The sequence below is a fragment of the Scylla paramamosain genome, chromosome 18 (genome assembly GCF_035594125.1).
Source record: "Scylla paramamosain isolate STU-SP2022 chromosome 18, ASM3559412v1, whole genome shotgun sequence".
Lineage (NCBI taxonomy): Eukaryota > Metazoa > Arthropoda > Malacostraca > Decapoda > Portunidae > Scylla > Scylla paramamosain.
Window position 1 is genome coordinate 1,813,713 of NC_087168.1, and position 72,089 is coordinate 1,885,801.

General features: G+C 41.5%; 2 protein-coding genes across 11 annotated transcripts in view; one reads left to right on the top strand and one right to left on the bottom strand.

Moving 5' to 3' along the window:
• LOC135108980 (sodium- and chloride-dependent glycine transporter 2-like) overlaps positions 1 to 18,242 on the bottom strand; it is an 89,292-nt gene extending 71,050 nt beyond the window's left edge. Inside the window, exons 1-3 of one of the 9 annotated variants that reach the window (XM_064019908.1) lie at positions 18,055 to 18,230; positions 13,712 to 13,909; positions 2,532 to 2,666 (exon numbers count right to left, since the gene is read on the bottom strand). In XM_064019908.1, the coding sequence (XP_063875978.1) occupies positions 2,532 to 2,666; positions 13,712 to 13,892 (316 nt within the window). In that variant the 5' untranslated portion in view covers positions 13,893 to 13,909; positions 18,055 to 18,230. Of the gene's footprint in view, positions 1 to 2,531; positions 2,667 to 13,711; positions 16,041 to 18,054 lie in introns of those variants that run through there. The other 8 variants (XM_064019906.1, XM_064019901.1, XM_064019903.1 and 5 more) reach the window with 8 other exon arrangements.
• A 13,205-nt stretch (positions 18,243 to 31,447) lies between these two features.
• On the top strand, positions 31,448 to 58,033 carry LOC135108983 (sodium- and chloride-dependent glycine transporter 2-like). 2 transcript variants are annotated; one of them, XM_064019913.1, is made up of 11 exons: positions 31,448 to 31,655; positions 34,714 to 34,866; positions 38,411 to 38,545; positions 39,500 to 39,643; positions 40,002 to 40,209; positions 40,333 to 40,526; positions 42,659 to 42,842; positions 50,809 to 51,046; positions 51,166 to 51,394; positions 54,088 to 54,200; positions 57,208 to 58,033. In XM_064019913.1, the coding sequence occupies exons 2-11, from the start codon at positions 34,728 to 34,730 to the stop codon at positions 57,490 to 57,492; spliced, it is 1,869 nt and encodes a 622-aa protein (XP_063875983.1). In that variant the 5' UTR covers positions 31,448 to 31,655; positions 34,714 to 34,727; the 3' UTR covers positions 57,493 to 58,033. The 2 variants fall into 2 exon arrangements, with proteins under 2 accessions (XP_063875983.1, XP_063875984.1); XM_064019914.1 differs by having other exon boundaries at positions 31,526 to 31,655; positions 34,717 to 34,866.
• Positions 58,034 to 72,089: the final 14,056 nt, after the last annotated feature.

Here is a 72,089-nt window from a genome sequence, read left to right on the forward strand (position 1 = left end):
AATTCAGACCTTTAAAACTTTCTGGGATCAGTGTACCGTCCACTTTCTTGGAGAGATAACCGGGATCGTGACAACACACACAAACACACAGACACACACGATGCTCGCCTCGCGACGTTAAAGTGATCATATCTCATGCCAGAGAGAGAGAGAGAGAGAGAGAATAGTGTGAATTTCCTTAGATCACACACGCACACACACACACACACACACACACACACACACACACACACACGATGCTCGTCTCGCGACGTAAGTGATCACATCTCTTGCCAGAGAGAGAGAGAGAGAGAGAGAGAGAGAGAGAGAGAGAGAGAGAGAGAGAGAGAGAGAGAGAGAGAGAGAAACACACACACACACACACACACACACACACACAATGCCCATCTCGCGTCGTAGAAGTGATCATAGGCGTCTTCTTCAGTTCTCATAAGGGCTTTGATTTTTAGCTCCTCGTAGCTCCGCCCAGTTGACCACTTAAAAACAGACCAGCCGAGTTGCCTGGCGTGCTGCCCAAGAAAAGTGTCCTGCAGTTCATTAGCTGTGTCTCACAGAGGCCGTAGTAGCCTTAACCACTCACTCCTTGAAATTCTGGTATTTAGAAGTGAATAGCTGGTCTTCCAGGTCTTGTGATATTTTGTCAGCTTAATAAAAAAAAATTAGTCATATAGGTACGATTCTTTGCTTTTTTCTGATGAAAGGAGAGACAGGGACATTGGTTATTCTTGTTTAATGGTTGTTACATTTAAAGAACAGGCATATAATAATATGCCTTTTAAGCCTGGTTAAGATATTCCGGGTCAAAATGATCCCTGCTGTTGGCCAAATATCACTATTAAAATGTTCTGCATGGTACTGTATATACGGCATTTATGAAATGAAATGTCAGAGTCTCTTTGCTGGTATTTTCACACTATTTCCGTGTTTTGGGTGCGTTTCATCTCCAAGGTATCCCTGTTTATTATCTTTGTCCAGACAGACTGCAAGTAGGTTTTACAATATAATATAATATGATAATATAATAATAATAATATTAGCGATTATGGAGCAAGGGAAACTGTGATGTAGGTAGCACGTTTAACAGCTGTTAAGGTCACAGATCTTTCACAGAGGCGAAAGCAAGGTCCCTTACCCCGCTCCTCAGATTCCTCCATATTAAGGGAACGTTTTATTCCGTGTATCGCTTCTTCAGACTTGTCTTACTTAATCACTTGTGCATATACAAGCTACTCTGCAGAGTATTTTAGCGTGAATTGGTTGTATTAGTCATGACCTCACACTGCATTATGGCATTGTACCTGAACACAATGATATGTTGGAAGTTGTGGCGCAAGACAAGAAGGCCATTCAGACATCTTTACCTGCCCTGCCAGAATGCCGCGCGCCGCTGGATGGCTTGGCTGTTCCACGCTCATTTTAAGCAAATGTTACTATTCACTTAATTTGAAACAATTCACGCTACACAGTTTTAATAGGGAGGGTGAAGCCCCACCGATTAGGTTAGGGCAGGTTAGGTAATGTTAGGTTAGTATTCTTAATGAGGATCCAGAAGGGGTGAAGCACCCCCAGATAGGCTAGATTTGGTTAGTGTTCTTAAGTAGGGATTTCAGCGGGGGCGAAGCTGTTTTCAGGGAATTTTCCTTAAAGTGACAGTTTTCCCTTACAGTTTATTTTGTCTGTAAGCCTATATTTAGCAATTTTCTTCCCCCTAAAAAAGAAAAAAAAGAAGAATATTCCACAAGAATATTCCAAGACTGTTTGAAGGGTTGGGAGTAGAGGGAGGAGAGGGAGACGGATTTATTATAACGAATTACCGTTTATAATGCAAAGTTTAATAAATTAAAGAGTGATTGAGGAAGTAGTGTAGTTTGCCACTGTGGTGATACGAACATTACGTTATAGTGTTACAGTAAATTTGGGTTAAATGTGGTGCCAGGTCAAGACGCGCAATGCATATCACCAGTGTTCCTGACATGGTTTGGTTATTGATGCAAGGATCTGCATCTGATTTATTGTGAGATTCGCATCAATTGGATAAGTACTAAATTGCATAGATATTGCTTTACAATTAACCATAGGCGAGAAGGTGTTTAATAATAAGTAAATTTAGAGGTAGAAGTGATTTTTTTTTATTTTTCTTTTTTTTACATGCTCAATGTTCATAGGTTGGACACTAAAAAAGGAGTTTACTTCAACTGCTGTGTGATTCAACGCCTAGTAAACCAAGAGTAAGAGAGAGATTGTTTTTAGAGAGCAGGTTGCAACTCCTTTGTTGTGTTGCTGAGACATGAAAGATATAAAGATGTGACTTGGGACGGTCAATGACAGTCTTGCAGCACCATACCCCCCCGACTGTATTTATTGCCCTAGGAGTATTCCAAAGTCTAAACCAGGGTGACAGGTGTTTACTGCCTATTACTCATTTACAAGATCACCATAAAGTGAAGAGGATAAAATAAAATCCAAGACAGCAGCAACATTATCAAAGATGACTACTTCTTTCATAAAAGTACTTCCATTAAATGACTCACCGGAAAAGATGGGCGCCAGCTTGTAGAAAAGAACTGTGGGTCCCAGACTGACATACTGGCCGATGCTTAGCTCCATGAAAAAGACAGGGATTCCGGCCACGAAAAGCATCGTCAGGTAAGGGATCAGAAAGGCAGCTGAAAGCAAGAAGCTGGTAATAGAATTAATTAGTAGTTCTAAAACTTCAAATGGAAGCTTGTATGAGATAAAATGGTAAACCTGTCACTATCTGCAGATAACAGCTCTCGTTGCAGATATTAAGAAATGATTCAGGTTAAAACTGAAAAGTTTGTTAATGTGGAGAAAAAAGAAAAGTAACATATTTGGTAGTCTAAATGTTGACATGCTGAATGATGTAACGTGACAAGTATTGAGGCAGCCAAACAGGCAGACCCATGGAGGTAGAAATGAACAAATAATAAGAAAAATCTAATTTTTGTTGGGTATGAGAGAAATAAAGAGACAATGAGCATTGTCGCTGGAGATAAACATGAAATGATGAAGAAAAATATGATGCTTTTTTTTTTTGCATGATGTAAGGTAAGGTCAGGGAGTTATGATTGATCAGTTTAAAATTAATGCGGGATCATAATTATGCCGCTACTACAAAATGTTAAGAACAACTAAGACGATAGGTTAATAAAATATTAGAAAAAAAAAAAAACACTGGTATGGTGAAAATATATAAAAAAATTAATAGAAATGCGAGTATATAGAAAGAAATGAGATTATGCAACAAAAAGTAGTGCTACAAATTAAGAAAGTTGGTATTTGAATGTACAGGGTGTCCCAAAAAAATGTACTCACTCTTTGACTGCCTACTATTTTTTTTTTTTTTTTCAGGTGCAAATAACCCTACATAATGACAAACGTACAATTAACTTTTGAAGAAAGAAATGTCGTCATAAAATGCTGCTGAAAGAACGAAAACATTACGGAAGTGCACAGACAATTTAGAAGATAGTTTCACAGGGATCCACCAACGCAACACACCATTGCTCGAATCAGAGATAAGTTTGAAGAATTTGGAACTCTTCAAGACGCCCATAAGCAACGTTCTGGAAGATCTCGGACACCCACCAACCCCATCCCATAAGAGAAGAAGAATCGGTGGAAATGCTTCTCCGATCTGCAATCAGGTCGCGAGGTAGGAATCCCAAAATCAAGCATCCATCGCATGTTGACGCGAGGCCATTGGGAAAGTTACATCCCAACATTAATCCACGCTCTCAATGAAGATTATCCTGACCGGAGAGTTGAATTTTGTGAATGGTACTAAGACAAAAACGCGGAAAATGCAGAAAAAAAAATATATGGAGCCATGTAGCCATATTTAAGTTAAATGGTTCAATTAATCGACATAATTGCACCTACTGGGCTCTTCATAACCCGCATGTTGCTATGGAACATCATTTGAACTTACCAAGAGTTACAGTGTGGTGTGGGGCCTACGATGCCCAATGCTATATTAGCATTGGGCATCGTAGGCCCATTCTTTTTTTTACCAAACTCTCACTGGTGTCGTTTATTTAAACTTACTGCAGGAATCCGTCGGTGATGAAATGTTTGCTTAATATGCGATTTACCTCCAGCAAGCTGGAGCATCTCCCCACTACCAACGTGATGTGATGGCCTATCCCGATGCAACACATCCGAACAGATGGATTAGGCGAAGAGGTAGCGTTGAATTTCCTGTACGAGTACGTTCCCCCTGACCTCACGGCAATGGATTTATTTATTTATTTTTTTTATGGGGATATCTCAAAGATAAGGTTTACGCTGCAAAACCAAGGACAGTCGATAAATTGAAAGAAGAAACTGGAAAACAATGTCTCACAATTTCGAATGAAATGATCCGTAGTGTTGTTGGTGCGCGTTATCAACTGTGTTTGGAAAATTATGGAAACCAGTTTGAACATTTGCGAACAAACAGGAATAAGTAGACTAGATTACGGGGAGAAGACTAATGATGATTTCGATTTTTTTTTTTTTTTGTATCTCTTGTATCTTTTTGTATCTTGTATCTATGTCAATAAACACCTAAATTAAAACGAAATATATATAAGAAATGACCAGTGAAATTTAATTGAGAACTCAGGACAGAATATCTGGTGTTGTTCGTTTCATACTCAAGGCACTGACCGCACTGATCCATATATCTGACTTTCTCCGTTATGTGCCCTAGACACTAACCCCACTGACTCAGGTCCCGGACCCAACGTTGTTCGTTATGTGTTTTCTCCACTTGCTTCCAGATTCTCCAGGTGCAAGGTTAAAGTTCTTCCTATTTAGTAAAAACTGCCTACTCCATTAACCTAAGGAGCTCATGTCCCGAGAATAGCCTTCTCTCCAAGTATCAGCGCGAAAATCCCGTCTCCATAGCGATAACAGAAGTATCGCTTCCGCAGATCTTTCAGACTGAAACACTCTACCAGGAAGTGTGGTGCTGTACGGGGGACTAAGCAGTCATCACAGTATGATTATGGCGGTAGCACTTGCAATGACGCGCGCCAGCTCAGTTGGCTTGAGGAAGTAAAGTGCACCTCGCTGGCTCGCTCATCGCTCATGCACACCAAAACATTGAGTGGACACACGGGAGCTCTCAGCTGTTCATTAAACTTATAAAAGAGCATCCATGCCTGTGTTAAGTTAGAAATAAAAACTACAAGAACAAGGCAGTGAAAAGTGCTACAAATAAAAACTACAAGAACAAGTCAGTGAGGAAGGCAAGTCGAGATGCAAATTCTTATATAATTCTTAAAATCATCGTGGCATTCTCTTTCAAGTTCAGAGAACATTTCTGTAGAACTTCCCCTTACACTCCGCCTGGAAATTCATTCCTTGCACCAAAGCTTCCAATTCCTCTTTTTTTTTTTTTCAACTCTGTGCAAATTGGTAATTATTATTAAAATTATTATTATAATTATCATTATATTAATAATAATAATAATGATAATAATAATAATAATAATAATCATAATAATAATAATATTGTTATTATTATTATTATTATTATTATTATTATTATCATCATTATTATTATTATTATTAATATTCCCCTTATACTACACCTGGAAATTCATTCCTTGCACCAAAGCTTCCAATTCCTTTCTTTTTTCAGCTCTGTACAAACTGATAATTATTATTATAATTATTATTATAATTATCATTATATTAATAATAATAATAATAATAATAATAATAATATTATTATTATTATTATTATTATTATTATTATTATTATTATTACTAGCATTATTATTACTATTAGCATACTCCATACATGGACGGATAAGGCCCTTGTTCAGAGTTAGCAGCTGGGGGGATGAGAAAAACTGGCGGAGACGTCTCAGAACACATAACTTCATAGAAGCTGTTTTAGCTAGAGATGAGATATGAAGTTTCCAGTTCAGATTATAAGTAAAGGACAGACCGAGGATGTTCAGCGTAGAAAAGGGGGACAGTTGAGTGTCACTGAAGAAGAGGGAATAGTTGTCTGGAAGGTTGTGTCGAGTTGATAGATGGAGGAATTGAGTTTTTGAGGCATTGAACAATACCAAGTTTGCTCTGCCCCAATCAGAAATTTTAGAAAGATCAGAAGTCAGGCGTTCTGTGGCTTCCCTGCGTGATATGTTTACCTCCTGAAGGGTTGGACGCCTATGAAAAGGCGTGGAAAAGGGTGGTATCATCAGCGTAGGAGTGGATAGGACAAGAGGTTTGGTTTAGAAGATCATTAATGAATAATAAGAAGAGAGTGGGTGACAGGACAGAACCCTGAGGAACACCACTGTTAATGGATTTAGGAGAAGAACAGTGACCGTCTACCACAGCAGCAATAGAACGATCAGAAAGGAAACTTGAGATGAAGTTACAGAGAGAAGGATAAAAACCGTAGGAGGGTAGTTTGGAAATCAAAGCTTTGTGCCAGACTCTATCAAAAGCTTTTGATATGTCCAATGCAACAGCAAAAGTTTCATCAAAATCTCTAAAAGAGGATGATCAAGACTCAGTAAGGAAAGCCAGAAGATCACCAGTAGACCGGCCTTGACGGAACCCATACTGGCGATCAGATAGAAGGTTGTGAAGTGATAGATGTTTAAGAATCTTCCTGTTCAGGATAGATTAAAAAAATTTAGATGGGCAGGAAATAAAAGCAATAGGACGGTAGTTTGAGGGATTAGAACGGTCACCCTTTTTAGGAACAGGTTGAATGTAGGCAAACTTCCAACAAGAAGGAAAGGTAGATGTTGACAGACAGAGCTGAAAGAGTTTGACTAGGCAAGGTGCAAGCACGGAGGCACAGTTTCGGAGAACAATAGGAGGGACCACATCAGGTCCATAAGCCTTCCGAGGGTTTAGGCCAGCAAGGACATGGAAAACATCTTTGCGAAGAATTTTAATAGGTGGCATGAAGTAGTCAGAGGGTGGAGGAGAGGAAGGAACAAGCCCAGAATCGTCCAAGGTAGAGTTTTTAGCAAAGGTTTGAGCAACTAGTTCAGCTTTAGAAATAGATATGATAGCAGTGGTGCCATCTGGTTGAAATAGAGGAGGGAAAGAAGAAGAAGCAAAGTTATTCGAGATATTTTTGGCTAGATGCCAGAAATCATGAGGGGAGTTAGATCTTGAAAGGTTTTGACATTTTCTGTTAATGAAGGAGTTTTTGGCTAGTTGGAGAACAGACTTGGCATGGTTCCGGGCAGAAATATAAAGTGCATGAGATTCTGGTGATGGAAGGCTTAAGTACCTTTTGTGGGCCACCTCTCTATCATGTATAGCACGAGAACAAGCTGTGTTAAACTAAGGTTTAGAAGGTTTAGGACGAGAAAAAGAGTGAGGAATGTATGCCTCCATGCCAGACACTATCACCTCTGTTATGCGCACAGCACACAAGGACGGGTCTCTGACACGGAAGCAGTAGTCATTCCAAGGAAAATCAGCAAAATACCTCCTCAGGTCCCCCCAACTAGCAGAGGCAAAACGCCAGAGGCACCTTCGCTTAGGGGGATCCTGAGGAGGGATTGGAGTGATAGGACAAGGTAAAGATATGAGATAGTGATCGGAGGAGCCCAACGGAGAAGAAAGGGTGACAGCATAAGCAGAAGGATTAGAGGTCAGGAAAAGGTCAACAATGTTGGGCGTATCTCCAAGACGGTCAGGAATACGAATAGGGTGTTGCACCAATTGCTCTAGGTCATGGAGGATAGCAAAGCTGTAGGCTAGTTCACCAGGATGGTCAGTGAACGGAGAGGAAAGCCAAAGCTGGTAGTGAACATTGAAGTCTCCAAGAATGGAGATCTCTGCAAAAAAAAGGGAAGAGGGTCAGAATGTGCTCCACTTTGGAAGTTAAGTAGTCAAAGAATTTCTTATAGTCAGAGGAGTTAGGTGAGAGGTATACAGCACAGATAAATTTAGTATGAGAGTGACTCTGCGCACATAAAGTCACTGCGCACATAAATGCAGCATCCAGCTTTGGATCGAAAATGAGGATAGAGAAAGTAGGAGGGAACAGAAAAGGGGCTACTGTCAGTTGCCTCAGACACCTGAGTTTCAGTGAGGAAAAGAAGATGAGGTTTAGAAGAGGAGAGGTGGTGTTCTACAGATTGAAAATTAGATCTTAGACCGCGAATGTTGCAGAAGTTAATGAAGAAAAAGTTGAGGGGGGTGTCAAGACACTTAGGGTCGTCGACAGAAAGGCGGTCCGACCTGAGTACATTTATGGTCCCCTCCCCAGATGGGGACTCCGAGGCTGGTGTAGGAGTCGCCATGATTTTAAAATTTTTGCGTGAAGGGTGTGTGTGTTATTAGGTGCTTGTAGTTTTGTGTGGAGGAAGAGAGTTGTCTTTAGAGGGCAGGCTGTGACTGCCCCCTTGTGTTGTGAGACACAAAGGGAAACGTTCAGTGAGGTCACAGCTGGGTTTAATGATAAGTTCACAGTACAGTGCTTTAGACCTCACTGGGAGTAATCATCGTTTCGGCAGGTGTCTACTGTCTCCTCTGTGTGTGTGTGTGTGTGTGTGTGTGTGTGTGTGTGTGTGTGTGTGTGTGTGTGTGTGTGTGTGCGCGCGCGCGCGCGTGCTGAATTAACATAGAGTCCTGAAAGGATTGGTCAGTGTTATATGCTGACCATTTAACGATATTTATATGCTTTCTTATCAAGAGAGAGAGAGAGAGAGAGAGAGAGAGAGAGAGAGAGAGAGAGAGAGAGAGAGAGAGAGAGAGAGAGAGAGAGGTCAGGTCGCGAGAGAGGAAGGACGTACATTTACCAACGCTCCGTAATTATCGACTCATCTGTGCGGTGCAAAATCACATTCGGTCGTGTTGCATACACCAGTGAACAGGTATACCGACGCGCAACGTGGTGCATTCTCATAGTGAGCGAAAGTGCTTTAACAGTGACGCATTATATCAAAACATGAGTGTGCTGTGACCTGACTGACCCACCAGGCCAGGCCACCACCCTGCTTCTAACACCTCCCTCGCCCTCCGTCCCCCCTCCACCACCCCCTCGCTTTGTTCTGACACTGCCTTCCCACATGGCCACTAACGCCACCCAGGAAGCATCCTCTCCTCACCAGAAGATTGCGTGGGCAGGCAAGTCTGGCTTTCCAGGGGCAACATACTGCTGTGTGTGTAGCCTCTCCACCAGACTCAAGCCTGTGACAGCGTGTAGTCAGGAAGACTGCCCGAACCAGGCCTGTACAGGGTGTCACAGTGAGGGCCTATTTTGTTGTTCCAACACAGCGGAGCTGAAGCAAGCGCTAGGCATCTCACATCCCGTCACCCACGTGGTACCCGAGGCGCCGGCCACTGAGGACGAGACACCGACCACCCAGGTCGACACGCCTGCCACCCCACCCGACCCTCCTACCCAGCAACCATCACCTGACAACGAAGACACTGCCATCAGGGAAGAGCTACTAACAAACCCTCCTGAAGCCCTGGTAGACATCATCTTGTGACAGAGGAACGAAATTTTCTCTCTCAAGAGCACTGTTGAAGCCTACCAACAACACAGCTCGAGGGTGCAGCAGCAGAGAGCAGCGTTAGAAGCAGCACTCAGCGCTATTGACGGCCTCTCTCAGGTAAAACAACTAGCTCCCTCCCCAGTCCCTTCTACCCAAGCTTGTAGTGCCCTGCCGAGCAAGATAGACAGTGACTGGCGGGAAGTGTGTGCCTCACACCCACGTTGGGCCGGCTGGTGGGAGTCAGGTAAAGCAAGACTGCTACGGAACGTGACTCACGATATATCACCTCCACTCAACACACCTGACCTCACCCACACCCAGCAACCACCACCACCACCACCAACCCAGCGCTCCCAGCCCTCTTCCCCCTCCGCCACCACCACCACCACCACCGCTACCGCTGGCCGCGCCAACCCTCCTCCCCGTCGCCAGGCCGTCACCAACGCCTCCACCACCACCGAGTCAGCCTCCTCCACAGCTGGGCCGCTACACTCCACCACCAGACAGAACACCAACAGACGACAGGGAAGTGCAAACCAAAGGTCGCCGCCTTTCTGTGGCCGCTGCCGGCAGCGAGACCACACGGCAGGACGCTGCTCTGCAGTGGTATGTGACTACTGCGGCCGCAGAGGACACCACGTAGACCAGTGCCGAACACGCCAGGCTGAGGAGTCAAGGAGGCTTGAGTGCACGTACTGTCTCAGACGCGGCCACGAGGAAAGCCGCTGCTGCACTCGGGCCAGCGAGGCACGTCAGGAGCGACTCATTAGAGCCATTCTGACAGAGTGTCACCAGCCCGCCACTCCCCCCCCCAGCCTGCAAATCACATTACCGGTCCGACCTGACCGCCGTGGGCGCCGCCACACACCCTGCCTGGACACAGCCTCCCACCCCTCCCACCCCGCTCCGCTACTGGTACGCTAAGAAGAATGGCCGCCGCCGCCGCCACCACCGCCGCCTCCACCTTCACAGTCCTGTCTGCCAACGCTCGTGGCTTCAGGACCAACGTTAGAGAGCTGACACACACCGTCCTCGTGAAACACGCCGACGTACTGGTGGCAGTGGAGACCTTCCTGGATGACAGCTGTGTTACCACCTGCGACAGGATTACCGGCTACTCCCACTGGATGAGGCGTGACCGGCAGGGTGGGCAGGGAGGTGGTTTAGCCGTGTGCCATCGCGAAGGTCTCCACATGGACGCCCTGGCAGTCAACACACCGGACGTGATGGAGATGATGTTTTTCCGTATCATACTTGCTGACAGGGGCGCCCTGCTGCTGTGTGTCATGTACCGACCTCAGTGGCAGGGAAGCAAGCCGCTCAAATACCTCACCAACAAACTGGACGACATCATGGCGGCTCACAACTGTCAGAACGTTGTGATTGTGGGCGACCTCAACCACAACATTGTCTTGAGGGCATTTACTGAGCTGACAGTGGTGCAGGGACTTCACAACCATGTTGACTTCCCTACACATCAGCGTGGAGGATCTCTGGACCCTGTGCTAGCAGACCTGGCAGGTGACTGTGTACAGTGCCTCCCACTGGACTTCGTGGGCACCTCTGATCACCTTGCCGTCCTCTCCACCATTAACCTCGCCCCAGCCCGTGAGGAGGAGCACCACAGGACCATCTGGCTGTGGGACCGCGCCGACTGGGAAGCTGTGAGATGTGCCCTTGGGGAGATATCCTGAGACACGGTGCTCACCGGCGAGCCACACAACGACGTCAATACCCTCACCAACATCCTGCAGGACTTACAGCAGCAACACGTGCTGCACAGGACCTACGCAACGAGTCCAAAGGACCAGCCTTGGTTCGGATATCGCTGTCGTGCTGCTGCTGAATGCAAGTACAGCGCGTGGCAGCGCTACAAGAGGCGGCCCACCCAGCGGAACAAGGCCTTGCACCGAGCTGCGTGCAAAGCAATGACGCTAGCAGCGAAATGGGTCAAGGCAAGATGCTGGACCCAAAGCGATGGTGGAGCTTGGTGAAGGAGAAGCAGGGCGTCACTTCCCACGAACGTGTCCCGGCTCTCACTAAGCCGTGTGGGAACCTGGCCGTCACCAGCCAGGAGAAGGCAGACCTGCTTGCTCAGGTGTTCAGTGAGAAGATGAGGACGCCAGAACCTGACAGACAGCCACCACCTCTCCCACGCCTTGCTGCCTCAAGCATAGAGAGCGTGGTCATCACGGAGGCCGCTGTTAGGGGGCACCTGAAGGAGGTCAACGTCAGGAAGGCCTCAGGTCCTGACGGAGTAAGCCCTCACCTCCTCAAACACTGCGCGGATGAGCTCACCACGCCTCTCGTGTTGATCTTCCGCCAGTGTCTGGTGTCCAGGGTGTGGCCGTCTCAGTGGAAAGAGGCAAGGGTCACACCCGTCCATAAGAAGAAGGAGAAGTCGGAGCCGAACAACTATCGTCCCATCTCTCTCCTGCCGGTGATCAGCAAGATCTTCGAGAGGGTCATCGGAGAGCAGGTGACGAGGTTCCTGGACGAGCACCACCTTCACTCACCCAGGCAGTTCGGCTTCAGGAAAGGACGCTCCACCTCAGATTTGCTCCTTCTTCTCTCCAAATCCTGGCACGACGCCCTGGATGTCGGCCGGCCATCATTAGTGATTGCCCTGGACATCGCCGGGGCCTTCGACACTGTGTGCCATCGGGGACTTCTGGCAAAGTTGGAGCAGCTGGGCATCACCGGGGACCTGCTGCACCTGCTCTCCAGCTACCTGACGGACAGGAGTCTCCGTGTTGTGGTTAACGGCCACACCTCCGCCAGCTTTCCTGTAGAGGCCTCTGTTCCACAGGGGTCAGTTCTGGGACCTATACTGTGGAACATTTACTTCAATGACCTCCTGCAGAGTGTTCCTTCAGCCAGTGCGTACGCAGATGACTGCACCATGTCTTTGACCTACGAGAGAGGGGAGGCGCAGGCCGCAGTGCAGTCTGCCAACGCACTGCTCTCAGACATCATGGCCTGGGGCGACCAGTGGCAAGTCAAGTTTGCCCCCGAAAAGACTCAGGCCATGGTGGTATCCCGCTCTCACGAGGACGCGCGTGAGGTGCGTGGAAGGCTGAAGATGGGAGACAACAACAACAACAACATCCCTCTACAGGACAGCGTAAACATCCTTGGCGTGGAGGTGGACTCGCGGCTGCTCTTCGACCGTCACCTCGAGGACGTGGCCCGAAAAGCTTCTCAGAAGGTGACACTGTTGAGGCGTCTGAGGCATCTCCTTGACTCTGATGGCCTCCTGACCCTGTACAAGGCTCAGGTCAGGCCCATCATGGAGTACGCGCCGCTCACGTGGATGTCCAGTGCCCGATGTCATCTCAACTTGCTGGACAAAGTGCAAAGGAGGGCAGAGCGCCTCATCAGTGGCGCCAGACAGACGCAGCCTCGCCAGCAACCAAGGCGGCAGGGACAACAACAGCAGCAGCAGCAGATACAGGAGGATGGGCCGGTGCTGAGGGACACTCTGGATCATCGCCGGAAAGTTACAGCGCTGACAGTGCTTCATAAGGCGCAGATCCAGAATGTTCCTCACCTAGCAGACCTGAAGGCTACCTGGAGGAGATCTGAGCGCAATACGAGAACGGTATTGAGCAACGATCTCCTCTTGGAGATGCCAGGGTCTCGCTCCAGCACCCACCAACGGGCCTTCTCCTCCGCCACTGTAGTGTGGTGGAACACCCTCACGGCTGTGGTGGACGTACGACGTCTGTCCACACAGCAGATGAAAGTGTCCACACACAAGTGGTTACGGCTTCAGACTCTCAACCCTCCATAAGAAAAACACAAAAATATGGTTGTGTCTGACCTCCGGTGAACTTGGCATATAGATGCATATGACCTCTAATGCTTTAAAATAGTTATACACGACAAAGATAACTTTAGCAGAGGCCACAATGAACATGTGTGTTTAATACTTTAAATAAAAGAGAGAGAGAGAGAGAGAGAGAGAGAGAGAGAGAGAGAGAGAGAGAGAGAGAGAGAGAGAGAGAGAGAGAGAGAGAGAGAGAGAGAGAGAGAGAGAGAGAGTTTAAAGAAATACAAGTCAGGATCAAAATGGGAGAAAAATACTGACGTTTCGGTTAGTTTTCAAGCCTGAATTGCCCCATTGCTGACTTATAGTCAACTATTCTTGGAAAACGGAGTACTCAACAGCTACAACAGCATCTTCCTTTCCTGATCTCTTCTCTAAGCTTACTTACCTCCTCCATTTTTGTAACACAGGTAAGGAAACCTCCATACGTTGCCGAATCCGATGGCGTATCCTAGACAATAAAAGAAGAATTGAAAGGGATTCTTCCAGTTTTCCCTTTCAACTCCACCTTTGGTTTCCTCATTTGCAACCGGGGAGCTTATATTCAATATTTTCTTGTTCACTGCCATGTCTGGTGCAGGGCTACCTGTAAAAGAACTATAGATTACTTGACACTACAAACCTGATTTTATTATGGAAGCAGATTTGTCTACACTCACGAAATAAAAAGGAATGCAAAGTATCTGCATGAAAAGGACTGCCATATGCAAAAAAAAACCATCTTAATAAAGGTAATCTTCTATGAAATGCACATGTACCTAACTGGTCACAATTAACAGTATGCAGGGAATACAACAGTGGTGCGTTGGAGGAAAAAACGGCTTTAGTAGAGGTGGTGGTGGTACGAGCCAGGATATTTTGTTTTTTTTTTTTTCATGTAGGAAGGACACACTGGCCAAGGGCAACAAAAATCTAATAAAAAAAATATGCCCACTGAAATGCCAGTCCCATAAAAGAGTCAAAGCAGTGGTCAAAAATTCATGAATAAGTGTCTTGAAACCTCCCTTTTGAAGGAATTCAAGTCATAGGAAGGTGGAAATACAGAAGCAGGCAGGGAGTTCCAGAGTTCACCAGAGAAATGGATGAATGATTGAGAACACTGGTTAACTCTTGCGTTAGAAAGGTGGACAGAATAGGGGTGAGAGAATGAAGAAAGTCTTGTGCAGCGAGGCCGCGGGAGAAGAGGAGGCATGCAGTTAGCAAGATCAGAAGAGCAGTTAGCATGAAAATAGCGGTAGAAGACAGCTAGATGTGCAACATTGCGGCGGTGAGAGAGGGGTGAGAAAAACTGGCGGAGACGTCTCAGAACACCTAACTTCATAGAAGCTGTTTTAGCTAGAGATGAGATGTGAAGTTTCCAGTTCAGATTATAAGTAAAGGACAGACCGAGGATGTTCAGTGTAGAAGAGGGGGACAGTTGAGTGTCACTGAAGAAGAGGGGATAGTTGTCTGGAAGGTTGTGTCGAGCTGACAGATGGAGGAATTGAGTTTTTGAGGCATTGAACAATACCAAGTTTGCTCTGCCCCAATCAGAAATTTTAGAAAGATCAGAAGTCAAGCGTTCTGTGGTTTCCCTGCGTGATATGTTTACCTCCTGAAGGGTTGGACGTCTATGAAAAGACGTGGAAAAGTGCAGGGTTGTATCATCAGCGTAGGAGTGGATAGGACAAGAAGTTTGGTTTAGAAAATCATTAATGAATAATAAGAAGAGAGTGGGTGACAGGACAGAACCCTGAGGAACACCACTGTTAATAAATTTAGGAAAAGAACAGTGACCGTCTACCACAGCAGCAATAGAACGGTCAGAAAGGAAACTTGAGATAAAGTTACAGAGTGAAGGATAAAAACTATAGAAGGGTAGTTTGGAAATCAAAGCTTTGTGCCAGAATCTATCAAAAGCTTTTGATATGTCCAAGGCAACAGCAAAAGTTTCACCAAAATCTCTAAAGGAGGATGACCAAGACTCAGTAAGGAAAGCCAGAAGATCACCAGTAGAGCGGCCTTGACGTAACTCATATTAGCGATCAGATAGAAGGTTGTGAAGTGATATATGTTTAAGAATCTTCCTGTTGAGAATAGATTAAAAAAATTAAGATAGGCAAAAAATTAAAGCAATAGGACGGTAGTTTGAGGGATTAGAACGGTCACCCTTTTTAGGAACAGGTTGAATGTAGGCAAACTTCCAGCAAGAAGGAAAGGTAGATGTTGACAGACAGAGCTGAAAGAGTTTGACTAGGCAAGGTGCAAGCACGGAGGCACAGTTTCGGAGAACAATAGGAGGGACCCCATCAGGTCTATAAGCCTCCCGAGGGTTTAGGCCAGCAAGGGCATGGAAAACATCATTGCGAAGAATTTTAATAGGTGGCAGGAAGTAGTCAGAGGGTGGAGGAGAGGAAGGAACAAGCCCAGAATCGTCCAAGGTAGCGTTTTTAGCAAAGGTTTGAGCGAAGAGTTCAGCTTTAGAAATAAATTTGATAGCAATGGTGCCATTTGGTTGAAATAGAGGAGGGAAAGAAGGAGAAGCAAAGTTGTTAGAGATATTTTTTGCTAGATGCCAGAAGTCACGAGAAGAGTTAGATCTTGAAAGGATTTGACACTTTCTGTTAATGAAGGAGTTTTTGGCTAGTTGGAGAACAGACTTGGCATGGTTCCGGGCAGAAATATAAAGTGCATGAGATTCTGGTGATGGAAGGCTTAAGTACCTTTTGTGGGCCACCTCTCTATCATGTATAGCACGAGAACAAGCTGTGTTAAATCAAGGTTTAGAAGGTTTAGGTCGAGAAAAAAAGTGAGGAATGTACGCCTCCATGGCAGAAACTATCACCTCCGTTATGCGCTCAGCACACAAAGACGGGTCTCTGACACGGAAGGAGTAGTGATTCCAAGGAAAATCAGGAAAATACCTCCTTAGGTCCCCCCAACTAGCAGAGGCAAAACGCCAGAGGCACCTTCGCTTAGGGGGATCCTGAGGAGGGATTGGAGCGATAGGACAAGACACAGATATGAGATTGTGATCGGAGGAGCCTAACGGAGAAGAAAGGGTGACAGCATAAGCAGAAGGATTAGAGGTCAGGAAAAGGTCAAGAATGTTGGGCGTATCTCCAAGACGGTCAGGAATACGAGTAGGGTGTAAGAGTATATATACCATATATACCATATATACTATGACCTCCCGTGCCAGCTCTACGTCACTCCCTCTAGTCACATACATCCACATACGTCCTTTGTCAACGATATTTGTGGCCTGACTGATTCGTGGGAACAGATTTCCCTGTGGCTTCTCAGAAGCTGTGTAGCTACTCTTCTGGTGAGAGGGAGGGGAAGGGGACGGGGAGAGGAGGAAGCAGCCAGTCACGCTGCTTGCCATAGCACAATCTTACCTCAAAAAGGACTCTAAGTTCTAAAAATTATTACTCACTGATTACGGGAGCTGGGAGGGACTCAATACTTCCTTGGGGGAGGGCAACTCTTCTATTATGTCATGTATCAAACTCAACCTTGTCGGGGAGGAGGACGGGGGCAAAGGGAAGTGGGCAAAATCTTGACAAAATCAGAGCACTGTGAGGAGAGGGACATCTACACAAAATTCAAAGCGCGCGGGGCGGGGAAGTGACTCGTTGCTCTCTCTCTCTCTCTCTCTCTCTCTCTCTCTCTCTCTCTCTCTCTCTCTCCTTCTTCATCTTTCTATTTTCTTATATTCGTATTCTCTCTCGCTAGTATGGCGCCACTCATAACAGAAGCGTATTAGGATGTAACTGTGTGGTGTACATGGACACACATATACACACAAACACACACATTCCTCCACCATCCAGCAAAACAGAACCTATGTTCAGGTTTTTTTGTGTGGTATTCTGCCTTACGCTGTGTCTCGTCTTCTTGGTGTCTCTGCGAAATACACCATTTTCTTCTCTTGCATTTCGTATAGGGAACCTGGCTAGGGCGAGTCCCATTGTCTCAGAACTTTCTCTGGAATTTCTGAAAGAAACAAATCGCGAGCATGTGTGACCCTGGCCTCCCATTCACTGGGGCCTCATACTTTCACGTCTTCGAATCAGGGTTTTCATAGACAGGGCTCAGGTCAAGTCGTGCCTCCCTTAGCGCGCTGCGTGACACGATGCTCCGATCATGCCTTACTCGTCCCCCCAACTCGGTACTCTGTCAACTTATTGTGAAATAGATGACTGAGAGCTGTGTTTTTCCGTCTTGTGTAGCTTGAAGAAGACTACAGTTGGGTTGCCACAAGTTTCGCAATAAATATACGAACAATAAGAACGTGAGTGTATAAAATGTTATTTTGCCATTCGAAAAATAAAATAGATACATGTGACTTTTAAATTAAACCATCCTCATTTTCTCAACTAGATCAAGAATAGATTATGCGTGGAGTGGTATTTTCCATTCGTATTTTCTTTTTTTTTTTTTGTCCACTCTTAATCCGCAATTGTTTAGCGTTATAGCATCAATTGAAAATTATCTTCAGTTTATCAAATGGATCATGGATACTGCAAATCTACGCTGACGATTAATAACTGTGCGTGGAAATGAAGAATGAGAGGTAAGGTTGAACATAAGCTTAATCAAAATTATCAACTATTTACAACCTGAAAATTACCGTAGATGCAGAATATTTGTCGAAAATAAACAGCTGATTAAGACGAACACTACCAGAACTGCAGAAATTATCCTAGAGCTTGACGGGACAAATAAAAAGAGAGAAGAAAGTCTTACCATAGATGGACTCCTTCAGGCGAGGCTAAGACCTGACAACTGTGACATGAAGAAGCAAGTGTTGCCAGCAGACTGTTTAAAATGAGTGCAGTCGAGTTAATGTATTGCACAGACACACAACAGAATTTGATCCACTTAAATCATGCCATGGCACGTTTTACATACCTAATTCTTTCTCCTGATATCATGAGTTTTTTTTTTTTTTTTTATATGACGCCTAACCATCAGGTGAATAGGTAATTAATGTGTTGTAACCGGGATCAAAAAGACAGACAAAACGAAAAAAAAAAAAAAAAAAGATAAATGAATGAGGGAAAAACAGAAATAATGCAAAAAAGGAACATAAAATGGAAAAAACAGGAACACCAGTTACCTAACGCAGCTATTCAGTTTTAATAAACTAGATAAGAGAAAACAAGCACACGTACAGTGGAGCTTATAAGTTTTGTAACGCAGTAAGATGTTTAATGTTATCATGAAGTTTAAATTATATTTTTTGCATGATTTTTCGAGTGTGTTCGTGCAAAATTTATTGGCATGAATAATAAGTATTAATTTACTTTGATAAAACATACTGGTCTAATAGCGAACTTACTGATGGAAAGTCATTTACAGGTTACATAATTTTTTAGTGTCATACACATCATTTGCTAAGCCGTATGTTACCACTGGAATTGTTCCGTCTGGCGATAAACTGGCAACTGCCGGGCAATTACAACTCCAACCACGTGTCATTTTATGATGAGTCACCTAGCAGTGTTGCAAACTTATAGATAATTTAAGATGGCTGTCTAAAAAGACCTCTATTACTTCACACAAAACTACAAGCATCCAATTACACACATATCCTTCACACAAAATTCAAAACTATCATGGCGACTCCTACACAAGCCTCGGAGTCCCAATTTGGGGAGGGGACCACAAATGTCCCTAAGGTCGGACTGCTCTTCTGGTATTGACCCTAAGTGTTGTGACGCACCCCTCAACTTTTTCTTCATTAACTTCTGAAACATTCGCAGTCTTAGATCTAATTTTCAGTCTGTAGAACACCACTTCTCCTTTATTAACTCCCTTCATCTTTTCCTCAATGAAACACTGATGTCCGAAGCAACTGACAGTAGCCTTTTTTCTGTTCCCTTCTACTTTCTCTATCCTCATTTTCAATCCAAAGCTGGATGTTGCGTCTATGTGCGAAATGATTTAACGTGCTCTTGTGCCCACGCTCTTAAGAACATAAGAACATAAGAAATAAGGGAAGCTGCAAGAAGCGACCAGGCTTACACGTGGCAGTCCCTGTATGAACACACCTACCTATTTCCATCTGCTATCCCCATCCATAAACTTGTCTAATCTTCTCTTAAAGCTCTCTAGTGTCCTAGCACTAACTACATGATTACTGAGTCCGTTCCACTCATCTACCACTCTATTTGAGAATCAATTTTTTCCTATCTCCTTCCTAAACCTAAATTTTTCAAGCTTGAACCCGTTATTTCTTGTTCTACCCTGGTTGCTGATCCTAAGAATTTTGCTTACATCTCCCTTGTTATAACCCTTATACCACTTAAAGACTTCTATCAGGTCCCCTCTTAACCTACGTCTCTCTAAAGAATGTAAATTTAACAGCTTCAACCTCGCCTCGTAAGGAATACTCCTCATCCCCTGTATCCTTTTAGTCATTCTCCTCTGTACTGATTCTAATAGACCTATATCTTTCCTGTAATGTGGGGACCAGAACTGCACCGCGTAGTCTAGATGAGGTCTGACCAGCGCCAAGTATAACTTTAATATTACTTCCGGCCTTCTACTTTTAACACTCCTAAAAATGAATCCTAGTGCCCTATTTGCCTTGTTTCTGGCTTCTATGCATTGTTTCCCTAGACGGAGTTCAGAGCTAACTATAACTCCTAAATCTTTCTCGTACCCTGTACCTACCAGAGTTTGGTTGTCTAATGTGTACCTATTGTGTGGGTTTCCTCTACCTACGCTAAGCACTTTGCATTTATTGATATTAAATTGCATTTGCCATCTATCCGTCCATTCATTCATTCTATCTAAGTCTGCCTGCAAGGCGATGGCATCCGATTCTGACCTAATTAATCTACCTATCTTTGTGTCATCCGCAAATTTACTAACATCACTACTAATTCCACTATCCAAGTCATTGATATACATTAGAAATAACAATGGCCCTAATACTGATCCCTGTGGCACCCCACTAATTACATGACCCCACTCGGATTTCGAGCCGTTTATTACCACTCTCTGTCGCCTGTCACTAAGCCATGACCCTATCCAGCCTAACACCTTCCCATCTATCCCGTGTGCCCTAACCTTTCTGAGGAGCCTTTGATGGGGTACCTTGTCAAATGCTTTACTAAAGTCCAGATATAAGATATCATAACTATCACCATTATCTACTGCCTCGTACACCCTACTGTAAAAACTTAACAAGTTTGTCAGGCAAGACTTCCGCTTCGTGAAGCCATGCTGTGACTGATTGATCAAGTTATGGTTGTCTAAATGTTCCCTAATGTTCCTTGCTATTATTGACTCTAAAATTTTACCTACAACTGAAGTTAAGCTGACAGGTCTATAATTAGATGCTAAAGTTTTATCTCCTTTCTTAAAGATGGGTACTACATTAGCCTGCCTCCACATTACTGGTACCTCACCCGACTCCAGTGATTTCCTAAAGACAGAAACTAACGGCTCACTAATAATCTCTTTACATTCCTTCAGTACTCTGGGATATATTTCATCAGGTCCTGGTGACTTGAACTTTTTTAGCCTATCTATCTCCTGTTCCACTATCTCCCTAGTTATGGAAATATGTCAGCTTCTCATTCTCATCTGCTCTAAACACCTGTTCACTATCTGGCATATCCTGCATGTTTTCCTGGGTGAAGACAGTTAAAAAATAATCATTCAGAAGTTTACTAATCTCCTCCCCAGAACTAACCAGCTCCCCATCTGCTGCCTTTAATGGACCTACAGTATCCTTATTCTTCGTCCTGTATACCTGATAAAATCCCTTGGGGTCCGTCTTCGCCTGGCTGGCTACCTTTGATTCATAATTTTCCTTAGCTTTCCTCGTTAACTTCCTGACTGTTCTAACTAATTCATTATATTGTGTCCTTAAAACTTCTTCACCTGCCCTTAATCTCCTATATATACTTCTCTTACGCCCTATATAATGCTTTAACCTAGCAGTCATCCATTTAGGGTCATTTTTTTGTGATCTTATTGTTCTATACGGGATATTTGCTAACTGACCTGTATGAACTTTATCTACGAAATATTTATACAATTCATCTACATTTACTTCACCTAGTCCCCTCATCTCGTCCCCTACCATCCTCTCCACTCCCTCATCTACTCGCCTCGACCTCACCTCTCTCATTTCAGCATGACCTGACATTCCAACATACTCACACCTATCTCCCCCCTTCCTCTTTCCTCCTCCCTTCCGGACACATCTTCCCTCCTCTTGTCCTACACCCTCACGCCTCACCTCACCTCTCCCATCTTGCCTTATCTCTCTGAACTCCGTCCCTGACCTGACCTCACCCTGCATCCTTTGCCAGTCCACTCCTTGGAGGTACCTTTTTAATTCTTCAAAATCTGCTCTCCTAAAGTCAGGTATTTTACTAGTGTTTTTGTTTCTAACTGTTTCTTCCCATTCTAAATTGTACCTAATTTCCCTATGGTCACTGTTACCTAGCTGTCCTCCAACCTCTACCTGCGTGACTGCTTCCTCCCTGCTAGTAAGAATTAAATCTAGAATATTATTCCCCCTTGTGGGTTCTACGACTACCTGTTTTAAAAAATTATCCTGAATTACCTTAAGAAACTCCTCTGCTTTCTTGTTACCCACCATCAGACTCCAGTTACCACCATCTGGCTACAACTACAAACCATCTGGCTACGACTACAGAGTCATTCTCAAACTAAATTTATCTTCACTGTATACCTTTCTCCTAACTCCTCTGACTATAAGAAATTCTTTGACTACTTAACTTTCAAAGTGGAGCACATTCTGACTCTCTTCCCTTTTGCAGAAATCTCCATTCTTGAAGACTTCAATGTTCACCACCAGCTTTGGCTTTCCTCTCCCTTCATTGACCATCCTGGTGAACTAGTCTTCAACTTTGCTATCCTCCACGACCTAGAGCAATTGGTGCAACACCCTACTCGTATTCCTGAACGTCTTGGAGATACGCCCAACATTCTTGACCTTTTCCTGCGCCTCCGTGCTTGCACCTTGCCTAATCAAAACTCTTTCAGCTCTGTCAACATCTATATTTCCTTCTTGCTGGAAGTCACCCTGTTTCTAAAAAGTGACCGTTCTAATCCCTCAACCTACAGTCCTATTGCTATAATTTCCTGCCTATCTAAGGTTTTTTAATCCATCCTCAACAGGAAAATCTGAACTGGAAACTTCACATCTCATCTCTAGCTAAAACAGTTTCTAAGAAGTTAGGCGTTCTGAGACGTCTTCGCCAGTTTCTCTCACCCCCCCAGATGCTAAATCTGTACAAAGACCTTATCCGTCCATGTATGGAGTATGTTTCACATGTCTGAGGGGATTCCACTCATACTGTTCTTCTAGACAGGGTGGAATCAAAAGCTTTTCGTCTCATCAACTCTTCTCCTCTTAATGACTGTCTTCAGCCTCTTTCTCATCGCTTCAATGTTGCATCTTTAGCTGTCTTCTATCGCTATTTTCATACTAGCTACTCTTCTGATCTTGCTAACTGCATGCCACCGCTCTTCCCGCGGCCTCGCTGCACAAGACTTTCTTTTTTCTCTTACCCCTATTCTGTCCACATCTCTAATGCAAGAGTTAACCAGTATTTTCAGTAATTTATCCCTTTCTCTGATAAATTCTGGAATTCACTTTTTTTATGTAGGAAGGACACCGGGCAACAAAAATCCAATAAAAAAAAATGCCCACTGAAATGCTAATCCCATAAAAGGGTCAAAGCAGTAGTCAAAAATTTATGAATAAGTGTCTTGAAACCTACCTCTTGAAGGAATTCAAGTCATAGGAAGGTGGAAATATAGAAGCAGGCACGGAGTTCCAGAGTTTACCAAAAAAAGGGATGAATGATTGAGAATACTGGTTAACTCTTGCATTATAGAGGCGGACAGAATAGGGGTGAGAGAAAGAAGAAAATCTTCTGCAGCGAGGCCGCGGGAGGAGGGGAGGCATGTAGTTAGCAAGATCAGAAGAGCAGTTAGCATGAAAATAGCGGTAGAAAAAAGCTAGCGATGCAACATTGCGGCGGTGAGAGAGAGGCTGAAGACAGTTTGTAGGAGGAGGTAGTAGACACCTGCCGAAACGATAATTACTCCCAGTGAGGTCTAAAGCACTGTTCAGGGGGTGCTGTGAACTTATCATTAAACCCAGCTGTGACCTCACTGAACGTTTCCCTTTGTGTCTCACAACACAAGGGGGTAGTCACAGCCTGCCCTCTAAAGACAACTCTCTTCCTCCACACAAAACTACAAGCACCTAATAACACACACACCCTTCACTCCAAAAATTTTAAAATCATGGCGACTCCTACACCAGCCTCGGAGTCCCCATCTGGGGAGGGGACCATAAATGTCCCCAGGTCGGACTGCCTTTCCGTCGACGACCCTAAGTGTCTTGACACCCCCCTCAACTTTTTCTTCATTAACTTCTGCAACATTCGCGGTCTAAGATCTAATTTTCAATCTGTAGAACACCACCTCTCCTCTTCTAAACCTCATCTTCTTTTCCTCACTGAAACTCAGGTGTCTGAGGCAACTGACAGTAGCCCCTTTTCTGTTCCCTCCTACTTTCTCTATCCTCATTTTCGATCCAAAGCTGGATGCTGCGTTTATGTGCGCAATGACTTAACCTGCTCTCGTGCCCACGCTCTTGAATCTTCCGAGTTTTCCACCATCTGGCTACGACTACAGAGTCATTCTCATACTAAATTTATCTGTGCTGTATACCTCTCTCCTAACTCCTCTGACTATAAGAAATTCTTTGACTACTTAACTTCCAAAGTGGAGCACATTCTGACCCTCTTCCCTTTTGCAGAGATCTCCATTCTTGGAGACTTCAATGTTCACCACCAGCTTTGGCTTTCCTCTCCCTTCACTGACCATCCTGGTGAACTAGCCTACAACTTTGCTATCCTCCATGACCTAGAGCAATTGGTGCAACACCCTACTCGTATTCCTGACCGTCTTGGAGATACGCCCAACATTCTTGACCTTTTCCTGACCTCTAATCCTTCTGCTTATGCTGTCACCCTTTCTTCTCCGTTGGGCTCCTCCGATCACAATCTCATATCTTTATCTTGTCCTATCACTCCAATCCCTCCTCAGGATCCCCCTAAGCGAAGGTGCCTCTGGCGTTTTGCCTCTGCTAGTTGGGGGGACCTGAGGCGGTATTTTTCTGATTTTCCTTGGAATGACTACTGCTTCCGTGTCAGAGACCCGTCTTTGTGTGCTGAGCGCATAACAGAGGTGATAGTGTCTGGCATGGAGGCGTACATTCCTCACTCTTTTTCTCGTCCTAAACCTTCTAAACCTTGGTTTAACACAGCTTGTTCTCGTGCTATACATGATAGAGAGGTGGCCCACAAAAGGTACTTAAGCCTTCCTTCACTAGAATCTCATGCACTTTATATTTCTGCCCGGAACCATGCCAAGTCTGTTCTCCAACTAGCCAAAAACTCCTTCATTAACAGAAAATGTCAAAACCTTTCAAGATCTAACTCCCCTCGTGATTTCTGGCATCTAGCCAAAAATATCTCCAATAACTTTGCTTCTTCTTCTTTCCCTCCTCTACTTCAACCAGATGGCACCACTGCTATCACATCTATTTCTAAAGCTGAACTCTTTGCTCAAACCTTTGCTAAAAACTCTACCTTGGACGATTCTGGGCTTGTTCCTCCCTCTCCTCCACCCTCTGACTACTTCATGCCTCGTATTAAAATTCTTCGTAATGATGTTTTCCATGCCCTCGCTGGCCTAAACCCTCAGAAGGCTTATGGACCTGATGGGGTCCCTCCTATTGTTCTCCGAAACTGTGCCTCCGTGCTTGCACCTTGCCTAGTCAAACTCTTTCAGCTCTGTCTGTCAACATCTACCTTTCCTTCTTGCTGGAAGTTTGCCTACATTCAACCTGTTCCTAAAAAGGGTGACCGCTCTAATCCCTCAAACTACCGTCCTATTGCTTTAATTTCCTGCTTATCTAAAGTTTTTGAATCTATCCTCAACAGGAAGATTCTTAAACATCTATCACTTCACAACCTTCTATCTGATCGCCAGTATGGGTTCCGTCAAGGCCGCTCTACTGGTGATCTTCTGGCTTTCCTTACTGAGTCTTGGTCATCCTCTTTTAGAGACTTTGGTGAAACTTTTGCTGTTGCCTTGGACATATCAAAAGCCTTTGATAGAGTCTGGCACAAAGCTTTGATTTCCAAACTACCCTCCTACGGTTTCTATCCTTCTCTCTGTAACTTCATCTCAAGTTTCCTTTCTGACCGTTCTATTGCTGCTGTGGTAGACGGTCACTGTTCTTCTCCTAAATCTATTAACAGTGGTGTTCCTCAGGGTTCTGTCCTGTCACCCACTCTCTTCTTATTATTCATTAATGATCTTCTAAACCAAACTTCTTGTCCTATCCACTCCTATGCTGATGATACCACCCTGCACTTTTCCACGTCTTTTCATAGACGTCCAACCCTTCAGGAGGTAAACATATCACGCAGGGAAGCCACAGAACGCCTGACTTCTGATCTTTCTAAAATTTCTGATTGGGGCAGAGCAAACTTGGTATTGTTCAATGCCTCAAAAACTCAATTCCTCCATCTATCAACTCGACACAATCTTCCAGACAACTATCCCCTCTTCTTCAATGACACTCAACTATCCCCCTCTTCTACACTGAACATCCTTGGTCTGTCCTTTACTTATAATCTGAACTGGAAACTTCACATCTCATCTCTAGCTAAAACAGCTTCTATGAAGTTAGGTGTTCTGAGACGTCTCCGCCAGTTTTTCTCATCCCCCCAGCTGCTAACTCTGTACAAGGGCCTTATCCGTCCATGTATGGAGTATGCTTCACATGTCTGGGGGGGTTCCACTCATACTGCTGTTCTAGACAGGGTGGAATCAAAAGCTTTTCGTCTCATCAACTCCTCTCCTCTAACTGACTGTCTTCAGCCTCTCTCTCACCGCCGCAATGTTGCATCTCTAGCTGTCTTCTACCGCTATTTTCATGCTAACTGCTCTTCTGATCTTGCTAACTGCATGCCTCCCCTCCTTCCGCGGCCTCGCTGCACAAGACTTTCATCTTTCTCTCACTCCTATTCTGTCCACCTCTCTAACGCAAGAGTTAACCAGTATTCTCAATCATTCATCCCTTTCTCTGGTAAACTCTGGAATTCCTTGCCTGCTTCTGTATTTCCACCTTCCTATGACTTGAATTCCTTCAAGAGGGAGGTTTCAAGACACTTATCCACCAATTTTTGACCACTGCTTTGACCCTTTTAGGGACTGGCATTTCAGTGGGCATTTTTTTTTATTAGATTTTTGTTGCCCTTGGCCAGTATCCTTCCTACATAAAAAAAAAAAAAAAAAAAAAAAGTCAGTTAGAGGAGAGGAGTTGATGAGACGAAAAGCTTTTTGATTCCACCCTGTCTAGAATAACAGTATGAGTGGAACCCCCCAAGCATGTGAAGCATACTCCATACATGGACGGATAAGGCCTTTGTACAGAGTTAGCATCTGGGGGGGTGAGAAAAACTGGCGGAGATGTCTCAGAACACCTAACTTCATAGAAGCTGTTTTAACTAGAGATGAGATATGAAGTGTCCAGTTCAGATTATAAGTAAAGGACAGACAGAGGATGTTCAGTGTAGAAGAGGGGGAAAGTTGAGTGTCATTGAAGAAGAGGGGATAGTTGTCTGGAAGGTTGTGTCGAGTTGATAGATGAAGGAATTGAGTTTTTGAGGCATTGAACAATACCACGTTTGCTCTGCCCTAATCAGAAATTTAAGAAAGATCAGAAGTCAGGCGTTATGTGGCTTCCCTGCGTGAAATGTTTACCTCCTGAAGGGTTGGACGTCTATGAAAGACGTGGAAAAGTGCAGGGTGGTATCATCAGCGTAGGAGTGGATAGGACAAGAAGTTTGGTTTAGAAGATCATTAATGAATAATAAGAAGAGAGTGGGTGACAGGACAGAACCCTGAGGAACACCACTGTTAATAGATTTAGGAGAAGAACAGTGACCGTCTACCACAGCAGCAATAGAACGGTCAGAAAGGAAACTTGAGATGAAGTTACAGAGAGAAGGATAGACGCTGTAGGTGGGTAGTTTGGAAATCAAAGCTTTGTGCCAGACTCTATCAAAAGCTTTTGATATGTCCAAGGCAACAGCAAAAGTTTCACCAAAATCTCTAAAAGAGGATGACCAAGACTCAGTAAGGAAAGCCAGAAGATCACCAGTAGAGCGGCCTTGATGGAACCTGTACTGGCGATCAGATAGAAGGTTGTGAAGTGATAAATGTTTATTCCTCTTGAGGATAGATTCAAAAAATTTAGATAGGCAGGAAATTAAAGCAATAGGACGGTAGTTTGGGGGATTAAAACGGTCACCCTTTTTAGGAACAGGTTGAATGTAGGCAAACTTCCAACAAGAAGGAAAGGTAGATGTTGACAGACAGAGCTGAAAGAGTTTGACTAGGCAAAGTGCAAGCACGGAGGCACAGTTTCGGAGAACAATAGGAGGGACCCCATCAGGTCCATAAGCCTTCCGAGGGTTTAGGCCAGCAAGGACATGGAAAACATCTTTGCGAAGAATTTTAATAGGTGGCATGAAGTAGTCAGAGGGTGGAGGAGAGGGAGGAACAAGCCCAGAATCGTCCAAGGTAGAGCTTTTAGCAAAGGTTTCAGCGAAGGGTTCAGCTTTAGAAATAAATGTGATAGCAATGGTGCCATCTGGTTGAAATAAAGGAGGGAAAGAAGAAGAAGCAATGTTATTCAAGATATTTTTGGCTAGATGCCAGAAATCACGAGGGGAGTTAGATCTTGAAAGGTTCTGACACTTTCTCTTAATGAAGGAGTTTTTGGCTAGTTGGAGAACAGACTTGGCATGGTTCCGGGCAGAAATATAAAGTGCATGAGATTCTGGTGATGGAAGGCTTAAGTACCTTTTGTGGGCCACCTCTTTATCATGTATAGCATGATAACAAGCTGTGTTAAACCAAGGTTTAGAAGGTTTAGGTCGAGAAAAAGAGTGAGGAATGTATGCCTCCATGCCAGACACTATCACCTCTGTTATGCGCTCACCACACAAAGACGGGTCTCTGACACGGAAGCAGTAGTCATTCCAAGGAAAATCAGCAAAATACCTCCTCAGGTCCCCCCAACTAGCAGAGGCTAAACGCCAGAGGCACCTTCGCTTAGGGGAATCCTGAGGAGGGATTGGAGTGATAGGACAAGATAAAGATATGAGATTGTGATCGGAGGAGCCCAACGGAGAGGAAAGGGTGACAGCATAAGCAGAAGGATTAGAGGTCAGGAAAAGGTCAAGAATGTTGGGCGTATCTCCAAGACGGTCAGGAATACGAGTAGGGTGTTGCACCAATTGCTCTAGGTCATGAAGGATAGCAAAGTTGTAGGCTAGTTCACCAGGATGGTCAGTGAAGGGAGAGGAAAGCCAAAGCTGGTGGTGAACATTGAAGTCTCCAAGAATGGAGATCTCTGCAAAAGGGAAGAGGGTCAGAATGTGCTCCACTTTGGAAGTTAAGTAGTCAAAGAATTTCTTATAGTCAGAGTAGTTAGGTGAGAGGCCAGGTTGGTTGTAAGCAGTGGTGGAGCCTTGTCAAGAACCAGCAGGATGAGTCGCGGGGCACTTCCATCCCTGCACTCCACCGGGCAGACGGCAGCATTGCCCACACTGCTCGTGACAAAGCTGACCTCCTGGCCAAGCACTTCGCTGAAAAGATGTGCATCCCCAACCCTGAAAGACCATCTCCGCTACTCCCTCAAATCGTGAAAGAAACACTAGAGACAGTGAACACAGGTGAAGAGGAAGTGAAAGTGATACTCGCAAACTTGGACGAGAAAAAAGCGGTGGCGCCATAGGACATTAGTCCCCGCGTACTCCGACAGTGTGCTGCGGAGCTGGTGCGCCCACTCGCTTCACTCTTTAACCACTGCCTCAGCAACGCCACATGGCCTGAAATGTGGAAGGGGAGTAGTGTGGTGCCTCTGCACAAGAAAAATGCAAAGACAGAGGCAAAAAACTACAGACCCGTGTCCCTGCTGCCTGTGCTGAGCAAAGTGCTGGAAACTGTTGTGGCCTCGAGAGTCACGCGGCACCTCCAGAGGCACCACCTGTTGAGCAACAGACAGTTTGGGTTAAGGCAGGGGAGGTCGGCGGCAGACCTGCACCTGCTCCTCTCGACGGAGTGGAGTGGGGCCCTGGACCAAGGGAAGACCACGGCTGTTGTGGCTCTTGACATCGAGGGGGCGTTCGACAAAGTGTGGCACGCAGCCCTCATCACAAAGCTCCGTGCTATAGGCGTGGACGGGGCTCTCCTCCAGCTCTTTGAGAATTACTTGAGAGACAGACATCTCAAAGTAATCATCAATGGGCGGGAATCAAATCCACAGCCCATAAGGGCAGGTGTTCCTCAAGGGAGCTGCCTCGGCCCTTTCCTGTGGAATGTGTATGTCAATGATCTGATGCACCTCGTTCCTACCGCGAAGGCGTTTGCAGATGACATAACACTATCCTACAGCTACAGACTGGAGGAGGAAGCTGCAGCCAACCACGACATCAACGCCACCCTGAGCCGTGTTGCAGCCTGGGGAAGGAAGTGGCAAGTAAAGTTTGCCGCTCACAAAACCCAGCAGCTCACTATCAACAGGACAAGCAGAGCCCCGCGCCTCAACTTCAACGGGGAGACACTGACGCCGCGGGATGAGGTGGAGGTGCTGGGGGTCACTTACGACCGTAAGTTGACCTTCAGAACCCACGTGGAGCGACTCGCCAGAGAGGCCTCAGGGAAGCTGGCATCCCTGAGGAGCATCTTCTACCTCCTTGACGCCAAGGGACTGGAGTTACTCTACAAGGCGCAGGTCCGCTTCTCCTTGGAGTACGCGTGCCTGGTCTGGGGCGGCGCGGCAAACAAGCACTTAGCTCTCCTGGACAAGGTGCAGGACCGAGCGGCGAGGCTCATCAGGAACAGTGAGCTCGGCCTTCAGCCTGCACTGCACATCGTCCAGCACCGACGAGACGTGGCGGGCCTCACCGTCATGTTCAAGGCGCAACAGCAACGGGTGCAGCACCTACAGGCTCTCCGGCAGCCTGCCCGACATGCCGAAGTCACCACCAGAGCTGTCACACGTGCCCCTGGGGAGCTGCACCAGCCCAGGTGCAGAACGTGGCACCATCAAAGACAGTTTCTGAACACATACATTGGCTGGTGGAACGAGTTTGTTACCGTGCAGCCAAGTGTTGAGGGCTGGACCAGGCAGCAGTTCAAGACTGCAGTGAATGTGTGGTTGCAACAGACAAACAGAGAGAGGTTTTCAGATAGAAGGCATTAACAGTGACTTCTTTAGCCTAAATTGTTGTATGAAATATGTAAAGTATATGTACCGCAACTCTGTAAACACATATAATGTAGATTTGTAAAAATAAAAAAGAGAGAGAGAGAGAGAGAGAGAGAGAGAGAGAGAGAGAGAGAGAGAGAGAGAGAGAGAGAGAGAGAGAGAGAGAGAGAGAATCAACCTCCTGGGGCGTGCGCGCGCGCGCGCGCGCACGCACGCACGCACGCACACGCGCACGCGCACACACACACACACACACACACACACACACACACACACACACACACACACACACACACACACGTGAATGAGGCCGGAAGCTAATAATAAGGCCATCCTCTTGAAAAAGGTCGCTGGAAGACTAAGTTGAGTCACACTTTTCTTAACCCTGTTTCAGATGTCATGTAATTTGAATCAAGGGTTTACGTGTAATACTCGTATTAATGAATGCTATCACTACCTTAAAATCGCCCTTCATTCTCTACCGGTCACCAAAATGACGCCTAAGTACAACAGGGCCAGAGCTAGGCTGAAAAACGCTGGACAGGACTTTTACTTTCAGCTGTACTACAGTACGAGTATATAGAGTAGAGTAATTACCAAATGTAAAGAAACTGGTATCGTGTCAGTTCGAACATGGCATTTATGCTGTCACCTTAATAATATTGCGTAACACATTGCTGGGTTATTCAATGATAAGCCATCTACTCAGGAAGTCGGTTATCCGTTTTTATTTGCCATGCGCTGTCCTACTTATATTGTGACATGAATGAGCAGAATTACCTTAGATTAAGAGGGATTCTATTGTGTAATATGCGGGGCTTTTTAGTGGTTTAGCGTTTACTTGGTTATGATTGTTTCTCCAGTCACGTGAAGTAAGGAGACGAATGAAGGTGGGAAGAGGTGGATGTAACCAGGTCCCTGCCTATACATAAACTTAGTGAAGAACGGTTGAAGAACGCTTACTTGAACACGGCCACTTCCAGCCACGCAAGTATAGACTAATTTCCATCAGGTGTTTGTGTGGTATTACCAAAATGACCGGCGGTTCACAGTGAGAAATAAATAGAAGACTCGGGTATTCGTGATAATGGAAATTTACCTTTAAGTAAGGGATTGAACTTAATGAGTTATGTATGAGTTTTGTTTTGTTTTTCTAATTCCTTCATGATTAAGCAAAGTCACATATGAAAGCTTGCTTAGTTCCGGAAACTACGGGCCGTATCCCTAGCCTCCATCCACAAACAGTCGTTTTGTTTCATCATATTGTAAGTCACTGGCAATTACCCAAAGCTAATGCTTAGTGGAACCCTTAACAAAATTCATCGGACGGTTATCCCAACCAGAAAACTGGTGGTGCCAACATGTCTGCAAGGTTGAATGTTAATATGGTAGCTCAACTTACCATGATAATATTGATTCAGCACACTTCTGTTAAATATCTTTCACTCACAAGAGCTTAAGTATGTAGGACTTTAAGCAACGTTTGACGAGTATAACAGTTAACAGAATAAGCTGTGAAATGACTCTCTTCTCGTGAAGTTGATTGAAATTTTGGAAAAACAAACTTGTCATGAAATAACATACCTTTAGCAACCAATTTATCATATATATATATATATATATATATATATATATATATATATATATATATATATATATATATATATATATATATATATATATATATATATATATATATATATATATATATATATATATATTACTCCATTACTATTAAAGGCATCATACACTCATTTTTTTTTTAAGAAAATTCATATTGGATTGTTTGAAGTGTAAAGTTAGTCAAGAACATTTCCAGAACATCTGTTTTGTATCGTAGAATTTGGCTATGTTCCCCTTCATTACAAAATGCCACTTAAATAATTTATTAGCACTACAAAATGTCAAATGTTTGAAACTTAGCAAAAAAATAGAAAAATAAATATTCACCTAATGCACTGACAGCCAACACTTCCAATGGTGCCTTTCTCTGGCTCTGGCTGAAGACGCTGAAGTGTCTTTTGTTCAGTCAGTACACACACACACACACACACACACACACACACACACACATTTACTTATTTTTTCATGGGATGTGACCTGCGTGCTATGTGCTTGCATCTTCCCAAATGTTTTTTGTGAGGCATGAGATCATGCCTCATGGTGTAGCCGAGTGATGTTCCGGTTTTGAACGCAGCCTCTCTGAACACAGACTGAATCTGAAACGAGACATATTTTATGCTACACATTGTTCCGACACAAAATTCAACCTCCTTTACAGTTGCCACTACACTTGGATCAGCTTTCCCCAGGCTAGCTCCTTCTAGCCTAATGCTGGAAAAAAGTACGACGAATCCAGCGGTGGTACTTATAATAAGTTAGAAATACCCATAATTCTACTCATAGCAATAAAAAATTCATAACTTTCTCATAAGGGCTGTGGGTTTTTCATAACCTCTGTCATGGCTATGAGTGACTTAGTTAAGGCTGATTTTGCTAGCTGCTACAAGTAGCACGGACATGTATATAAAATACATATTAATTAACAGAGGAAGGGATTAGAAAGGTAAAAATATACTATCCCATTATTTTTTTTTTCACGACCGGTATGTAATAATTAAGCTGTATTTCTTAAATCAAGAAAATTAGTGCCTAAAACAAAATCTGCCGCCAGAGGGCAGCCTCAGATGTAAGTAATTACAAGTAGTCACCATTCAAGTGCCACATTTGTATCACCGTAACAACACCACCAACAACAAGATGGACAAAGCCGGCTCTACTGCAGCCATCCCCAAGAAGACAAGAAAACCTGACTAGTCTCTAGATGAGTCTTGCCACTTATTGAGACTTTATGAAGAGCATCTCCAGAGAGAGTGTTTTGTTGGTCAATGTTAATCTCAAAAGTACTGATCACACCAATTCCGTGACAAAAATAACACCAGCACGGTCTATATATCTTTTAGTGAGTTCAGCTCACTCACACTATTGAGAACGTCTCTCCTCTCACGAAATTCCCTTGGTTGGCGTACACGAACTTATTGCTCGGCCATGTTGGCTTATGGGCGATTCCTAATCCTCATGGCACCTCGGACCTAGTCATAGCGGCGCAGCGAACTTATGAAAATTTCTTACGGTTTATGACAGATTTAGACCGTTTATGAAATATTTATGAAAAATATCCACCATTTTGAAGGCTTATGACATATTCATAGCCTTATGATTTTTTTTATAAGTACAGCCCTAGACACTTACAGCTATCAAGCTGAGATCGCTATTCGGTTTAACCCACCGACCGGGAAGGGAATGTAACAATCGCCAAACAAACTCTTACTTGCTGAGAAAGAATCGCAAACCACATGCTACGGGGCACAGCCAAGACAAAGAACACATACCTATGAGGTTTATAATATTATGTGAGCTACCTCCCACCAGAGGCAAGCCACCCACGCCCACAGATTATTATATCCTCCCGTTGGAAAGTGGTATATGTACAGTCTCCCAGAGGACGAGCAAGTACCACCTGTACACGATAAAGCTTTGGGGAGAGAGGAGATAACCGGAACTAACAGAGTATCTCGATATCATCTAGCTCCAAAGCTCCCGACAGTGAGCTTAGAACACCAGTTGCATTTAATTGTACTTCAGGCACCCTCTGTCTTTTTTGTTCTCTTCCTCCTTCTCTGTTTCTTTCTTCTTGTTCCCGTTAATGCGCCACTCATTCCCTCCTTCTCTCTATTTTCTTTCTTGTTTTCGTTAATGCGCCACTCATAACAATTTTCATGTTTTTTTACGCTCTCCTGTTTCCAGCGTCTCTAGATGTGGCGTAGACTTCACGTATTTTCCTGCAAGCGATAATTTTTCATTGTTCAGTGCGGACGTCTCTTTAGTGTACTCGTTTTGCTCACCATCTAAATAAACAATATATTAAATTTGAGATGATATAATTTCATGTAAAGAGTGAATAAACAATGTCCATTACTTTTATGAGAAATGTAGAGGAATGGAGAAAAACAGGCAGATGGACAAGATAACGATCCCTTCTTTCTCAGAAGAAAAGAAAATAATGATGAAACAGGACAAGGATGAAGAGGAGAGAGGCATGTGGGGGAACCAACGCGAGTTTTTCCTCTCCTGCCTTGGATACGCCGTCGGCTTCGGCAACGTGTGGAGGTTCCCCTACCTGGCCTACAAGAATGGTGGAGGTGAGGAAGCTGTAATTTGGCAGTTGTATCTTTCAATTTACCAAAATTTTATCTGTTTTGGAATGTCTGTCTGGTTTTCGTACCATTATCGATTTCATTTGTTCTCTCAGTATCGTATAGTAGGTTTGTTAATGTTCTTTGTACTATTGGATTTAAGTGTAGTGTTACTAGAATAAAGTTTAAAGACTACTGTTTATTGACATTTGCAACTCATCTTGCTTTTGTACTGTCCAGCCTACAGAGGTATCTCACAAACAGTACCGCAGCCAAACAGAATCTTGTACTCTTCTTGCGACATACGGCACGCAACCAAAAATATCTTAATTTCGCTTCTTCACCTTTCCTACCTACTAAGCTTGGTCTTGTGTTGTCCAGTATAGATTCTCTTTATAATTTTGTCCAAAAGCATACCTTCTCTCTTCATTTCTCTTTCATCAACTAGAAATATCACGATCGAACCAGTTCATCTTCTCGTGACTTCTGATATGTGCTATCTCTAACAATCTTTTTCATCTCCCCTCTGTTTTCCCCTGTCACCTCTCTATCTCTAAAAATGAGCTCTTGTCTTAGAACTTTGATGACGACTCCACACTGAATGGTTCTAAGCTCATTCCTTTCTTTACTCATCCCTTTTGATTATATACATGCCACAGAATTCTTGGTTATGATATTTTCCATGCCTCTGTGACCTTGATCCTTTGAAGTCTTTCACGACTCTGATGCGGTCCCCCCTATCGATCTCCAAAATTGTACTTCCGGATATGTTCCTTGACTTTTCCATCTCACTCTGGCGGAGATTTGCCTAGATTAAGCCTGTATCTAGGAAAGGTGACCTCTCTACTCTCAAACCACCAGCTTAGTTATCTTTTTTTTTTTTTTTTAAGTTTTCGAGCATACTCTTAAAAATTCTGAAGCACCTGTCTGTTCACAATTTCTATTTTTTTTTTCTGATCTTCATTCAGTAAGGATAAAGTAAATGACGACCCACTAGCGATCTAGCTTTTCTTATTGAATCTTGTCAATCCTTTCTCAGGGATTTATGTGAATCTTTTGATACTGCCTTAGACATACCAAAAAACTTGTAAGTGTCATAAATCTTAAATCTCGAATTTTTCCACATCAGTTCAAATCCATTCCTCTGCACGCTTATTTAAGTTTCATTTTTGGCCATTCTGTTGCTGTAGTAGTAGAGAAGTCAATGAATCAACAATGCTAATACCCACGCTATTTCTATTATTCATCAGTTATCTTTTCAGTTCAACTTCTAGTCCTATCGGTTCTTATGCTGATTTTTTTTTTTTTTATGTAGGAGGGACACCGGCCAAGGGCAACAAAAATAAAAAAAAATAAATAAACAAAATAAATAAAAAAAGCCCACTGAGATGCCGGTCCCCGAACAGGGTCCGAAGCGGTAGTCAAAAATTGAAGGATAACTGTCTTGAAACATCCCTCTTGAAGAAATTCAAGTCATAGAAAGGTGGAAATACAGAAGCAGGTAGGGAGTTACAGTTTACCAGAGAAAGGGATGAATGATTGAGAATACTGGTTAACTCTTGCATTACAAAGGTGGACAGAATAGGGATGAGAGAAAGAAGAAAGTCTTGTGCAGCGAGGCCGCGGGAGTAGAGGAGGCATGCAGTTAGCAAGATCAGAATGGTAGTTAGCATGAAAATAGCGGTAGAAGATGAGCGGCGATGAGAAAGAGGCTGAAGACAGTCAGTTTCGATTATAAGAGGACATGCCGAGGATGCTCAGTGCAGAAGAAGACCACCTCTCTGTCATGTATAGCCAAACCAAGGTTTGAAAGGTTTAGGTCGAGAAAAGGGTGAGGAATGTACGCCTCCACGCCAGACACTATCACCTCTCTTATGGGCTCGACACACAGAGATGGGTCTTTATGTGCCGAGCACACAGAGATCTGCCATTCCAAATCATTCCAAGGAAAATCAGCAAAATGTCTGCTCAGGTTCCTTCAACTAGCAGAGGCAAAACGCCAGAGGCACCTCCACTTATGGGGCTCGTGAGGAAGGATTGGAGCGATAGGACAAGATACAGATATGAGAATGTGATCGGAGGAGCCCAACAGAGAAGAAAGGGTAACAGAGTAAGCAGGATTAGAGGTTAGGAAAAAGTCAAGAGTGTTGGGTGTATCTCCAAGACGGTCAGAGATACGAGTAAGGTGTTGCACCAATTGCTCTAGGTCGTGGAGGATAGCAAAGCTGAAGGCTAGTTCACCAGGATGGTCAGTGAAGGGAGAGAAAAGCCGAAGCTGGTGGTGAACATTGAAGTCTCTAAGAATGGAGATATCTGCAAAAGGGAAGAGAGCCACAATGTGCTCCACTTTGGAAGTTAAGTAGTCAAAGAATTTCTTATAGTCAGAGGAGTTAGGTGAGAGGTATATAGCACAGATAAATTTAGTTTCAGAATGACTCTGTAGTCGTAGCCAGATGGTGGAAAACTCAGAAGATTCAAGAGCGTGGGCACGAGAGCAGGTTAAGTCTTTGCTCACATAAACGCAGCATCCAGCTTTGGATTGAAAATGAGGATGGAGAAAGTAGGAGAGAACAGAAAAGGGGCTACTGTCAGTTGCCTCAGACATCTGTGTTTCAGTGAGGAAAAGAAGATGAGGTTTCGTAGAGGAGAGGTGGTGTTCTACAGATTGAAAAATTAGATCTAAAACCGTGAATGTTGCAGAAGTTAATGAAGAAAAAGTTGAGGGTGATGTCAAGACACTTAGGGTCGATACCAGAAGAGCAGTCCGACCTGGGGACATTTGTGGTCCTCTCCCCAGATCGGAACTCCGAGATTGGTGTAGGAGTCGCCATGATGATGATCATGTAGATGATACCTCATCTGCATTTTTAACGTCATTTGCTAGACGCCAAATTCAGAACAGTTAACGCCGAGATGTCACACAAAACGCCCACCTTCCAAGCTATTGTTTTAGAATGGGGCAGGACAAATCGTATGTTGTCCATTGCCCCAAACAAAAGTTCTTTATATGCACTCGACATAACCCTCCAGAGAACTCTCGTTTTTAGTGACACTCAGCCCTCCTCATAATACACACTGAAAATAATTAAGACTGTCTTTTACTAAATGTCTCAACTAGAAATTTCACACCTCTTATCTTCTTAAAACAGCTATTATGAAGTTTGACTTTCTGTGCCGCCTCTACCAATGGTTTTCTTCTCTTTTGATCGGTCTTGCAGAAATTACACGACACTGCTGAACAGATGGAGCCCATCGCACTAATAGTTGAACAGTATCCTTAAATATCCTTCTCTAAATTCTTGAATGCCTTAACTGTTTCTCCTTCTTCCTTCTTAAGAGAATATTATCAAGACACTGATGGAACTAAACTAGCCAATGTTTTAGAAACTTTTCTGATTTATGAGTGTTTAATATTTGTTTTCTTTTTGTACACTCCTGCCAGTTTCCTATATTCGTAAAAAAAATTACACAATGGTTTCATGTACTATTAGGATGTTAGCATTATCTAGCGGGCGTGGCTGTGCTGCTAACAGTTTTTTTTTTTTTTCAGCGGCGTTTCTCATCCCTTACGTCATCATGCTGCTGTGCACTGGGTTACCACTCTTCTTTATGGAGCTGGTGCTGGGACAGTACACGAGTTTAGGACCCAACATAATCTTCCCAAAGATGGCACCAATCTTTGCGGGTGAGTGACCAGTCTATCCACAAGTATTGACAAGTCATAAGTTTCCTGCGTGAACTGCATAATAGGTATGTTCCCAGTTGGGTAATGATGTCTTGTAGCAAGCGTAATACTGTCACAAGGACCGATATACTTGATGGGCACAAAACCTAACCATCTACTAGCGAACAAAGGCAACATTTACCTATGTTATTTTTATGACCCGTCGACTACATTTAATAAGTAAATTATATATATATATATATATATATATATATATATATATATATATATATATATATATATATATATATATATATATATATATATATATATATATATATATATATATATCGCCGTCTAAGTATTGCAAGTGAATTTTGTTGCTGTTGGTTCAAACACTTCAAATACAATATTTCTGCATTATTATAAATATAACTATGAAAATGTCGTCCAAATTATACGGATAGTTATTTCATTAGTACATTTATGATATAACTGGATCTGTAATTTCTTGCAAATCATGCTTGAATTGATCCATTATCATGAATTTAGTTGTCACTGATATAATGAAAAGTGCAAACTAAATTAGCAATAAACTTATTACTGTTGTCATGGTTAATCAACGTTAAAATGTAAATACCCCCTTCTATTTCCTGTTGACAGTCATTAAAATTTCTCACAATTCACGTGAATTTGTGTGATTGGAGAAGTCTGGGACTCTTAGAAATAAAAAAATAAAAAAAAGAAATGGCACATGCGGCGAAACAAGCCCAGATTAACACCCACGTCAGAATATCAACAATGACGAATGTAACTCGTTGGTATCAAGTCCCTTTGTGTTATGTGCACATATATATATACCAACACTTTCGAATTCATAAAACACTGCTGATTGTCTAGACAAATACCGAGAAACCAAGTATAGATAGGTTGTTATTATTATCATTATTTTTCGTTGTTATTCTCATTTGATAGGGCTTGGCTGGGGAATGATAATGGTGTCTGCACTCGTCAGCATCTACTACAACGTCATCTTGGCCTGGGCATTCTTCTATACCTTCGCCTCCTTCACCAGCGAGTTGCCGTGGACCGACTGCGACAACGACTTTAATACTCCAGGTTTAATCTAATACCTACAATAGAAATTCGTAACCATATCGATTGGAAAGAAAAATAATTTAGTTTCAGTGTGACGTGTTTGAAATGCATTAGTTTCATATGCGTCTATTGGGAAAATGCTTGGCACCGATTAAACAAGTGAACCATTTCATTGATATCAATAATTATTCATAGATTATGGGGTTTAACTTCAATTTTAAGACACTTTCGATGCCATTATCGATAGTAATTGATTATGACACTAACTACATCAGCCACTTCTCTTTTAAATTTGTTATTTATTTATTATTAACAAAAATAAATTTTTTACTATTTTCAACGTCCATATTTTTGCACTGACAAAGTTCTTCCTTTCTAGAGTGTTACCTACTGCAGGAGGATAAAGTGTGCAAGAATATGTCTATGTTTTACTACAATCAAACGTGCCTTGAACCAGATGCATATTGTGGCTTGGTGAACCTTGTGTCTCTCAATGCTTCACATTGTTATGATCCAAACGAAAACGACAGTTTAGTGGTCGCTGATGGAGCTGTGCACCGAATAACCCCGAGTGAAGACTACTACAGGTAAACAAGACAAATTCAAGGCTGTTGACGCGGCAGTCACAAAGGATTCAAGACTGTTCACAATATACGGAATCCGTTACCGAATTCCATGACAGATTGTAAAGGATGCGGTTTCTTTCCTAGGAACCGTGTGCTGGGTGTGACAGGCAAGACGTGGGAAGATATGGGGGGGATGCAGTGGGAGCTGGTGGGGTGTCTGGCGCTGGCTTGGCTCATAGTCTTTGCCTGCATGGTCAAGGGCGTCAAGACTTCCGGCAAGGTGGTTTACTTCACCGCCCTGTTTCCCTACGTCGTCCTCATCATTCTCTTCGGCAAGGGTCAGCAGACGAAACCTTTAAATACAACACAATTATTGTGTTATACTATGTAGCAGCAGAGGATAGATTGTACGTGTAAAAAGCTCTAAATTATTATTCATTTGCATTTTTTCATCAAAGTATTACAGCATCCGATCCATTTCATTCAAGCGTTTTCATTTAACGGAAATTCAAATAAAAAAAATCAATGCAATTTAATGAAACCGTTCTCTGAGTACAGCGAAAGTAAATAACGCCAAGGACATAGTCAATCTGAAACACTGCAATAGAAACTCCATTATAATGTATTCATGGAAAATATCAAGGAACACTCTATTCATTAATTCAATTATCTATTTATCATTATTTCTGCGCATGTCAGCTGAGAATAGCATGTGATTCGCTCCCATTTTTTTTTCTTTTTATCTGTTTATTTATCAATTTCGTTCTACTTTATTATTTATTGATTAATTTTATTCTATTTATTATTGTGTGTGCTATATTAAGAATGCAAGAATGAAGGCATGGTTTGCTAAGAAATATTCACTTAAACATTGTACCAGCCTCTTAAAGCCTCACTAAAAGCCTATTTCACAGTCACTACTTCTTGTTGTGATCGTTACCAATGAGTGGTGATGTCTGCCACCAACAGCAAATCTGATTTCACAGACGTTTTTCGCGGCGTTGTTTGTTTTGATCCTTACCAGAAATTGAAACCTTTGGTAACGCTGGCTTGGGAACTGCTGGGCCTCCCCAATGGAGCTTACCGATGCATTTATTTCTTGTAAATATCACAAGTTCTTATTTTCTTGTACTTGTTCCATTTCCTAAATGTATGTTAAAAAATATTTAATAATATTTTGTAAACTAGTATAGTAATATGATAAAAATTTAAAAAATTCACTTCACCAGATAATGAAAACTTCACTACCTGTCACCCTTATTTCATCTACTGTGCCTCCTTGGTTAAAAACTGTAATCATCCTCACACACGCATAGGTTGTGTAGAATTTGTCACCTAAGAGAAATACTAAGTAATAATGAAATAATATTACCATTCCCATCATAGGGCTAGGCTTGCTTCCGTTAGGCTAGGTTTAGGTTAATTCAGTTCATTAATTTAATTGACAATCTTTTCAATGGTCAGATAAAAAAAAAAAAAAAAACTTTTTTTTTTTTTGCTGAGAAATGAATAATTACTGTCTTAAGATTATCAAGCAAGGGCTGTTTCTATAAAACCCGAAATATTTCAGTCTAATAATATATGTGTACAGCATTGAGGAAGAGAGAAATATATAATTTATTATGTGCCTGGTTGGCAAACACAGGGTTTGGTGAATGTTAGAGAGATATTCAAAGGAAAGAATTTAAATCAAAATGTAACTATATTTACAGTAGATGATAAGGCGTGTTGAAGGCATCAGTGATGTATTTCAGTTTTCCATGCCTTTCACTCTTTTAGTGCTGGCGTGGCCAGTTCTTTTGTCATGAATTGACTCATTTTGTCTAATAAGGGGGCTCCGGCATACCAACATTGCCGAAACAGAGGTATTCGTTTTGTTAAAATCGTTACTAAGTTGGGAATCACCGTAACTACGATAGCAGCGACTGTAAAATCAGATCGAGGTGTTAATAATGCATTTAACCAGGTTGGTAAGGCTCTTGGCTCGGAACGTTACCAAGCGACTGTGAAATCAGCCCTTAGTTTTGTCAGTGCCAGGGTGGCGTTCGTTCCTTTCGTTCGTTGTATATTCTGCTCATACTCTTTGAATACGTAGACTCTGTCCACCCCACATAATCAAACAATACGTTATTCCATACCAATATCAAATACAATGTGAGAACGTAATATAAACCTGTCCTGTACGTCACTACTTACACGATGCAGTGTAAGTAGTACAGGCTTACATGGATTACGTCTTGAAGCCGCTTGTAATATGTACGTGTACAGTATATTTCATCTCTACAAACCGGTGTCTGGATTAATGTGGGAATCAGTTAATTAGTAAATGATTCGGATAAGGAATACGTGATGACTAAGTGGATTTACTCCTCGACTTTTTTTTCTTTTTTTCTTTTCTTTTTTTTTAAGATGTGTTATGGCAACTGAACACCTTTGACTATTAACTGCTTGAATCTCATTGTGCCAACAGGTATCACACTTGAGGGAGCCAGCCTGGGAATAGATTACTATTTTCTGAAGCCTGACTGGTCACGCCTCGCGGACACAGAGGTGTGGAGTGATGCTGCGATTCAAATTTTCTATTCACTTGGGTCTTCCTATGGCGGTCTCATCACTCTGGCTTCGTACAACAAATTTAAAAACAACTGTATGAGGTGAGATTTTACAGGTAATCGCAATTTACCATGTAAATCACAAAGTCATCGTTACTATCACCAGCGTTACATCTCGCAACTCTGGCTCAAGGCTTCCAGGCGGATTTGCCGTTTTATTTGTCTAATCAAAACATGACATTTCTTCAGCCTACGTTACGTGCCTCTTCAGTGATAGTTTAATAGAAGCTATAGCACAGAAGAAAGTAATTCCAAACTCTACGCTCAAGCTTGGGACTCGAATAGGGGGTTCCCTCCCGGTTATGGGAGGAGCCTGCTATCCCACCTGCCCTTTCACCTCCCACGCCCCACCCTCCGCCCTTTTATTTTATTTATTTTTTTTCACTCTTTTTAAGAGAAAATGACCAAGAAGGAAAAAAAAAATATTTCACTGTTCCCTAAGAGTCAAGGCCCCAAAGGAATTCGCCTATTCAGTTTCGTATGTGGCTTGATACTTTTCTTTTGAAACAGTTTAGCTCAGACGAAGGAGGAAAACAAAAACAAAACTGAAAAAAAAAACAGGAATAGTGAGTGAAAAAAAATATTAAGGTATACATTATGAGTGTGAGGATAAATATCGTACTATTTTTAAATAAATAAATAAAAATAAATAAATAAAAATGAATAAATAAATATATAAATAAATAAAATTATCATATTTTGAACAGAAAAATACAATTTGTTCCGAAAAAAAAAAAAAACTTGTCACGACATATCTATCAAATAATCACATATTTACTAAATAAAGGTAGAAAATATCCTGCCTTGAATGACAGATTAAAGATAGTCAAAATGTGAGTTCATGAGACAAAACGCTTCAGACTCACCATTCTACTAGCGCTGTATGAGTTGATTTATATTGAAGCTATATTCCATAATAGGATGGATAAGATCCCTACGTAGAGTTAGCAACTGGAAGAGAACAATTGACAGAGAGGACACAGAGCACATAGAATTCCTGTAAGTTACTTTGCCAAGAAATCATGTAAGTTGTTTTGTCAAGAAATAAGAAGTTAAATTTCCAGTTGACATTTTTAGAATGGAGAACATAACTATATTTATGTAGTGTAGAAGAGGGGGATAGTTGAATGTCATTAAAAAGACAATGCGTGTTTTTCAAGTTTTATCGAATGATTAGAGCCTATTCCTTCTTTCGTTTAATCATTAGATGAAGAAATTGAATTTTGGAGGAATTGAGCAAAATTTCCCCGTTACATTCAGAATTACGAAAAGGTCGGAAGTTAAGACTGTGTTCTGCGGTCTCTCTACATGAACTGTTTAATTCGTATTGTTTAAGAAGTCTGATATGATGCAGAGAAGTGCAGATGTAGCGGGACCTAGGCAATTATCAAGTTTCAGACTAAACTTAGGCTGAATTTCCTTAATGCCTTATTTCCCAAGTACTTCAAAACTGAAAGAATATATCAATTTTAGTAAATAATCTGAAATAAATAAATAAATACACACATGAATCACACTAGATACACAATATTCAATCATTTATCTACAGACATATATTCACAAAACAACTAATATCTAGATATAGTCGCAAAACCTTATGGTTCCATTTAAAGATTGATCCCAGTAAGAAAAATTTCCCGCGACGCCTTGCTATGCGCCCCTTTGCTGTCTGCCAGTGTTGTGTTCCTAGATGACAGCCTCACCGCTTGCAGTTTACGCTTTGTCGCCTTAGCAACTGGTATGATACACTGCTCGAAACACAAAACTAGTATGATACACTGTTCGATGCACCACCCTCTAAACGTAACACTAGTATGATACAATGCCCGACACAGCAGGGTTGAGTCATCAGATTAGGCATCATTATGCCTCCCTTTAGAAATATTTGTATTTCTTCAGTTAACAATTACACAAGTTAGGCGAAATCCAATATTGCCTCCGAACCACCAAAGCGCAGGAGTTTCTGGTAGTACTTGTCTGTCAAGGAGGAGGACCTGACTGTATTGTTCTGACTTACTTTTGAATGAATATTGCACCTAACAAAAGTGGAGGCATACATTCCACATTTTTTCCTCAAAATATAAACTCGTAAATTTTGGTTTAACTCAGGTTGCTCTCGTGCTGACCAGGATGAAGAGAACAGACCTTACTTCTTTCCACTTCCTGAAGGAAATTATGTCACATCTGTTCTCCAACTTGCAAAAACTTCCGTCATTAAGAAATGTTGAGATATAGCCAGTCCTCGCGATTTTTTTTATATCTACCCAAATATATCTGTAAGAATTTTCATCCTTTCTCACGATATTTCATCCAGATGCTTCCACTGCCAGCTCCCCTATCTTTTAAGAACCTTTCTCTCAGGCCTTTTCTAAAAAAAAAAAAAAAAAAAAAAAAAAACTGCACAAAATGTATCAGAATTTGTTCCTTTTTTTTTTCACTTTCCAGTTTTGACAATGTTATAGAAATTCTTATGTGCCTTCTCTGGTCCAAAATCCCCGGAAGGCTTATGGTCCTGATGGATTTCCTCCTATTGGTCGCCCTAATTGTGCTTACGAGTATGTGTTCACTCCCTGCCTGAATAAGCGTTTTCATCTCCGTCTACCAGCATCTTTTCCTTCTTGCTAGATGTCTGCCAACATTTAACCTATTTCCAAGGATAGCGAATGGTCAAGTACTTCAAACTACTAACTGATGACATGTCTTTTTAACATTCTTCACCCAATCCTCAACAGGGAGGTTCCGAGGCATATACCCGTATCTGCTCACAACTTATTTTCCAATCGTCAGTATGGATTTCATAAAGGATGATCCACTGAACATCTAGAGTTTTGCTGCCACATGGGGAAATGCATCGCACAGCTCTTCCGAACAAGGAGGAGTTAAACGTTTTTCGTTTCATCGATTCCTCCTTGTTAACAGACATAATTCTCTCGAAACATTACTCACCGGCACCGCCAGAATGTTTCATCTCTTCTACCTTTATGCATGTCTCCTCAATCCTCCAGAACAAGACTTTCTAATTACCTTCATCCATATTCTGCCCATCTTACTAATGTAAGAGATCTTCACTTTTCATCCTTTTTATTAGTGAATTTAGATTCTTTCCCTGTTTTTTGTATTTCTTCATACCGAAGACATGATCTGTTTTAAGAAAGCAGTATCAGGACACCTCATAAACTAAATTAGCCATCTCTTATAATTCTTTTCTCCTAAATTTTTTTGGTAGTTGCATTGTTTATCCCTTGACTTGTCTCGCGGGAAAAAAAAAAAAAAGAGCCATACTTACTATCGTCTACTTATATCAACAACAATGGTAATGATGCAGTGACGGCACCTACCACTATTACAACTAATTTTGTTACTACTAATTATATTAATGATATGCATGATAGTTATAAGAACCATTAAAATAACGATGATAACTATGATTATTTGTATCATCATCATTTCAGATTTATAACTGTCTACGTCAGCTTTCCTACCCTTGTTTTAGGTTTACGCATACCTGCCTTCATTTACTTACGCTCTCCGTGTGGCTGGTGAGCGAGCTGCTCACACTTGACCCAAGGCTAGAGACGAACTACACCGCCAAGAGAACAGACATTGAATAGCCAGACCTCTCATGAGTATTACAGCAAACTAATGCATGGTCGTAAGGAGGAGGAGGCAGTAGACACCTGCCGAAACGATAATTACTCCCAATGAGGTCTAAAGTACTGGATCAGGGGTGCTGTGAACTTCTCAATAAGCCAGCTGTGACCTCACGGAACGTTTCCCTTTGTGTCTCATAACGCAAGGGGATAGTCACAGCCTGCCCTTTATAGAAAACTCTTTTCCTTCACTCAAAACTACATGCACCTAATTACAGACACACACACCCTTCATTCAAAATTCTAAATTCAATATGGCGCCTCCTACACCAGCCTCGGAGTCCCCGTCTGGGGAGAAGACCATAAATGTCCCCAGGTCGAACTGTTCTTCTGATATTGACCCTAAGTGTTTTGACACCCCTCCTCAATTTTTTCTTCATTAACTTCTGCAACATTCGCGGCCTTAAATTAGATTTTCAATCTATAGAACACCACCAAACCTCATCTTCTTTTCCTCAGTCAAAACACAGGTGTCTGAGGCAATTGACAGTAGCCCCTTTTCTGTTCCCTCCTACTTTTTCTATCCTCATTTTCAGTCCAAAGCTGGATGTTGCGTCTATGTTCGCAATGATTTAACCTGCTGTCGTGCCCACGCTCCTGGATCTTCGGAATTTTCCACCATCTAGTTACGACTAGAGTCACTCTCAAACTCGCTTCCCTTTAGCGGAGATCTCCATTCTTAGAGACTTCAATGTTTTGGCTTTCCTCTCCCTTCACTGACCATCCTGGTGAACTAGTCTTTAACTTTGCTATCCTCCACGACCTAGACCAACTGGTGCAACACCCTACACGTACGAGTATTCCTGACTGTCTTGGAGATACGCCCGACATTCTTGACCTTTTCCTCACTTCTAATCTTCTGTTTATGTTCCGTCGGGCTCTTCCGTTCACAGTCTCAAATCTGTATCTTGTCCTATCGTTCCAATCCCTCCTCAGGATCCCAAAAAGCGGAGGTGCCTCTGGCATTTTGCCTCTGCTAATTGGGGGAACCTCAGGAGGTATTAAACCTGTTTTCCATGGAATGACTACTGTTTCCGTGTCAGAGACCTGTCTCTGTGTGCTGAGTGCATAGCAGAGGTGATATTGTCTGTCATTGAGATGTACACTCCTTACTCTTTCTCTCGACCTAAACCTTCCAAACCTTGGTTTAACACAGCCTTTCTCGTGCTATACATGATAGAGAAGTATCCCACAAATGATACTTGAGCTTTCCATCATCTGAATCCCATGCGCTTTTTCTTGGTGGCCAGAATCAGGCCAAGTCTGTTCTCCAGCTAGTAAAAAACTTCTTCATTGACAGAAAATGTCACAATCTTTAAAGATCTAACTCCCCTCATGACTTCTGGCACCTAGCTAAAAAACAGCTCCAATAACTTTGCTTCTTCATCTTTTCCTCCTTTACTTCAATATGATGGCACCACTGCTATCTCATCTATCTCTAAAACTGAACTCTTCCCTCAAACCTTTGCTAAAAACTCTACCTTGGATGATTTAGGGTTTGTTCCTCCCTCTCCTCCACCCTCTTACTACTTCATGCTACCTATTAAAATTCTTCACAATGATCTTTTCCATGCCCTCGCTAGCCTAAATCCTCGGAAGGCTTATGGACCTGATGGGGTCTCTCCTATTGTTCTCCGAAACTGCGCCTTGCACTTTGCCTAAATAGTCAATCTCTTTCAACTCTGTCTGTCAACATCTACCTTTCCTTCTTGCTGGAACTTTGCCTACATTCAGCCTGTTGTCCTGTCCACATTTATGCTGATGATATCACCTTGTACTTTTCCACGCTTTTCATAGACATCCAAGCCTTCAGGAAGTAAACAGCTCACGCAGGGAAGCCACAAAACGCCTGATTTCTAGTCTCTCTAAAATTTCCAGTCGGGTCATAGCAAACTTAGTACGTTCATTGCCTCAAAAACTTAATTCCTCCATCTATCAACTCGACACAACTTTCCAGATAACTATCACCTCTTCTTCAATGACTCCTAACTGTTCCCCTTTTCTACACTGAACGTCATGTGTCTATCCTTTATTTATAACCTAAACTGGAAATTTCACATCTCATCTTTAGCTAAAACAGCTTTTATGAAGTTAGGTGTTCTGATTCCTCTCCTCTTGTTTGTTTCACCCTCCCAGCTGCTAACTCTGTACAGGGGCCTTATCCGTTTATGTATGGAGTATGCTTCACATGTTGCACAGGGGAGGGGGGTTTCACTCGTACCGCTATTTTAGACAGTGAAATAAAAAGTTTTTCGTCTTATCAACTCTTCTCCTCTAACTGATCGTCTTCAGCCTCTTTCTCATCTCCGCAGTGTTGCATCTCTTGTTATTTTCTACCGCTATTTTCACGCTAACTGCTTTTCTGATCTTGTTATATGTATGCCTCCGCTTCTCCCGCGGCCTCGCTGCACAAGACTATTCTTTCTCTCATCCCTATTCTGTCCACCTTTCTAATGCAAGAGATAACCGGCATTCTCAATCATTCATCCTTTTCTCCGGTAAACTTTTTAACTCCCTGCCTGCTTCTGTATTTCCTCCTTCCTATGACATGGACTATTTCAAGAGGGAAGTATTAAGACATTTATCATGTTTCTTGACCATTCTATCTGACATCTTTAAAAGGAACTGGCAATAAGTGAGCCTTTTATTTTTTTTGTTCAGAATTTTTGTTGCCAGTGGCCAGTGGCCCTCTTACATACAAAAAAAAAAAAAAAATCAGTATGTATTGACCTCGCTCGAGCAAAACAAGAGATTGGATGAAATTGTACCCATAAATACTTGAGAGGGCGAGGTGGGAAGCCAGCGAGACGAGCGGCGGAAAACCCGGAGGGTGATGGAGGCGCAGCTGCGAAGATGAAATGCTGATAAGGATTATGGAGAAAGTATAAAGGGCTGGTATGTGTGAAGAGATTAGCACCGATAACCACAAGCTTTGAACGTCACCGCCCGTGCACAGTGTGACGTCAGTCTCGGCCGCCCACTTCACTGATGTTTCTTGTGTATTGCTTTGTTGCATATTTAGGTTTACATAATTTTTTACAGTTTGGGCACGTAACGAACAACGCCAGATATCTCTGTCAGTGGAGTCAGTGTCTTGAATACGAAACGAACAACGACAGACGCACTGGTCTAGATCAGTGGGGTCAGTACCCCCTCACTTTAAATCAAAATAATTAATCAATACATTAATATACCAACACTCTCCTTTTTAGGACTTTTTATGGCTCTTCCCATTTCCGACGGCCCTTCCCATTTCCTTTTTATATGTACACTTTTGTGTCTTTCTTTTTTTTTATTTTCACAACACCATAATTGTTTTATATTAATATTTTAACCTACAATCTTTGTTGCTTCTAAAGTCTTGTAGCGGTGTCATATGGCAGCGATGTTGCGGCGCCACAGTAAATCAATCAATCAATCAATTGAACAGCTTGGTGTGTTCATTCAATATTCAATCCTTTATTTTGTTGGAATTGTTGGACTTATCACTGAGGAATCTAGTAGAGAGGAAGAGACCAACTATTGGCTGTAGCTGCTCTGAGGAATATAGGAAAAATAGAGATAATGAACGTCTTCAAAGTAAAGGGCAGACCTTTTAGCCACGCTCACGACCGTAAAAAAAAGTATAAGCATTCGCAGTAGCCTGTGACAAAAGTGAATTTACTCAATGGTATTAAGTATTACTAGTAAAGTGTTGATAAAATGGTTTGTGTACACTCGTACAGAAAGCTGTACACAACCGACACAACCGACGATGATATTCGGAAAACAGTGAGGGGCCTTCGGAGGTGGCAGGCCTGCTAGTCCAGCACCACATAGAGCGTCAGACAGTTCATGTAATGATCGCATTTTTTTTCATACATGTATAGCATTTAATTCATAGCTGTGAATAACCACCATAGGGCAACTAAAGGAATCCTACATTCTTTATTAACAAACACATCTCCGCGCACAAGTACCAACCCTTCCAAGACATCCTGCATCATTACTTTCTGTATCCATCGGTCATCTGAATAAAGAGTTTTCTGAACGAATGTACCTGTTCGTCTTAGACTATTTATTTGCTTGTTCGTCTCCTACCGTATTTTATGCCTTTTAATGTTTTTTTTTTTTTCTTCATGTAAGAGGGACTATGGTACTATAAGGCACCAAAAAGGTAGTACCAAAAACAAAAAAAGAAAGCCTCACTCAGGTACCAGTCTCTTAAGAGAACAGTCAAATGGACTATCCAAAGTCTTGACACCTTCCTCTTGAAGAAGTTCAAGTCATAAGAAGGGGAATACAGAAACAGGCAGGGAGTTCTAGAGTTTACCACTAGCATCCTGCTTCTGCCCCACCCAGCAAGCTTCCATCCTCAGAGACGCCATCGTGATCGCCTTCGCCAACTGCTCAACGTCGGTGTTCGCGGGTTTCGTCATCTTCAGCATTCTGGGTTTCCTGGCCCATGAACTGGGCGTAGGCGTGGAGGAAGTGGCGTCGTCAGGGTCTGGCCTGGCCTTTGTAGTGTACCCGGCCGCCGTGACGCTCATGCCTTTAGCGCCCCTCTGGTCCCTGCTCTTCTTCGCCATGCTCATCACCCTCGGTCTCGACTCCCAGGTGAGCAAGCTTTGTGGCAGTTAGTTACACATAAAGCACACTCACCCACCCACCCACACAGACACACACACACACGCACACACACACACACAGTAACACTTTCTCCTTTTCCCTCACAGTTCACGATGGTAGAGGCAGTGACCACGGCTATTTTAGACCAATTCCTGTCCCTTCGGTCACGGAAGCCACTGGTAGTGGGCGTGACGTGTCTACTGCTTTTCATCATGGGCCTCACCATGTGTCTCGAGGGCGGCGTGTACATGTTTGAACTCTTCTTCTTCTTCTCTTCCGGCCTTTCCGTCATCATACTGGCGATAACTGAGATTGTGGGAGTCCACTATGTTTATGGTGCGTGTGTGTGTGTGTGTGTGTGTGTGTGTGTGTGTGTGTGTGTGTGTGTGTGTGTGTGTGTGTGTGTGTGTGTGTGTGTGTGTGCGCGCGCGTAGTTATTTGACGAATATGTTTTTACTTGCATCTGTGGATATTTGTCTGGCAGGCCTATGATCTCAACAGCGATTGCCTTTGGTGCGTGAGGCCGAGGTGGCGAGTTTTCCATGTTATCTACAGATCGTTTTCCTTGTTTTTTGTGGCATTCTCTTGATTTCTTTATGCTTGATACTCTTGCTTGATTTTCTTAAAAATGTGGCGCTTCGGAATTAATATGAAACCAAGAAGTATAATTTTATGATTGGGGATCAGACCGAAGTAGTTGTACTTTACTGGGTTAGTAAGGTCAGTACCCCTTCATTTGAAATTAATACATTCAAATACCAACATTCTTGATTTCTAGCACTTTCCTTCACGCTCATTTATCCCATTTTCTTGCTGATTAATCCCATTTTCTTTTAAACCTTATCATTTTTTATTGACTTTTACTATGTTACCACCAATCACAATTTTGTTATTACTTTCACCACGTTAACCTACCATTTCAATTGCTTTGAGCATATTGTAGCGGCGCCCATTCTCTTTTTTTTTTTTAATCAATCATGTAGCGGCGCCTTCTCTCTTTTAAATCAGTCATGTAGCGGCGCCTTCTCTTTTTTAAATCAATCATGTAGTGGCGCCTTCTCTTTTTTAAATCAGTCATGTAGCGGCGCCCATTCTCTTTTTTTTTTAAATCAGTCATGTAGCGGTGCCTTCTCTTTTTTAAATCAGTCATGTAGCGGCACCTTCTCTTTTTTAAATCAGTCATGTAGCGGTGCCTTCTCTTTTTTTAATCAATCATGTAGCGGTGCCTTCTCTTTTTTAAATCAGTCATGTAGCGGCACCTTCTCTTTTTTTAAATCAGTCATGTAGCGGTGCCTTCTCTTTTTTAAATCAGTCATGTAGCGGCGCCTTCTCTTTTTTAAATCAGTCATGTAGCGGCGCCTTCTCTTTTTTAAATCAGTCATGTAACGGCGCCTTCTCTTTTTTAAATCAGTCATGTAGCGGTGCCTTCTCTTTTTTAAAATCAGTCATGTAGCGGCACCTTCTCTTTTTTAAATCAATCAGTCAATCAATCAATCAACCCAAAGTAGTTATGCTGGTGCCACTTTGGGTATTGACGGCTTTTTAAAAAACTTGAGTATCATTTTTTGCTCTCAGAAGATTTCTACCTCAGTTTTAGCGTTAAAAATCTTCATGTACACTGACGACCATGCTCTAAGGGAACAGCACACTCGTCGCGCTAATGAGGAACTTTGTTAATTTGATGGAGTGTCCAGTCCTTGTAAGAAACGGATACTTAATTGTAAGGCAGTGGCCACATCGTATGAGGAAGGGAACACGTGCGGCAGTGCTAATGATGTTTGCCTTACGACTCTTGTCAGTAGATGTTAGGCCTCAACCTTCCGTTTATTTATTGATTGATTTATTCACTTATATCAATTTCATTATTATTCATTTATTTGTTTGTTTGTTTGTTTTTTGTTTTCTATTTGTCTATTTATTTTATCTATTTTATTTTTGCTCATTTTTCATTTATTTTATTTTTTTATTTTTATTTTTTATTGTATTTATTTTTATTTTATTTATTTTATTTATTTTATTTGATTTTTTTATTTTATTTATATATTTTTTAAAATTTATTTATCTATTTATTTTATTTTATTTTATTTTTTTTCTGCCACTGGGAGATAGAACGGAGTCAATGATCACGAATATGATACGTTATCTTCATGACTGTGCGTGTAATTTACACACACACACACACACACACACACACACACACACACACACACAAACACACACACACACACACACAAACACACACACACACACACACACACACACACACACACACACACACAAATACATGCAATGCTGTTCAAATGGCATAAAAATGATAACTGCTGGTTTTCCGTATACAGAGCAAAAACGACTATAACTGCTTATCTAAGTGATCTTTCTTATGCGGCCGAGGGCACTAATATAAAACTTGATTGTTCAGCATATTATTTGCGAGGAGTGACGTTGGTGCCTTTGAAGGGAAAAATTTGCGCGAGCATCCCATAACCAGTATTATTTTTGTTAATGCTGACAGGGATTTAGCCAAAAAGTCGACGAAACCACCAGATCCCTAATGGTAACGAACATGCACATCTATACAATCTTACTAACTGCTATCTTGTGCGATGGAATATATAAGCACTCATTATTATAATTATATGAAATAACCTAACCTTAAACCTAATAATATTGACTGTGGGCTATGAATGTCTGGAGGGGGAGAGAGAGAGAGAGAGAGAGAGAGAGAGAGAGAGAGAGAGATTAAAGGTGAGGTTAGAATTTTCTGCCAGAATTTGAAAACTCGCGAGTTTCCATTATTAATATATTTGATAGTTGTACGTAAGAAGTCATAAGACCTAACCTGTGGAGGTTTTAATGAGTAATAAGAGTAATGATAACATTCAAGGCTCTAGTGTGCCAGTAAACTACTCACGTAAATTAGTTTCACAAACATAAATCTTAAAATTTGGATAGAACCTCTCTTTGCTCACGATGTGAAATAAATAACGTTTACTGACTTCAGCCGTAAAACAGGATTTTTTTTTTTTCAGGGTTTAAAAAGTTTTTCCGACACATTACGGAAGACATGGGCATCGTTGTCCCCAGACCACTTCACGCCTACTGGCTCCTCACGTGGTGTGCGGTGACCCCACTGGCGCTCCTGGTAAGAACACTTGAAAGGTTGTACTGTTTTACACGCACACATAGATGCAATATAATTTCCACGCAGTCTGCAGGAAATTGAGTCATCTATCCAACTTATGGTGTATTTGGAGCATTACATAGTAACGGGATTCATATATTGTACTATGTAAGGCAGTACCAAGTAATTCACGTGGGCAAAAAATATATGAATCATTCTGGAAATTTTAGAATTGTAAGAAAAAATTCGTTGTAAGACTATAAATAACAATTAACTTAAAATTAATTTCGAATGTAATCTTAATTTTTTTTAATACTAACCTTAAACTCTTGTCAGCTAACATCCCTATAAAAACCAGTTGCCAGAGCTACGCTCTTTGCCTCCACTTGCGAAATTTCCTTCCAAAATTAATATTCTTTACAATGTAAATTAGTAACAGTAACATAATATCCTGTCTCTCTAAAGTATTTTTTTTTTAATCTATCCTCAATAGGAAGATTCTTAAACATCTACCACTTCATAACCTTATCTGATCACTGGTATGGGTTCCGTCGAGGACGCTCTACTAGTGATCTGGCTTTCCTTACAGAGTCTTGGTCATCGTCTTTTAGGGTTCTTGGTGAAACTTTTGCTGTTGCCCTTGACGTATCAAAAAAGCATGTGATAGACTTTGGCGTAAGGCTTTAATTTCTAAACTACCCTCTTACGGCTTCTATCCTGCTCTCTTGTGGTTGCCTTTGACATATCAAAAGATTGTGATATAGTCGGCACAAAGCTTTGATTTCCAAACTACCCTCCTACGGCTTCTATCCTGCTCTGATTTCATCTCAAGTTTCCTTTCTGTCCGTTCTACTGCTGCTGTGGTAGACGGTCACCGTTCTTCTTCTAAATCTATTAACGGTGGTGTTCCTCAGGGCTCTTTCCTGTTACCCACTCTTTTCCTATTATTCATCAATGATCTTCTAAACCAAACTTTATGTCCTATCTCCTCCTACGCTGATGTTACCACCCTGCACTTTCCCACGTCTTTTCGTAGATGTCCAACCCTTCAGGGAGGCCATGGAACGCTTGACTCCTGATCTCTCTAAAATTTCTGATTGGGTCAGAAACTTAGTATATTTCAATGCCTTAAAAATTCGATTCCTCCATCTATCAACTTAACACAACCTTCCAAATAACTATCCCCTCTTCTTCAATGACACTCAACTGTCCCCCTTCTTCTTCATTGAACATCGTCGGTCTGTCCTTTATTTATAATCTAAACTGGAAAATTTACATCTCATCTCTAGCTAAAACAGCTAAGAAGTTAGGCATTCTGAGTCGTCTCCGCCAGTTTTTCTCACCCCCCTCCCCAAGTTGTTCTCTGTACAAGGGCCTTATCCTTCCAAGGATGGATTATGCTTCACATGTTAGGAGGTTCCATTCATACCGCTCTTTTAGACAGGATGGAGTCAAAGGCTTTTCGCGTCTCTCCTCTAACTGACTGTCTTCATCTTCTATTCTCATTTTCATGCTAACTGCTTTTCTGATCTTGCTAACTGCATACCTCCCCTCCTCCCGCGGCCAAGCTGCACAAGATCTTTCTCTCACGCATATTCTGTCCACATCTTTGATGTAAGAGTTAACAAGTATTCTCAATCATTCATCCCTTTCTCTGGTAAACTCTAAATTCCCTTCCTGATTTTATATTTCCTCCTTCCTTGTTCAAGAGGGAGGTTTCAGGGCACTTATCCTTTAATTTTTATCGACCGCTTTTGACTGTTGGGGGACCGGCACCTCAGTGGTATATCGTCAGTCCGGGTTCATTGAGACTGAATGTTGCGATACTGGTTTATTCATATGGATTCCAACCTGTTGAAATAGTCATCCATTGAACATCCACCCCAATAGTCACATAATAGATATATAAATCATTACCACAATACACAAATACGAAATATGTGAATTGAAAGTAACCCCACAAGAAACAATCACTATACATTAGCAGGTATACATTTATAACACTGCCAGTCCCTGATAAACTCTTGCATTGTTGCATTCAAGCAAGTAGTCAATCAACACCAACGGATCTGTAAACAACGAACAAGCTAAGTAACCACAAGACAATGACTCCCGAAAAGTAACTACACAAGCTTAAATATAAATTGAAATAACCTTAATTAAAGTAATCCTAAAGTAGCCTGCACCGTACACTAAAGTAACCTGCACCGTACACTAAAGTAGCCTGCACCGTACACTAAAGTAACCTGCACCGTACACTAAAGTAACCTGCACCGTACACTAAAGTAGCCTGCACCGTACACTAAAGTAACCTGCACCGTACACTAAAGTAGCCTGCACCGTACACTAAAGTAACCTGCACCGTACACTAAAGTAGCCTGCACCGTACACTAAAGTAGCCTGCACCGTACACTAAAGTAGACATCCAGGAAAACAGTAGCAGGCGCAGCACACTGGTATGTGTACAACCTGGCCGTGACTCACCCAACACAATGAATGTGAATCTGTACTTCACAAACACTGCGTGACAACCGACATGTTAAAACAAAAATACATATATATCCTTCCTTACCTTCATGGTCACAAACAGCAATTGTAAGCCAGACAGCAGCACCAATTCACATAATCTGTCCACACCAACACTTCCGCGCTGGTAGGCGACTTGTACCGGTACTGGTGCTAGCTGAACTGTCCGGAGTTTAATACCTACGCGTACGAAAAGCTTCACTATATTCATAAGACGCCAAATCATGTCTCTACTGAAACATTCATATTATTAACAATAAGTAGAGACACCGAGCAAGAACGAACACAGCGATAATCATAATGCCTGTCCTCGGCTTACAATTGACATATGGAAACAATAAAATCTCAGTTACACAACACTTAGTTAATAACAAATAACACTCGTGTTACAAGTGGGCCTTTTTTTATTATCATTATAATTTTGTTGCCCTTGGCCGGTGCCTCTCCTACATAAAAAATAAATAATTAAATAAATAAATACTGTTCCATTGTTTCATTTCAGGGCATTCTGGTGTTCTCAGTGATTTACTCCGTCCCAGCTTACTGGGGTGAATATGTCTTCCCGCTCGGAATACAAGTGCTCGGGTGGCTCCTTCTCTTCTCCTCTGTCATCTTGGTACCGCTGGGGATGATTTACGCCGTAATGACGAACTCAGGGAGCGGGAAAGATTTGTTTGTCCCTACCCCGGACTTCTGCCCGGCTCATGTGAGAGAAGAGAGAAGGAGCGGTCAGGTGAATAAAGCATGTGTCATCAAGGACGCTCCTGTGGTGACAGTTCACCTTTAATATGGCTTGTTGTTGTATTAGCACAGTTATTATTGATTGTATAACTTATTATTTGATTGTATACGTTAACTTGTATTGTATTATTGTTTCGAGTAAGTGTTCACAGATTCGAACCAAATGTAATCTATGAATGCCGGTTAGAGTTGAGTTAGCAGTTTCCCGCCCGCGGCTCCCGAGCTGTGTAGTAATAGCCAGGTAAAGCCGGGAGCCCCTGTGTTTCACTGCTCCCTCGAAAGACACAACATGGCTTGTCACCGGAGATGAGGACAACAATGGCTGCAGCAGTTTGTAGTACCACTATTACTATAAACCAATGAAACCAATGCTATTGATTACTACAAATAGATTAGCCGTACAGATATATTTGAATTGGTTGTCTAGACTTTCTTATGACAGCTTCTTTATTTGTAAATGACTCACTAGCTCGTTGTCAGGGTCTTCAGGTGCTTACAGAGAAAAATAAACAAATAAATAAAGTTTGTTATAGAAATTATAAGGATCAGTAAGTGAATAAGTAAATAAATATATAAATGAAAATTTATTATTATTATTATTATTATTATTATCATCATCATCATCATCATCATCATCATCATCATCATCATCATCATCATTATTATTATTACTCCTAGTATTACTACTGTTAATATAACAACGACTACTGCAACTACCATTACTACTGTTCCAGTGTGGTTTTGAATTATCAATTACCGCTGGACACTGTTCATTAGTTTCTTACCTTTATGTTGTAGGTAAGGTCACTCGTGGTGAGTTTCTGTGGTTTTCAGGTGAATGTCAAAGGTGAACATATAAAAATATGTATATTAAGATATATGTACAGAGTTCTGGGAGAAGGGTGTGGCGTGTACGGGACAACTGATGTCCCTTGCGTGGTACAGCGTTACACCCTGGCAAGAGACTGCCGGTCGCCGGAGCCGGCACAAGGGACGCTTAGCGCCTTCAAAAAGTGCTGACAGTAGAAAATTAATATGGGCGGGTTGACCGCACTCACAGTACATGAATATATTCATAGCTATAACTCTCTAATTACATAAATAAGGTAAGGGGAAAGGTACTTATAGCTAAGAATAATACATGCTAAAATATATTAGAGAGAGATTAACTATGGAGAATACTTAGATACTATAATGTAGGTGCTACCGATTACTTATCGATGGCAATAAAAGAAGTATGGTGTGTGTGTGTGTGTGTGTGTGTGTGTGTGTGTGTGTGTGTGTGTGTGACCCAGGGTGGCGAGATCATGTCCGCCCCACCCTTATCCGCCAACACCCACTATCTGCACTTATGCATATATGTATACATACACTTATTTGCTAATTAGGCAAGGCAATATAAATACAGTATATGTCATTATTAATTATGTGACACCGTTACATCGCTCGGTCACCTACTTGACGCGTCCTCGCGAATACAATGTACCTAACCATATTATGTGCGTGAAACTCCTTCATTAATAGTTGCAGAAGGAAGACGTTTACATCTACTTTCAAGATATACATACAAATTTAGGGCTTTCCTAACACACACATGTAGGAGTATTGTCAGGAATATTAAAATAAGGCAAGGTGTCACGACACTTGGGTAGAGAAATCCTGGTTTCAGATATGCTGGTAAAAATGTCTCTAGAGCCTCTGAAAACTCTCTTGTGTTTGAGAAGGAAAGAGTGGATAACGAGTTAGTTATAAAAGAAATCCTTGACTTTGTCAAATTCTTCAGGAAAGTGACAGGGAATACCTTATAAGAAAGTGCTGTCATGAAAGCTAAGTGAAACCGAGAAGGGTAAGTGGTTAGTTTACTAGAACGTACATGACAAGCATCTTGTACCGTATAATGTCCTATAACTTCCTCATAGGTGGTCCCTTCTGGGCAAGTCACTGAGACATAAAAGGTTTCTGTGAAATAAAAGCAATGATATCCATGAAAGTTACAATGGAAAATAGGTTTTGAAACCACATGCTTGTATGGACAGAGTGATAGAGCTGTAGACGCCTCTGAACGTGTCAAGGCAACTTCACAAATTCCATTTACTACAGGTAAGAAGGCAAACTGGATACTAGAACAATGGTATAAATGTAAGTACAAATGTAAGTATTTACAATGTTTTAATTCAGTCAAATCTCCAATTGTATATAATGAAAAATGTCCAGTGTCATCACCGAATTATTAATGAAGAATGAAGAGGGTTTAATCTCATAGGCCTCAAAATTATCCAGAGATTTAAAAGGTATGTTTACAATTATTGCATCTGTGGTCAAGATAGCTTCTAGCAATGGGTAGTAATATTAGATCATGTGCGTTGCATACAATGGTGTCAATTTGTATGTTGACTGACCAATTTCTAGTGTGTGAAGCAAACCCTCTACAGGAAATAGGGAAGTTGTTACCCTGCCATTGACAGTAGAGGAGAATGACTAAAAGAATACAGGGGATGAGGAGTATTCCTTACGAGGCGAGACTGAAGCTGTTAAATTTACATTTTTTAGAGAGACGTAGGTTAAGAGGGAACCTGACAGAAGTCTTTAAGGGGGAAGTAAGCAAAATTCTTAGGATCAGCAACCAAGACAGAACAACAAATAACGGGTACAAGCTTTAAAAATTTAGGTTTAAGAAAGATATAGGAAGGAATTGGTTCTCAAGTAGAGTGGTAGATGAGTGGAACGGACTCAGTAATCATGTTGTTAGTGCTAAGAGAATAGGGAGCTTTAAGAGAAGATTAGACCGGTTGGATGGGGATGATAGGTAGAAATAGGTAGGTACATTTCATACAGGGACTGCCACGTGTAAGCCTGGTGGCTTCTTGCAGCTTCCCTTATTTCTTATGTTCTTATGTTCTTATCCATCATGTTGCGAATTATCGATCCATTAATGGAGAGAACTGAACTCAAGGAAGCTTCAAATACATGCAAAACTTGATCTATTTCCACAATGCGATTTATCACATCTAAACTGTGTAAGGCATTATCAAGCACAGTTGCTAAATCATTTGAATACTGTAATAACTCATTGAGGTTGGACTCTAATTTAACCAGTTTATTGTGATGCAGGTTCAGGACCTTCTTATTAGTAGCTGCAACCGTTATTAGTTGATCATAATGTTTCCTCAAATCCTGTACATACTCGTCCAAGGCTGCGTAAAAGGTTGTAGTCATGCTGAGATTGGTTCAATTTGCCATGCAAAAATTCTACCCTTGCTGTTAAAGCTTTGATTATGGTTTGAGAGAAAACTTGCGTCTGTCCATGCGTTTCATCAGCAAGTAAAGATTCCAATTCCTGTAAGGAGTTATCCAAAGTTTTTGAGACAGTGTCGAGGTCCGAAGGTACGGAAAATAAGGTAGAAAAAGGATATCGAACCAGAAGAACATCCTCTATTAATGTTACCTCTCCAAGATGTGTGGTGAGAGCCCCCGGTTTGACATGCAACGCAGTGGACGCTTGTGGCACTTGCAGCATGCTCAAGTAGGTAACCAGGAAGCCCAGTGCCATCTGTAAGTAATGCAGGCAATTAGCTGCGTGAGCGAAGGTTATACCTATGTGTCTTTGTAGTGTTAGTAGAACTATGGTTTGTAACCTCATCAGAAGTACTCTCTGTTGATGAATCGATCTGAGCATTAGTCTTCAAAAAGCCGATCATTATGTACTATCTCAACAGTGTTAAGAAGATGGTCATACACCTCAGATTTGTTACCATGTAACTGGCGAACAACCGAGCGTGGACCACTAAATTTTTGGGAGATTTTGGAGGTCCTGTCTGGATGACGAACTTTAACTGTGTCTCCAACCTGTATCGTGACAGGGGTCTCACGTTTGTGTTGTCGAGCCATCATTTCTGCCCTAGAAGCTTGTAGCCTACTTGGGACTTTAGCATGAATATCTTTGAAAACATGCATATGTTGTTTAACATAGTCATCTACATTGTAAACCGGAATTTGTGAACTTGTCGATAAGGAAGATTTTTATTTTCACCATACGATGGTACAGTACCATCGTGCCACTCGTTCAGTTAAATCTTTCCCTTTGAACAGTTCAGTTACGGGTGCATGATCCGTGTAGACTGTCATTGGGTATCCAATGAATGTTTTAAAGCCCAAACTACGGCAAGTGTTTCTTGATGAGTGACAGAGTAATTGGACTCCGCTGAATTAAGCACACAACTTGCATATGCTATTCCATAGTTTTTGCCTCTGGCATCTGTCTGCATCAGTACTGCTCCTAATCTTAGACCCAGTGACACCAGAAAGATTCAAGTCACTTGGACGGGGCATCCATTTACCACCGCGTGAACTCCGTTTCAGAATCTTGTAAGATTCTTCAGAGATCACGTTTACCGTGGCTCCAGTGTCTACAGCCAAAGATAAGCGATGCTTACCTACCTTAGTTGGTAATGGCATTATGTCTGTTTGGTTGTTGACAGTATTTATAGTTGAATACACTGACATGTCAGAAGAATGTGCTGCCTCAGCGTCTTGCGCATTTAGATGTTTTAGTCGGGTTTGTTTACTACAGTGCGCTGGTCTTTCCCCGACTGCTTTGTACTATTCTGGCCTGTTTTTCAATTCTCATATTGATTATATCCTTACATTGTTCTGACGAGTGTTTACATTGGCCATGTATGATGCAGTATTGGGTAGTGACATCCTTGTAGGATCTTGCCCTGCCTGTGTTCACATGGGGCGATGCACCTGTTCTTGGTCTAACAGAGAGATTATTCCCTTTTGTTTTGTTCTTCGAGTCAGATTTATTTGATGCCAGTTTCTGGTCCTTTTGTTTTTTAAAGCATCTTTTTTCAACATGACCTATTTTATGGCAGTACGAACAGACATTTCCAGGCTTTGCCATGGCTGCCGCACAAGGTTCGGATTGGTCGTCACCTACGAGTGGAGCAACCAGTGAGGTTTGAGTTTCCGGAGAAGAACCAGGTAGCCCCTTTTTTTCTCTAATCAAGACTGCAAGGTCAGCTACTGTGTCTTCCGACTTAAAACTGAAATAACTTGCGTTTTTCCTCACTTCCTCATTCACCAATGTCATGTAAAAGATAAATTCCAGAAGTCTTCTGAAATTTGTTTCTGTCATGCTGTCTCCTTGGAACCAATTGTTAAGCTGTAAGACGTCCATGTAGTCTGTCACGAACTGGTGTGTCGGAATTAGTGCCTTCATTTCATGAAGAGAGTTAGCTTCAGCTGCTAACCTAACACTCACCTTGGATGCTAGTGCCATAAGATCAGTTTGGCTCTTATCCCCAAAAATTTTCAAGAAATTTTTCTTGAAATTAGCATAACTAGTCCCTATTTCACGCGGACTAAAAGCGCTGGTATTCATCATGCGTGATGCTTCTCCAGCCAATTTGGACTTGACGAAAAAGATCTTGTCTTCATCTGTGATAGGATTTGATCTCATAACATTCTCACACGAACGGATGAAGTCATGAGCCCGTTCTTGCGGGCTTTCTCCACGAAATTCTGATATTGATTCTGGAATAGGAAGTCCCTTAAGTGTAGCAGATACATGCAAGGTATTAGGAGAGCCACTAGAGGCAGAAGCAGAAGCAGAAGAGTTAGACATGGTCGCTACTGATAATGATGGGTATTTATTTCCTTATCTTGTAATCAACACGTTCTCATCCTCATGAGACACGGTATTTACCACTGTAGCGGGTTTCTGTTCCGTTGATAATTCTTCTGATGATCTAGTATCACTATTCTCCACTTGGGAATGACACTCCGTTTCATAAACTTCAGCTAACTTCTTAGCTTTAGCCATAAATGTGGTATTATTAACCTTCCTTAATTAGGTATTAATTACACACTTACATTACGTTTTCATCGTCCAAGGGCGCCTCCACATTTAAAGAAAGAATGGTTAATATTGTTAGAAGCATGGAAATTTTAAGAGTTAGTTGAGGGACAGAAATGAAATTATCTTAGTTATCCCTAAACACTTGAGAGAAAACGAGAGCGAGCGCTTCGTCCATCTGAAAAAGAAAACGGTATTTAAGAGGTAAATTAAATTACTTTAATTTGCACATACGTAACGTTGTATCACTGTGAAATAGGTAAGTTATACATGAATCTTAACAGTGTTTGCGTTACCAGAAGTATTTTATTTAATATTTGTGTGGCGTAACACTAAGTGTCTGTACTCACGACTGTAGCCGGAGAAATGAAAAAAAAAAAAATATATATATATATATATATATATATATATATATATATATATATATATATATATATATATATATATATATATATATATATATATATATATATATATATATATATATATATATATATATATATATATATATATATATATATATATATATATATATATATATATATATATATATATATATATATATATATATATATATATATATATATATATATATATACCCGCTTACTCTACTAACGTAACACTACTAATTTAAATTAACTTCTCTTTAATCTATAATTCATAAGCATCAAGCGTTGTTGTTGTTGGTGGTGGTGTTTTTGTTGTTGGTGATGACAGTGGTAGTAGTAGTGGTGGTGATGGTGATCGTGGTGGTTGTGCTTATGATGGTGGTGGTGGTGGTGGTGGTAATGGTGGTGGTGGTGCATTGATGATGGCGATGACGATTGTGGTGGTGGTGGTAGTAGTAATGATGGTGATGGTGGTGGTGGTCGTAGCAGTGCATTGATAACTGCGATGACGGTATTGGTGGTGGTGGTGGTGGTGGTGGTAATGATGGTGGTGGTGTTGGTGGTGGTAACTGGTAGTGTAGGTAGTGGTGGTGGTGGTGGTGTTGGTGGTAATGGCAGTGCTGTGGTATTTAAAAAGCTTACCATAATGTGCGAAGTCGAGGGCAAGTCGCTATGGCATTCACACTTTTCTACTTGTGCATATCACATACTTGCCTTCACTTTTCTTCTTTGCTTTTCTACGTTTCACGCACATTCTTTCATTTTTTTCTCTGCACTTCACTCATAATCTTTCACTTTAATGCTTCGTGTTTCCTAGCACACTCTACACGTACTCCAATTCTCTTCTTCGGCTCTCTACACTTAAAACTACACTTCACTATAACTCATTCACCTTTATTTTTTCCCTTTCCTACACTCTACGTATACTCCCTCGCATTTTCTTTTCATTTTTCTTCGCTTCACTAACACTGCATCATACCTCTCTCTTCCTTTTCTACACTCAGCGTTCTTCTTTACTTCACTGACAAGGTTCACACGACACGTACAGACAATGGTCATAATTCATACTGGTGGCTGCAGGCAAGGAAGTAAATGGTCTCTTATATTCCTTGGTTGAGGCCCCGCACCTGGAACACGATTAACTAAACCATTCTAAAGACCCGTATTCTGAAACGCTTTGCCTTCTCAACGCGACCATTCTCAAAGGCTACAAAGATGGTTACCCGGGTTTTCAAAACTGCTTCTCCTGTTAGTAAATGGTTGTCAATAGAACAGTAAAAATTCTTTTAAAAATTAGTGTGGCTTCAACTTAGCCTTTTGAAAGTAATAGAGGTGTGGCGCAGAAAAGTGTTTCGGAATATGAGTCGCACTGATTGGTGGTACTTCGTGGTACTGCTGTGTGATGAAGAGCTTGTGTCTTTTCAACGGCAGTACAGATCGAGGTTTTTGTCTTGATTCATTCTTCTGCTGCCACGTCCATTCTCCTAATCTTTCATTCCACAGTTCTTCCACGTATGTAGTCTATTTTTTTTTTTTTTCTTAAGTAGGTGTTTTGAAAAGTAGCGTTTCTTTTTAAGTTGTTGATGAATTCTCTCTCTCTCTCTCTCTCTCTCTCTCTCTCTCTCTCTCTCTCTCTCTCTCTCTCTCTCTCTCTCTCTCTATCTATCTATCTATCTATCTATCTATCTATCTATCTATCTATCTCTCTCTCTTGTTCAATACCAAGGAGTACAGGGATTTATCCACAGTACACACGAGACGCCCAATTATATCTTGGTCTTGGTCTTGGTCAAAACGCCACAACGAACTACACACACACACACACACACACACTCACCAATACTCATACACCATGCAAGTATCCGTCTGTTCTGCATTAAGGGACTACGTAACTCAGTCCTCTGTTCTGCTAAACCCTTTAATTGACACTTCTTCCAAAATGAATAGCGCACCTGCAGACTTGTGCTACCCTAGTACTTCACAAGCAATTTCCTGTATTTACTTAACGGCCATAATAGGGTAGACTCATAACAGGGGAAACACTCCCCCAGGGACACTAATACACCACCGTGGATCCAGGACGCCAGTGACCACCACAAACAGCGCCTTCAAGGAAAATCTTCGAGTGTTTACAGGCGGAGGTGACAGACAAGGAATACATAACGCCACCTAGCCTCGTCTCGTCTCCGGAACTGTCACGTCACAGACATTATCACATTTCAAGATTCCCTGTTCTTTCTTACCGAACAAATGGCCAACATAAATGTCTCACGAGTTATTTATACAAATTAGATATATCAAAGTTAGATTTTTACAAATTACATAATGTTCATGGAGTTTTTTAATATTACCTCAAATTGATTCAACAGAAAATGTATAACGGGGTAACTCAACTGATCCCTTTAGCGTAGAAAGGAAGCAAAAAGCATGTTGTAATTGAAAAATAAATCTAGCGGGTGGATATATATATATATATATATATATATATATATATATATATATATATATATATATATATATATATATATATATATATATATATATATATATATATATATATATATAATCTTACCAATAGCAGCTCCTTATGGAGCAGCTAAATTATACGCATATCGTGATGAATACTCACTGTAAAATACGTGTGTGGCGGTTTTGTTTTAGGGTCACGCATGGTTACGTTATAGTGACGTGATACATCCGTAACATGCGTTACAAATCTGCGACCATTCCGATGAGCCTCGCTTGGAGATTTATTATTATTTTCTTTCAGGGTGGGGGAGGAGACCATTCTTTGTGTAAGTTTTATTGAAGTCTGGACTATTTTCTTTAGTACCATGCTCTCTCTCTCTCTCTCTCTCTCTCTCTCTCTCTCTCTCTCTCTCTCTCTCTCTCTCTCTCTCTCTCTCTCTCTCTCTCTCCCTTCTTGTGAGGGCACGCTTTTCCACACTCAGTTTTTTGTTAGATTTCCGAAGTCCATCGGTATTCTCTTTATGATTTATGACGAAGTGCGGTACTGTTTCGTTGGGGTTTTTATACCTTCTCAAGACGTCTTTCAGTCCGTGCCAGTCCATTTTATGGAGAGCACGGGTGAGAATGAAGTAGAAATAAACACAGGGGATAAAAAAAAATTGGTGAAACGGAAAGAGGAGGTGGTGAGTGAGAAGAATCAAGGTTGAAAGTGAGAAAGGAAATACAGTAGTTAATGAAAGGTGACAGGCAGAACGTCTTGCTTTTCGTATATTTTAGTTAAATTAAGCTAAGCTGACGGATTGTTTTAATATATTGTTTCTTTTCTTTTCAGGTTGTTGGTGTGCAGGCGGCTAAGGGTGTACTGTAAGAGGCATGATTTAGGACTAGATGAATCTAGGAATGGAATAAAGGACAATCATGAGAAGGGTAATAAGTAGGTGGAGAAGAAAGTTGAGGCTTCTGAACCTGACAGTTCAGAGGTGAACATTACCTCAGCATGAACTTTACTTCATGAGTGTGATGAGTGTGCGAGAGCGAGTTGTATGGTGATAACACAAGACAGGGAAGACACAAGGCTGGCAGGGTGGGACAGGACTGCACACGTCGTCACGATGACAGACGTGTATGGCAACCTGTTAATTGGAAAGGGCAATGATGATAAATTTGTGGTCACCCCATCAGATGCTGAGTTTAAAGATTTTTATGAGTGTTATGAATCCATCCATGGATAATTAATTAAATTTTGACTCTATTGACATACATGTAAACATTCCCATCATACTCAGCCGATGAAGTCAGGACAAATAAAAAAAATTAACCCAAATAAAGTCTGCTGCCCCAATGGTGTTCCTTCAGGTATATTCAGATCAATGCCACACCGCTGGATCCTTATGATCACAACATTGTTCAACAATATTTTCATGTCCGGTAGCTACCCTGAGGCGTGGATTAGTGCAGTTTGTATAATCAAGTGTGGCGATAGGAGCGAACCAAATCATTTTAGGGGCATAAGTATCATTGATAGTTTGTCCACACTGCATGACATGGTGCTGTGCTGCCGCCTGGGACGGTGGTTAGCACCACACTTGGGCACATTTTTCAGAAATCTAAGGAAATTATGCCCTCGCCTGCGAAGACGGTCGGCTGTAGCGCCGAAACTGGCATGTAGAGCAGTGGGGGACGTGGCCGCCTCAGGTTGGAGGAGTGGGTATATGGGTGCGGGAATATACAAACCAAGAATTCTACCTAAGAGGATATGCGGCTTCACTGGGACGGCTGGAGGAATTGACTAGTGAGTTTAGATAACAACAGATGGCGCGCCGGTCACCAACAGCTGACTGGAGCCTTGGCGGGAGAGGAGGGGACGGTCACGTTAACCAGATTTAAAAATTACCCTCTGCACTGTGTACAGGCAAGAGCGGTTGCTATATCTTTAGTAAAATAAAGAGTACTCTGCAGGTGGTGCGACTCCATATATTGTCCACTGACGCCAGAAGGAAGATGCATGCGAGATGATGACTTGTTGACCGGGATAATGTTGTTCGAATTCAAATAACAGGCAGTGTAAATGAGGGAAAACGCTGTCACGCCCGAGGAGTTCTCGCTTCTCATCTTAAGTCACTTGTGATTGTTACTAAATGCCGTAGGCTTTATTTGCTGTCAATGAAAGATAGATAAACATTATCTGATAGCTGTGGAGACTAAACAAGTTAGCACTGAACGTTTAGCTGGTGTGGCTTGAGTAGTGTGTTGGCACATTTTTTTTCCACATTCCTAGGCCACTGAGGAGGCCGCATGTGCCAAAGCAGTTAGATAGACTTTGTTGAGGTTATTGAAGTGATTAGGCAAATTAATATACAGTGATGTTCTGTTGGTATGAGAAGACCAGTAGTGTTCACTGTTGAGGCTACAGTATAGAGACCACAGTCCCTTCCGGCATGTGTGGTACTACTGCCAGGCATACTACTGGGCGAGCTGATGTCTCTTAAAGATTATTATTTAACACCATTCCTTTGTCTTGTGACATGGTCCGCCTGAGTGACTGAGTGATTTCATTTATAGCGCCGCAACACCGCAATAAATGAGTCATGTGGCGCAGCTACGAAACATTCAAAGCAGCTAGGATGGCAGGTTGAAATACAGAAATTAAAAACAAAATTATGGTATGGTCAAAATATTAAAAAGCACTAAAAATACGAATATATAAAAGGAAATGGCATGTGCCAGCAAAAACTGAAGTGTTACAAAGTGAGAGGGTTGGTATTTCAGTGTATTAATTTCAAGTGACGCAGAATATTACGTCTGGCGTTGTTCATTTCGCATCCAAGGCACTGACTCCGCTGACCCAGGCCCCATGACCCAGCGTTGCTAGCTATGTCTCCCTCATTGACTTCCAGGTTCTCCCGGTGCAAGGGTAAAGTCCTGCCTAAGACTATAGTACTATTAGAATAATTAAAATAAAAATATATAAAAGGGAAACCTGATGCCTTACAGCATTTGATTACCTTCTGGTTGAGTGCAAAACTATGTACTACATGGCCTTAAAAAAAAATCTCAATGTAGAGTTTTCAGTACTCAGTAGAATACAAAAAAAAAAAAAAAAAAAAAGTAAAAACCCATGTTACATGTTTGTATAACATTCTTTCATTTGCAAAAATTACAGAAGCAATTTTGTATTCGTAAGATGTTGTAACTCCACTCCATGTTGTAACTCCAAAAAGGAACAGCAAAACTGTAATGTGTTAATCTGCTGCAAATTTTTGTTTCTTTGGCATGCCTTTATTTTTTATTTTTTTTTATTTATTTATTTATTTATTTATTTATTTTTATTATGAATCAGCCGTGTTTCTAAAATGCCATTTTGTTGCAGGTGTGTGAAATGGCTCCAAGCTTTCAGTATCACTTGAGAGGAACACATATGCTTCACGGTTCATTGTGATGCCAAGGTATTGTTGCTCAGTAATACAGACGCACAATATTTGTTTACTTATTAACAAATAAAGACAATGTGCCTTACGCATACTGTCAAGAGAAAAAAAAAAAATAACAGGAAGATGATTTGTATGGCAGTGGAACATTTATGACAAATTGTGCCGATTATAATTTTCTGATGAATTTTTATAAAGGCTGCTTTTCTTTAGATGGTTGTAAGAAGCAAACTGACGCACACGTCACACAATAATGCAGTCTCGCAGAACACACATGCGACATACAATTTTTCTGATATGGATGATTTTTTTTTTTTTTTTTTTCTAAGTTCACAGATGAGCCTAGATGGTCTGTAGAGTTATCAGTCACATCATGAAAGTGTATTCATGGCACTACTAGTTTAATAATCTAATACTTGTTAGACAAAAGGTTCTGTTTAATTTCAGCATATATGATTGTTTTACTTTCACTATTAGTTTCATACTCTGAAAAAAAATTACCTTCGTTTTATGCTCTATGTTTTACGTTATATTGGTATATACTTTATGATGCTTCTATTTAGTCTTTCCGATCGCTATCGTGTTATCCATTTCTCCGTTATCTTATTTCGTGATCATGCTTTAGTTTTCATATTTTAGATTTTAAGGTTTACTTGTTTAGTTTTCTATCATCTTTAACTTTTATAGTTTTGAATAACTGTGACTAGAATACCATACTCAGTATTTGTATTCGAATACATTCGAATACAGCATTTGGGTACATTCGGATTCGTATTCGAATACTTGTCACCTGACATCAAAGTATTTGCATTCGTATTCGAATACTTGGGAAAAGTATTCGTGTTTTTCGAATAATATGCCGAATAATCTTAAATCCATCATCAAACATAATAGTTATTGTTCCTTCCAGGTTACAAAGCTTCCTTCCTGTTTGTCCGATATATATATATATATATATATATATATATATATATATATATATATATATATATATATATATATATATATATATATATATATATATATATATATATATATATATATATATATATATATATATATATATATATATATATATATATATATATATATATATATATCGTATATATCGTATTCGAATACCAAGTATGGTATTCTAGTCACAGTTATTCAAGACTATAAAAGTTAAAGATGATAGAAAACTAAATAAATAAAATAGAAAAGAGATCTACTGCACGATACTAGAAAAAACTTGGCTATTATAATTTGATATAGGTATTTTGTTGTTTCTTTCAGTACTGGTTAGATATATACTTGAAAACTTGGAAAACAAATATGTGTAGGTGTAATAAACATGTACAGAATACTGGCATCAGTTATAAGTTCATGACGTCATTTTTCTACTGAATAACTTAAGTATCATATTAGGCTCATTGCCGAGCTACCTACATGAAAAGTTATTTTCAACGAAGTATTCATGAATGCATTCACGAATACTCTCATGAAGTATTCGTATTCGAATTATCAGTATCAGTGTATTCCTATTCGTATAAATATGAAGTATTCGTATTCGAATACACAGTTCTTGTATTCACCCCATCCCTGGTGAACAGCAGTACTACTCTGTTTTTACTTTTGATTAGTTTTATTTGACAATTTTAATTTCACAATGATTTAGTTTTGAATTTTTTTTATTTTCATTTTTATTTGTTTTTACCTGTGCATGCTTTCTCTCTTTTATTGTATGCACCATTTTTTTTTTCGCTAAAATCAGTTATGCGAAGATCATTCTGTATAAGAATTTGGTTGGATTCAGACGTATTATTGTACTTTAATGAGATGATGTGCATTGGTTGTGGTCAATAAAATCTAATCTAGTCCAATCTATGGAGTACGCTTCACAATATATGAGTTTCAGTTATGTTGTTCCTCTGAAGAGGATGGAATCAAAACAATTTCGTCTTATCAACTCCTCCCATCTAATTGACTGTCTTTAGCTTCTCTCTCTCTCTCTCTCTCTCTCTCTCTCTCTCTCTCTCTCTCTCTCTCTCTCTCTCTCTCTCTCTCTCTCTCTCTCTCTCTCTCTCTCCGCTGCAATTTATGCATCTCTCGCTATCTTCTATACCTATTATCGAGTTAACTTCTCTTCTGATCCTGCTGACTACATGCCCCCCTTCTCCCGCGGCAACGTTGCACAAAACTTTCTACTTTCATTCACCCCTATTCGGTCCATCTCTTTAATGCAGGGGATTACCAGTATTTTCAATATTACATTCCATTTTCTGGTAAATTCTGGAACTCTCTGTCTGCTTCTGTATTTTCCAATCCTATGACTAGAACTCTTTCAAGTAGGAGGTTTCAAAATACTTATCCTTCAATTTTGAATAATCACTTTTTTTTTTATATATATCTTCTTTAATGACCGTCAACACACACACACACACACACACACACACACACACACACACACACACACACACACAAACACACACACACACACACACACACACACACACACACA

Excerpts from the sequence above, each read along its gene's own strand:
- LOC135108983 (XM_064019913.1), top strand. The coding sequence starts at position 34,728 with ATGATGAAACAGGACAAGGATGAAGAGGAGAGAGGCATGTGGGGGAAC. Across the intron at positions 39,644-40,001 it reads CAACGACTTTAATACTCCAG|AGTGTTACCTACTGCAGGAG; the intron begins GTTTAATCTAAT and ends CTTCCTTTCTAG. Across the intron at positions 51,395-54,087 it reads GGGAGTCCACTATGTTTATG|GGTTTAAAAAGTTTTTCCGA; the intron begins GTGCGTGTGTGT and ends TTTTTTTTTCAG.